The sequence below is a fragment of the Vanellus vanellus genome (genome assembly GCF_965231255.1).
Source record: "Vanellus vanellus genome assembly, chromosome: 2".
Lineage (NCBI taxonomy): Eukaryota > Metazoa > Chordata > Aves > Charadriiformes > Charadriidae > Vanellus > Vanellus vanellus.
The window spans coordinates 45044980-45117068 of NC_138906.1; the positions used below are offsets into that span (position 1 = coordinate 45044980).

At 38.3% G+C, this 72089-nt stretch overlaps 2 protein-coding genes across 2 annotated transcripts in view; one reads left to right on the forward strand and one right to left on the reverse strand.

The window, feature by feature from the left end:
- Window positions 1-5274: 5274 nt before the first annotated feature.
- On the forward strand, window positions 5275-52541 carry CMC1 (C-X9-C motif containing 1). The gene is made up of 4 exons (XM_082479966.1): window positions 5275-5345; window positions 18902-18994; window positions 49981-50071; window positions 51448-52541. The coding sequence occupies exons 1-4, from the start codon at window positions 5321-5323 to the stop codon at window positions 51560-51562; spliced, it is 324 nt and encodes a 107-aa protein (XP_082336092.1). The 5' UTR covers window positions 5275-5320; the 3' UTR covers window positions 51563-52541.
- A 4823-nt stretch (window positions 52542-57364) lies between these two features.
- The window catches only part of AZI2 (5-azacytidine induced 2), a 26486-nt gene continuing 11761 nt past the window's right edge, over window positions 57365-72089 (reverse strand). The window contains exons 3-8 of the mRNA XM_082479965.1: window positions 71263-71388; window positions 70840-70939; window positions 68966-69114; window positions 66125-66186; window positions 62663-62778; window positions 57365-59850 (exon numbers count right to left, since the gene is read on the reverse strand). Coding sequence (XP_082336091.1) covers window positions 59462-59850; window positions 62663-62778; window positions 66125-66186; window positions 68966-69114; window positions 70840-70939; window positions 71263-71388 — 942 coding nt within the window. The 3' untranslated portion in view covers window positions 57365-59461. The remainder of the gene's footprint in view (window positions 59851-62662; window positions 62779-66124; window positions 66187-68965; window positions 69115-70839; window positions 70940-71262; window positions 71389-72089) is intronic.

Below are 72089 nucleotides of genomic sequence, written 5' to 3' on the forward strand. Positions count from 1 at the left end.
AGGAACCAGTATTTTTCACTCTGCCAATAAGATCTAGTAGTGATTGGCAAACATAATTATTATTTGATGCAATTTTTCTATTTGAGCAGATGGCCAGTTCCCTAGATAATACTTCAGTGATGTCTTGCTAGAAAGATAACAAATAAGTTAAGGTAGTCACCCTGATCAGATGCTTCCAACTCCCCTGAATCATGAAGGGAAAGTTTCCAATCTTGGTGAAATGGTAAGAGACAGACCACAGGACTTGACAAAGGCACTGCCACCAGAGAGCTTGCCACCTAGCGACATGCCAGCTGCAGTTCTTCTAAAGCAAGAGAGAGGCCAAGGCAACACAGCTCTGGTGCTTGGACTGTGAAGATACTGCAGAAGTCTCATGTCAGTGATGTGAGACTTGGCAGGCTGCAGGTTCAGAGGTCTGCAATCTATTAGCATCCACTTGTTAGAACAAGCAGAATTGTAGATTAATAAGACAGGACAGAAATAGTTCAACGTGCCTAGTGCTTCCTCTTCGTACAATAGCAGATTCTGCTGTAGAGACCTCCGATCCTTAAATCTTTAGAAAACAGACATATGGATGGGTTTAATTTTACACTGAAAAAGGGTAGATTTAGATTAGATATTAGGAAGAAATTCTTTACTGTGAGGGAGGTGAGACACTGGAAGAGGTTGCCCAGGGAAGTTGTGGATGTCCCCTCCCTGCAAGTGTTCAAGGCCAGGTTGGATGGGACTTTGAGCAACCTGGTCTAGTGGGAGGAGTCCCTGCCTATGGCAGAGGACTTTGAACTCAATAATCTTTAGGGTCCCTTCCAACCCAAACCATTCTATGATTCTATATAGGGGAATAAATATGAAACGTTGCAACTTGTACAACAAAAAGACACTACAAACTCCTTCACCTTCTTCCCTCTTCTGGAAGACTTGTCAGTGAAAATCTCAGATGGCAATTGCAAATAAGGTCCTAAACAACTTTACAGTGGCTTCAGTAAAAGCATGCTCTCTTAAGAAGAGAAGGAAATGTTTCTTTGATTATAAGTGTTAATTCTTATTTAAAGCTCCCCCACATCTCTCATCTATGAGTGAATGTATTTCACACGGGTAAGATCAGCAAAGAATCACAGCCTTTTGCTGAAAGCTATTTTTCATGAAACAAGATCAAAAATGCCAACAGCAAACATGTTGAAGAGGTGCCATTTGAAAATAGTCCTTTGAACTCATTTGGCCAAGGCTATTGTTCGGAGTTTAAAAATTAAAATATCACAACTGTGTGCAGACAGATAGGCTCTCTTTATCTAGCAAGAACAAGGTGTGGAGACTTGTGCGATAGATAATTAATCTCTATTGCTATCTATAGTTTCATTGTTAATACTGTCTTGGTTGAAGTGTGAAAATACATTCACACTTTTGAAAATGGGCGATTAACTAATCAAATGACAATATGAAACTTAGAAACACAGAAATGACTGCAATCCAACACTACTTACGCCTGTATTTTTAATTTTATAAGAAAAACATTATCTCAAGCATCCTTCAAGACTATAAGGGAAGTTACTAGATCTTACCCGCTGTAATAATCAGTGCAGAAATTGTGATCACCATTGCCAGTCTATTTTCACTAGAGCACCCAGTATTTTACCCTCAAGGAATTAATTGCAGGGAACTTTATCCTTGCATAGACAAGTTCCAAGAGATTGTAACAGAGAGATGACATAAGCAGCACTGAATAACCAGAGGCCAATACCAGTAAGCAGCAGCCACTGTCCCACATCAATGCCCCAAGAGATGTCCCAATTGAGCAAGTTTTCTGGATTAGTATGTCAGTTAAACAAAGCACATGGTATGAACTTGCATTGAAGTGCTACACAGCAAAAGCCCACACATTTCAGTATAACTTCACAGGGCTGTGGAACTTATGCAAGAGTCGTATTTAAAAAGATTTGACTAAGCAGTAATTATATACTCCAGATGTAATTTCAAAATTCTCTCCTGGGGCAAGACGCAAGTTAGACCTCACGTTTAAAGGGAGACACACTTTGCACTTTTTTTTCTTTCTTTTTTTTTTCTTTTTGTAATGAATCTATCCCTTTATACTCTTGCATGCTCCTACAGGTGGAGTTCACATAACAGGCACTTTCACATGAATGAATGAAATAAATCTATCTTTTCTGTCTATGTAGGTTGATGATCTAATTTACATCTAGATTGCATAGACTGCATGCAGAACGTATTTACAAAGCGTTTAGCTTTTTTATCTATTTTATTAAAATTCTTGATACGGCTTTTAATACTTGACATCTCTAACACAGTAACCTCCTCCTTTCTGGTCATGAAAACTGTTCTGCTTATATTCATTCAAACCGCTATAAGAAATTCACTTTCTTGTGCCACTGAGTCAACCACTGTACCACCCCCTGGAATCATTGCACTGACTCCCAAGTCAAAGACAATCTATTTATCTTAATTTAAAGCCCTTTGTGGACAGTTTCTGTCTTACTGTCTTACTTATGCCATTCCTGTTCCACATAATGCCAGTCTCATTTACTTATCTGTCAGGATAACACTTTGTCTGATACCTTCTCATTTCCAATACTTTCAAATAGCGCCAAATAGCATGAGACTGTTATCAGACCCACATCTGCATATTCCCTCACTTAAAAACTATTTCTGCCTCTCAAATCTCCAGAACGAAATTGTTCTATCAATTTTTTCCTTTGTATTTATTTCCCCAAGATATCTCTTAATCCCTTGCAGTTCTTAGCATTCTTCATTCTTGTCTGTCACATATGAAAATAAGACTTGCAGAAAAATTCTGTTTCTGCTTTCCAGGCCTGTTACTGGAAGAAGCAGAAGGAGAGGACAACTTCCTCGAGTTACAAAGTTGTTGGATTTTTCTTTTTATATTTATTGTCTTCATTGAAAAACAGAAATACCACTTCCAAGCAAAGTTCTGTCTAGCCTAGTATCCTGTCCCTGAAAATGATCAAATTAGCACAACAATACACAGAGCTGACATTTAAGTTCAAAGATCTTCATCTTAAATAAATCTTCACAGTTCTGATTCTGCAGGGCATATATAAATACCACTGGTCAAGAGTTTAAGAGCAGCAACAATTACTAACTTATTTTTTAAAAAAATTCAACTTACTGTTCTAAGTGTACATCCTCCTTTTTGGTTCTCATGCTGAAAGCTCCTTGTGGTATCATGTGTTTTCTTGTATTTTCTCATTGCATATATGTAATAATTTTTCACAGATTATCTGGTATCTTTCTTTTTTTAATACTTTTGCATTCATTGCAGAACTGTCATAGTCCATAAAACCCTTAATGAAAGAAATAAAAATAAATTGATGTGTTGCATTTTCACAGCCCTGTTCAATTAATATTCTCAAATCACTGTATAAGCATTAACTGAAGTGGTATAGTTTAAAGTTATGTAAAACAATTGTAATATCCACATTTTACTCTAAGGAATGACATCAAACTTGTGGATTGAAAAAAAAAAGGCATAAAGACACTTAATGCTCTATAACAGAAATGCTCTAGATCAGTAAGGCCAAAAGCATTCGTGTGGAAGATTTTGCCTACATCACGCTCTACTAATTTCTGTGAACGTATCGGCATGAAGAACTTGGCTCTTAGTGTGGTCTCAAGTTGAAACAATCCATTTTCAAATAAAGGGACTAAATTTTCATATGGGGAAAATAATGTAAATCTGGGAAAAAACTGTGGACTTGAAACTCATACCTTTACTTTAACGGAAATTAATTTTAAGAATAAATAGCATAGTAATTGTGATCAAAATTCTTCCCGATTTTTTTTTTCTAGACTGCTTATTGTTGTCTTCCAGAGGCGTATAAGTTCTATATGGTGTTTGTTGAAGACTGGACTTCCTACTTCCCTGAGAATGTAATGTTTAAAGCTCAGTTCCTTTCCACTGAGCAGGATGTAACAATGTAGGATAACAGAGGAGATGCTATATTTAGAAAAATTTTTGCAGTCTCATTCATGTAAGAGGCTACTGCATAAATGGACTGATTTTCCGTATCACCTGTCAGTCTAAAATGTTGAAGAAGCTGGTAGGAAAAGAGAGTAGGCTTTTTTAAAACTCTGGATTGTATTTGTTAAAACAAGTTCCAACTTTCACCTCTTACTATGTCTGTTTTTCATTTCTCTTAATTTCTAGGGAATCACATTCTCAGGTTTTTGAATGTATGGTACTTTCTCACAGGGTTTTTTATTTTATGTTTGGTTCCTGGAAGTGGTCAGCCTTGCCTCATGCCACTAATTAGTAAAGAAAAACTGGTCAGTGAAATATACTAGACTCATAAATATCAGAAATACTCCTCTGCCGTTAAAGTATACTTTATGTCTCAATGCTTACTTACACAGGCAGACCAAAAGGACACACAGATAGATCAGTCATTTTTAATAGTATCAAACTTTTAGTGACACTATAAAAAAAAAAAAAAAGTTTTGTATTCTTGCTATAGACCTCCTCATTTGTATAGAAGTTTTTCATAGGCAACCGCACTGCTTTTCAAATTTTGTCTTAAAACCCAAATGTTTTAATAACCAGGCAGCTGGTAGCCCATATTAATTCCTCTATAGCATCTCAAAAGCATCTGTTTGACCTTTTGATTGCTAGCATTTACTATGCAATGTTTTACATGGCAAGGGCCCTGTCTTGCGCATACGATGCTTGAAAAAAATGACAGGATGTTGACAGAACACAAAATGGAGGTACTTGAAATCCTTTATGCTGACCTGCACAAATACAGGTAAAAAAAAATTGCAAGCTGGAAGTAACCTGAGGTATGGAGTAACCCAACCGCTGCATTTTGCCAGGCTGACTATGGCACTGACAGGAATTTCTGTAATACTTGTTTTGCCCAAGTTTCCGGTGGGACACGAAATTTCCCCAATTCCTCCATCCCCTGAACATCTGCCACGGGAGTGTGATCCCACAGACACAGAGAGGCAGCAGCGCCGGAGGGCCTCCTCCAGCGTGCACCGGGCAGCCGTCTTTAAACAGGCAACAAACCAACTCATCGACAAAACCGGCCACCGTTGCGTTAATTCTCATCTTCCCCTTCGCGCCTTTGCTGTGGAAGCCTCAGAACACCCCGAGTGTGCCACCAACCTCGACCACAGGCGGCGACACCCCTGCCTGTGGCCCTGACAAGAAGGTTGCGCATGCGCCTTGCCCCCCCACCCCGTGAGGGCGAGGGGGGGTGGGGCTTGGCCGGGCCGCGCCTGCGCAGCAGGGGCTGAGGGCGGCTGCCTGCGCAGTGTGCGCAGCTGCCGGCGTAGCCTGGAGCCGCAGATGGAGCCTCCCCCTGGCGCCGCAGGTAGGGGCGGCCGCCGCGCACGTGCAGCGAGAGGGAGGGGGGCGGCGGTGTGCCCTCTCTCTCCTCCTCCCCTCCCCCCCCCCCCCCTTTTTCCCGCCCCCCGCCGCCGCCTCAGCCCGCCGCCCGCTTCGCCGGGGCTTCCTGTGGGAAATCCCCGCCGCTTTCCGTCTCGCGCAAACCGGCGAGGAGTGCGGGCCGTGCGCCGCGGCGCCGGTGGGTATGAGGAAAGGCCACCCAGAGGGGCTCGGCCCGTCCTCCTCGGCGGGCTGGGGCTGCCGGCAGCGCTTTCTCCGCCGCGGCCTCCCGCCCGCCGCGGCCGTGACCTGCAAGGGCAAGGGGCGGGGCGGCGCCCGGCCTGGCCTGGCCTGGCCTCAAGCGGCGGCGCAGGTTGCCCCGGGGGCGTCGAGGTGCTCGCGGAGCCTTGCCGCTGCCGCCCGGCCTGCTGTAGCCTCCCCGGTTGTGTAACGTAAAAGGTAAAACACCAAGGTTTGCGTGGTCCTCGGCTTCGTGTTACCAAGATCTTGGCCGAGCACTTACGACCACCCAGAAATGTCCTTACTCCCACCTAATATTCGCTTCTCCACCCTGTTCCCGAGGCAGGGGCCTTTGCCTGGGGGTGTTGGTGTGACAAGGCCGATGCCCCGGCAGAAGGAACCCAGCGAGGCGTTGGTGTGCTTCAGCTAACGCTGGGTGTTGAGACACCTGTAGTTGGTGGTGAACTGCGGTGTTGGTGACTGTGTGTTTCTGGTACATGCAGTCTGTGGCCGCCTTTGAGAGGTGATGCCAGCCAAGGCCGGGCTCTTGATTTCTGATGGAAATCTGTCCTGGGCCTGGCTCTCCAGGCCCTCCAAACAAGCCATTTGTAGAGTCATCGAGTTCTGTTTTGTGGATCATGTCATCTAAGCATTGCTGTGTTATTAAGAAAATGTTATAAAACTTAACCGCTGCATTTCAGATGATGGTTGTTCATCTACAGTGTAATTTTGCTGCCAGTTCGCCTTTGGAAAAAAGTCTAGTTATTACACTAGCTCAGTTCACAGTATCACAGTATGCTAAGTATTGGAAGGGACCTCAAAAGATCATCTAGTCCAATCCCCCTGTCGGAGCAGGAACACCTAGATGAGGTTGCAAAGCTGTTGCATGTTCAGTGTATTAGCAAAATGAGGTTCAAGCTGTTGCATGTTCAGTGTATTAGCAAAAAGGATGTCTCCAAACAATGAAGTTCATCAGTGTTATATTTCCCTAATTATGTCTATAATGACATGATATGTCCCTCCTATTCCGCATTGCATTGTATATTAGCTGTGGTAGGACTGCTGAGAATGTACTTTGGGTACCTGATATGTGAAACCAATACTGAGATTCATCTGCTGGGTAGCGGCATTGCTTACTGACACCTCTTTAAATTGGCCACCTTGTTATCCAGTATCTTTTGCTTACCCCCCCACCCCCATCAGTCCCTGGCTGTTACAGGTCTGTTGAAAACCTCAAAATGTGAACTAAAAGCAAAGATATCTAAGTGAGGTTGTAGAGAAACTGGAACAATAGCTGCAAGAGGTGTGAGCTGCCCCGTTCATATCAGTAAGGTGTTAACCCTGATGCAGTGGTTTTTAATGTCATCATTGTTAACTGCTTCTTGGCTCACATACGAGAAAAAAGAGGGAGAATCACAGTTTAGTTAATTGTTACCATGCCTGATGCTTCATTTTATGGTCACAAAAGACACAAATATTCTCATGGCTTTGCCAGGCAGTAGAGAGTGAGTATCAAGGAGTCCTCTGAAGCTCAGAATGTAAAACCTGTGAATTATGTCGTGTATGGGAGGAGTTTTTTGACAGCCACAGTTTGGGGAAGGAACAGTGGCTGTGTCGTTAGGTGATTGCATCCAATAAATAAACTGGTAGATAAATCTGTTGACAAAATTTTATGTCATGTTATTTTGTTTTATCCTTCTTCAGAATGAATGAGCTGCAGCTCAGCGTTGAAGTTGATTTTTGTATGCAGCACTTCCAAAACTCTGTAGGGTGCTGTTTTCAGTAGTAGAGGTCATGGATTATTAGAAAGTTCATTTTCTTTTTAACGTGCACTTGGTTATAGCTGTCATTTTCAGATGGTGATGTCTAGATCCCTAGTCAAAGATTCACAAATGTGTAAAGAGAAAAGTAGGGTTATTGACAGTAGCTTAGATACACAGTACAGGTTTTGCTACCTGTCCTGGCCTTTTTTGGGGGTCTTAAAAGCAGAGGGGTTGAAGACTGATTTCATAATTCATAATGTGTGGAAGTCTAGGTTGTTAAATACAGCAGCAGTATATCAGTGAAAGGAGAGAATTGGGCTTGCAGAATGGTTGTGACTTGTTTCAAAGTGGCACGGGCAGTGAGACAGAGCTGGAAGATAAAGCTATGTTGAACTTAAAGGGCAAAAATATATAAGTAAAAGGAAGAACAGTTTGGATAACTGCATTTAGATAATATTTGTGATTAAGAACATAAGTTGCCACTGTCAAGAAGGGAGTTGAATGAGAATGACCTTTTTGATATTCCTAGTGCCTTTGATCTGTGTTGGCAACATGAAGGGAAAAGATAATTGTGATTTCCTGAAGTTGTTTGACACCACATTTTAGAGAACTGTTCTGGGAAAAGAACTAAAAAATGAAAGATCTGTTGGGACACTCCAATTATGAGTTTTGGGAGTCCAATTGTGAGTTTTATATAATATATATATAAAAATTATATATAATATATATAAAAGTAATATAATTGGAACTCCAATTATGAGTTTTATAATATTGAGTGCTTTGAAAGGATTCTTTAGAGTTTAAAATCCAGAATAACATCTGCAATCCTTGTGTTAATGTAACCAAAAGGCTTTCAGCCTTCTCTTTTTGTCAGAACACCTCATGCTCTGCAACTTTTGAAAACACTGGTGTGTTTTGATCATAGCCATGATGTTAGTTTCTAAGGTCTTAATTCATTTGTATTATGCTTACTGATTGTTCATTAAATACATAGGTACAGAAATCAAAGGTAGGCATTGTTTTTTCTTGTCTTTTAATCCTTACTTTCAGTTAAAATAAAATAAAAAAAATTGCAGGAAGAATGATATTTGGTCCTGTTATTCAAAAACCTTGCTCTTAATTTGCGTGTGGCTTTCGTTATTTGGAATGAAAGATGTAAATTGTATCTTGAAAGGAGTGGCTAAAGAACTAAATATTCAAGTCCTCAAGGAGTTTGGGTGGATTTTTTTCAAATGAAACTTTTATTTGTGATTTAGATTGCTAACTTTCAGAATTGTGTGATTAGGCATAAAGAAAAACAAAGAGGAGTATGTAGTGTTTTAGCCACTGATTAGTGTTACTGCGTATGGTGGGAAATCTTAGGTGGTTAGCATCTCTTCTCATAATAATTTGGGGGGTTTCACTGCTTGTTAGATTTTCCTGGATCCCTTTATCCAGATGCTGGGTACTTTGCTCTTTTTATGTAGGTTTTACCTGTTACTAATCTCTTGTTTCTGATGCAAATTATCGCACAGTTCTTGAGGTCACTGCTTAGCTCTATTTAATGCAGTCTGTTTGGTTTATATACTTCAGATAGTTTGTGATTTTTGCAGGACCTTTTTCTATTTCTTAATCCAGGTGGAAATAAGCAGTAAATTCTTGGACAACATCCACTGTTAGTTAGGAAGGGCATAGATGAAATAGGGATTGTACACTTGGGGCTGATTTCAGACAAGAGGCACTCAAAAGTTTGGGCTTCACTTAAAAAGCATGGAACCTTATGTGTAGGAATCCAATCAGATCTGTGCTGTTAGTATATTTTTGCTGTCCCAGAAAAACAAAACAAAACACAAAAATGTGTATTTGGTTGCTGCAATATTGGTGCATGATGTCTTTGTTTAAGTGACAAAAAGTTGTTTTGACTATTTTGCATCAGTTACAAAGTGAAGCATTCAAAAGCTTTACAATGGTGGAATTAAGGCAGGCTGTGCTATTTTAGTCCTTGGCCAGTCCATGGCCCTAGTTGTTACTGTGTGGTCGGTGCATTTTGCTGGAATCCTCACCTACAGTTGTCAGAAGAGATTTGAGGTGGGGTGGGATGCTCCCTTTATAGGTAGCTCACACCCTAAGTTTTTGTAACTGGCAGGTCTGTCATACTTGAACAATAGTTCAGGCTAGCTGTTAATGAATCTGCATTATTTTCAGTAGTAAATGCTAAGCCCTGATCTGTAATGAAATTTCGGGACCTGCAACTGGCTTTGCTGTGTGATCAAGAGTGTAAAAAAATCTCATTGTGTCAAAAATCTTCACAAACAACTTCAGGCTTGGCTTTACTTATTACTCTCCAGATGTATGAGCATTTGCAATCCGCATGTAATTAACAAATAAGTGTGCTTTGTCATATCTGCTTTTCCTTTTCTTTCTAGATATTACAGGGTTGCTGTAATATAGCCATTGTTCAATTTTAGCAAACAGGCTTGTCGGTATTGTCGTAATCCAGTACTGCCATATTGCAAGAATACGAGCCCCAAAGCAAAATGTAAGATAACAAATTCAGCCAGTGAAAAAGGTGAAAATTGACTTTGAGGTGATGATAGAATGGTGAGAAGTTAAAGCTTTGGAAATTTTCCCTGGTGTTGTCATCCCTGTACTCCATCTTAATTTAAAATGATGTCAGTATTAGATAGAAAGATCTCAAAATATGTAACTTTTTAAATACAAATAAATCCATTCATATACATTTAAATAAAAAAAAAAAAGGTTGCTGCTTAGAGAAGCTGCACTGATCAGCCTCTTTTACTTTTAATCAGAATTTCAGGGTATCACATATGTTGTTTCACTTGGATTATAACACTTCTGTCACTTCATGTCCTATACTTTAAAACCTTAGTAGAGAGCAAAGTACTTAAGACTCAAGTTTGTATGCAAACACAGGTGTGCAAATCAAATTACCAAATTCAGTAGCATTTCACATATGTGTGAAGATGTTTAGTTGTGGTCCATCATCAGTCAATTTACACTGGATGTTTTAGACTGATAAAATCCATTACCTTTTACAGGATCCTGAATGTTTTTGTGGGGCTGAGGTTACAAAGCAGTACACTGAAAGTATTTGCCACGTTGGCCCCATGAACCTCTTGGCAGTAAGGGCACAGAAGCCCCCTCACAGGCTGCAGGATTGGGTACTTAAAGTGTTAATTACATTGATACATAAAATTACAATTGTAGGAAAAACCCTTAGATTTTAGAAACATATGTTTTTTTCCTCCCATGATTTTAATGGGTCTATCTCTAAATTAATTTGTTCCTATGTGTGACTTAGTGTTTTAGAATAGAGGTTTTAAGTAGTTGATAATACATCGAGTTATATAGACTTTATTGGTAACTGTTCTTATGATACACATGCACAAATGAATTCACATGGATTAACGTAAGATTGGTAACGTATTTAATACAAAATGCAGAAGATAGGCACAATGAGAGATAGGAAAATTTTGAGTTGAATGCATTCTTCTCCTGGAGGAGTAGTAAGCTATAATTATCTTTGCCCATTCAAAACACTGTTACAAGTACACTAAAATAAAACTGAAATGGTTTTTGAAAAAATTGAACCTCTAGAGCCAGTAGTCTGATTGATGAAAGGAATGTTTGCCAGTAAACATGCAATTAACACTGTGCTGCTACTTCTGTTATTAATAAAAGTGTGATTTTTCAGTGTAGTTTTATAATTAGCTCATAGGCAAGTGTTTTAAAACAAAACTTTGTGATGAAACGGAGTATTTAAAGCACAGAAATATTTTTTATCAACTGATATGAAAAGTAACTGAATCCCCAAAATTAATGCACTTATGTAACTTAGCTGTAAACTCATTATTCATTCTCCAGCCCATCTTAACTTTGTGTTGTATGTACTAGAGATCTGCATATGGAAAAACTGAGAGAATGGATGGTAAGCTTAAGTTTAGTAGGCTCATCACAAATGAAGGCCAGACTTTCCCTCCCAGGAAAAGACCTGTTGCACTGATTTAGAGTGGAAGAAGTGTAACACAGGTACACATTTTTCTTTAAATCTGGTGTAAGTTAAAGAATGGGAATTCTGGATATATGTTCTTGTTTTTCTTCCCTTTCACTCTAATAACTATTATTTCTGCTGCTGAAGTTTTCATTAATGCTTTTTCAAATTCTATTTCTTAGCTTAAAAAAGAAAGGTGTCTTAGAAATCTGTCTACTGAGGACTGCTTATCTTTGATGGCAGCTGGTAGGGAAAAAAAAAATAGCAAGGTGTATTTAAAAAAAAAAAGTCCCTTTTATGGCTCTACATTTCTGAACCAAGGCCCCAAAATAATGAAAGTGATTGTTTTTAAAAGTTTATATTTTGAAGAATGTTATATTTTTTAATGTGGATTCTTGAATCTTGACTGAACTTTTTACAGCATTTTTGCTAGTAAATAATATGACTGATGTCTAAAAGTTGATGTAACTGGGACTTGAAGAAAAACATGAGGTGTAACAGTTGCTAATGAAAATGGTAGAAACTTATTGAAACTTTCTCTGTTCTTTATGTATACTGTGATTCATAGTGAAATAGCTATAATATTTAAAGTACTACTTTGAGCTATTTTTTTTAAATGTGCGTAGATAAACTGAACCAAGAAAATCCAAATTACAGGTTGTATGATGAGAAATGCATGTTTCAAAAATTGTTACAGGAATTGCTTGACTCACTTCCTCTTGGATGCAGAAGGTATGAGGCTTCTGTGAATCTCCGAGTAGACAAGTTTTCAACTTTTCTGAATAACTTACCTCCCTGCTACCTGAAGTCACAAGGGAGATGAAAGCAGAGCTATAAACTACCAGCAGAACATAGTGGCAAAAGGGTGAATAAGTCAGTTAGCAGTTGTGTTGAATGAAGAGGGGGGATGGTTTGACTTTTCTCAGGACACTCTTCTAGGAGAGCTTTTGTCTTGGTATCCGCTTTTTGTAATAGTCTTCTAATTAGTATGACAAGCTGCTACAGTCGCTTTCATGATTAGGGCTGTAAAGCAGCTTTGTGTTTCAGTCTCCTCTTCTCCTCTTAAAGGTATGCTGCGTACAGCACAGGTCTACACCGTGGTCCTCTTTTTCTTGGGGCCGTCCTAGATCCAGCAGTCAGAGGCAAGGAAGCCAGGAGAGTATTCATCATCTGTTTTCTTATCTTTCACATGGATTGAATTTGATGTGTATTCTGTGCTGTTCTAGTGGTTGTGACACTGTTGTTCCTACTGATGCATTTATTTCCTGATTTTTTTTTTTTTTGGTCATTTTTACAAAAATAATGAGAACAGTTAAACTGAATGGCTGTGGTCCTTGGCCTTCCGTGGCAATGAATAGCTTTTGAGCTGAGGGTTTTGATCAACCACAGAAAACTATTACAATTGTAGTTTTGTGCCCTACATATTGTATGCAACCAGAGAACCATTTCAAGCATTGACATTTCCCAAAACCCACAGATTTTATTTGTAAAAAAACAGAAGTCTTAAATGTGTTCTTAGTGTTTTGCTGAATAGGGATATCTGCCAGTTTAGTCATCGCTTGCTCTCCTTCCTTTAATTCTTTACACTGAGCTGAGGTGGTACAGAAAACAATTTCTCTTTCACAGAGATACTATCTTTTCTGTAGTTTTCTCCCCTTCTGTCTTTTTTTTTTTTTTTTTTTTTTTTGCTAGCAACTGCAAGCTCATAATCTCTATAACCTGCTGGAAAGAAGCTCTGTGAAAAGGGACCTGGGAGTCCTGGTGGACAACAGGATGACCATGAGCCAGCAATGTGCCCTGGTGGCCAAGGCGGCCAGTGGCATCCTGGGATGGATCAAGAAGGGTGTGGCTAGCAGGTTGAGGGATGTTATCCTTCCCCTCTACTCTGCCCTGGTGAGGCCACATCTGGAGTATTGTGTCCAGTTCTGGGCTCCCCTGTTCAAGAAGGACAGGGAACTGCTGGAGAGGGTCCAGCAAAGAGCTACTAAGGTGATTAGGGGACTGGAGCATCTTTCTTATGAGGAAAAGCGGAGGGACTTGGGTCTTTTTAGTCTAGAGAAAAGAAGACTGAGTGGGGGAGGATCTTATCAGTACTTATAAATACTTAAAGGGAGGGTGCCAGGGGGATGGGGACAGTCTTTTTTTAGTGGTGCCCGGTGATAGGACAAGAGGTAATGGGCACAAACTTGAATATAGGAAGTTCCATCTAAACATGAGGTGGAACTTCTTTACTTTGAGGGTGGCAGAGCACTGGAACAGGCTGCCCAGAGAGGTGGTGGAGTCTCCCACTCTGGACACACTCAAAACCCGCCTGGACGCCATCCTGTGCAACTTGCTGTAGGTGAACCTGTTCTGTCAGGGGGGCTGGACTAGATGATCTCCAGAGGTCCCTTCCAACCCTGACCATTCTGTGATTCTGTGGTAACTGTTCTTTATCCTCTCCTCTGTTCCTTATCGCCCTCAGGAGTGGCAGCATTCTGGAATGTGCTGATCTCTGTCTTTAGGAAACATTAAGTAGTTTCACCACACAGATTCCCTGACTGTAGCCTTATTCACATTTTCAAGGCGCTTGTGACTTAGATGCTGTAACACCTGCAAGCTGGTATTTGGTTTTAATTCTGGATGAACTTCTGTGTATATTTTTACAAAATACTTACTTTTTAGTGTTAATTCTATTTAGTCTGCTTTTTGTAATCTTTACTTAATTCGCTCATGTTCATCCATCTGCCTCTTGTAATGTTTGATGGTAGCAAATTTCAACAGAGTGTAAGGTTAAGGTAAAGGTAGAATCTCAGAGTATTAAGTTGCTGTAACAAACATGCCTGAGTTTTGTCTGGCAAGGGGAGAAGGAAAAGCTGCTGCTAATATTTTTCTGGCCCTTTGGAAGCTTAGAGGTAGCGTGTTTGTGTTGATTCTCTTTGTGGCCAAAGCCATGATCATCTCAAGCATCCTACCCAGGCAAAGCATGTGGAGGATGTGGGTGGGAACCAAAGATACTAGCTTTCAAATGCAGAAGGCATACTGTAGGAAAACATATTTCTTGCTTGTCTGGGGATAATTTTATTGATGTTTTGAAGAGACAATAAAACAGTAGTAGGTCTGTTGTAATGCATATTCTTCTGCAGGGACTAGTTTGCAGCAAATCTGGTATTAGAATAAGAATTATCTTTCTTAGTGTAGAATAGTGAACTTTCAAAAGTGGAAAAAAGTACTTACTATTCTAGAAACTGTAATATAGATGAAAAAAGGCAAAAGGAATTGATGGTTTCACATGGCTGTCTCATGTTTTTTGATGAAGTCTTGTTTCTGAGGTGTTGTTTCTTTGAAAGTTCTTGCCATATATGTTACTGCAGAGCTGATTAGGCTGGAGTGATGATGTTCTCCTTGCAAGTGCTTATACATTGGTATCAGAAATGCAGTTACTCTGTATATAAACATATTTTTCTACCTGGTGTCCAGTATTGTTAATATTTGTGTCTTATTTTTCTTTAATATTTTGTATAAATGCTAGGCATACCAACTTCAGTAAAGGTGTTTTCAGATCCTTGAAGAAAAATCACTGTAATTATAATACAATGGATAGTTTAGAATCAAGGAAGAATATTAAAAATACTGAAGGCATTACAGAATCACAGAATTATCAGAGTTGGAAGGGACCTCTAGAGATCATCTAGTCCAACTCTCCTGCTAAAGCAGGATTGCCTAGAGCACATTACTCAGGACTGCATCCAGGCGGGTCTTGAAAATCTCCAGGGAAGGGGACTCCACAACCTCCCTGGGCAGCCTGTTCCAGTGCTCTGTCACCCTCACCGTAAAGAACTGTTTCCGTGTATTTGAACGGAACTTCCTGTGTTCTAACTTGTGCCCATTGCCCCTCGTCCTGTCACTGGGAACCAATGAAAAGAGCCTGGCTCCATCCTCCTTCAACCCACCCTTTAGATACTTGTATGCCATAATAAGGTCTCCCCTCAGCCTTCTCTTCTCCAGGCTAAAGAGTCCCAGCTCTCTCAGCCTTTCCTCATAAGGGAGGTGCTCCAAGCCCTTAATCATCTTAGTTGCCCTTCGCTGGACTCGCTCCAGCAGTTCCCTGTCCCTCTTGAACTGGGGAGCCCAAAACTGGACACAGTATTCCAGTTGTGGCCTCACCAGTGCCGAGTAGAGGGGGAGAATGACCTCCCTCGACCTACTGGCCACACTCTTCCCTATGCAGCCCAGGATTCCATTGGCCTTTTTGGCGACAAGGGCACATTGCTGGGCCATGGATAATTTACTGTCTACCACAACCCCCAGATCCTTCTCCTCCAAGCTACTTCCCAGCAGGTCAGCCCCTAACCTGTACTGGTGCCTAGCATTCTTCCTCCCCAGGTGCAGGACCTTGCACTTGGTTTTGTTGAACCTCATTAGGTTCTTCTCTGCCCAGCTCTCCAGTCTGTCCAGGTCACGCTGGATGGCAGCACAGCCCTCTGGGGTGTCAGCCACCCCACCTAGTTTGGTATCATCAGCAAACTTGCTGAGGATACACTCTGTCCCCTCATCCAGGTCATTAATGAATATATTAAACAAAATAGGACCAAGTATTGACCCCTGGGGGACACCACTGGTTACAGGCCTCCAACTAGACTCTGTGCCGCTGATCACAACCCTCTGAGTCCTGTCCCGCAGCCAACTCTCAATCCACCTCACTGTCGCCTCATCTAGCCCATACTTCCTCAGCTTCCTAATGAGGATGTCATGGGAGACAGTGTCAAAAGCCTTGCTAAAGTCAAGGTAGATGACATCCACGACTTACAATTGAAACTCAGGAGTAGATACAGTACTGCCCAAACTGAACATCCGCATTTGAGTTATTTGGAGAGATGGTTGCACCCAGATGCCTAAAACTACCTCCTAGATGTTATAAGAAGATTTGACTTGCTTGTGCTTTTCCTGATTTAAAAACTGACACTTGCCAACAAACATTCTTTTAATGAGACTGTAAGTGATCTTTATTCCTGTTTCCTTTATACCATTGAATAATTAACTCTGAATTATGTTGTAGCTCTCCTCTGGTTCTTTGTACTGGAGACTGCCCTCTGTCCTGATGTGTGGCTCCTCTTTGTCAGTATTGGGTGGGTGATCCTTGCGTTGAAGCCCTGTGCTTTGTTGTCGGAACTGTGGATGCTTCTAGCCACCTCTGCCAGCAGGGGAAACCCAGTTGCCCTTCTCAGGCCATAAAGGCTTCTGTGCTATCTGCTACATTTCCCTTTATGCTGGGGTAAAAAGTTAAACGAAGTAATTATTAGAATTCTGATAAGTAGATCTAGTTACTCAAAAGTGCAAACCAGCTGAGAAGTTCTTTTTTTGCATGTATTTGAGTTAGTTTTCGGTCTTGAACTGGTCGGTCACTGTGTTGTTAAGTGTGTAATAGTGGTGATGTGATGGGGGTGAAGGAGGGCAATGGGGGACTATTAAAACTTCCCTTTTGGTGGCAGCTAGCAACCCACTTGCTTATGTGTATCCACATTCATAGATCAGCTTAGTTTCTGCCTACTCTAAGCACCAATATAACCAATTTAATTTTTTTAAAAAACGGGGGGAAGCTTAGGCTATAATTTGAGCCTGTGGTGCCCATGACAGTTAAGTCTTCCTCTTTGTCCTAGTCTCACACAGTTCCTTCTCACCCGCCATTTATGCAGTTATATAGTGAACGGGATCAGAGAATTTGTCTAGCTGAAAAAATGCCGGACAAGAAATGTATTTCCTTTTAAACCAAATTAACTTCCCCTTTGAGTTCACCACAGGGCTGCAGAGCACATCTGTGTGGGCAGAGGGAAAAGAGCCTCATAGGGATCAGGAGAGGCAGGAGTGCCGCAGTGCCAGCTTGTGTTGACTGAAGTTAGTAGAGCTGAGGCACGTAGCTTGGCGGTGCTGTTTGCTGCCATGTCATTCAGCTGAACTGATTTGTCCTTTTTAAAAACATGTTTAAAAGTTTTATGACAGCTTTGTGTTGTCTGTAACATAAGTTTTATGACACCTTTGTGTTGTCTGTAAAATGCTTGGTACCGTAATTGCACTGATGTTCTGCAGAAAGATAAAATGAAGGAAATTTAATTGTAATTATTTTATCTCAGTCATGAAAGTCAGAGCATAGAAACAAAACTAAATTGTAAGCTATTTGTGTTTGATATTTTTGTTTTGTTTGTAGAAGACACTTTGTTTTCATTCCTTTACTGTAGAAATTCCAAGTAAGAAATTTTTGAGGAGAAATGTGTCTTCAGTTCAGATTCTGTATATTGCTCATTGCAATCCTGTTTTATTGCCAGATTCCCCTAATAATATCACATATTCAATACTGTGTAACCTCAAAACGTAACGTCATAAAATTAGTAAGCTTTAAATGATGATAACTTAAAAATGACTGGAGAGATGTTAGTCTCCGTTGCCTTTTGATCTAGAAGTAACTGAAGATGCTCTGAAAAGTAATGTTTGAAAGTGGTAAATAAAATTCTGTTTATTTCCCTAATTTCAATACATTGCACTTTTATTTTTTTTCATTTCACCTAGATTTTTTTATAAACAATTTTAAAATGAAATGGTTGTCACTCAAAATAACAGTGTATCTGACAGTACAGTTTTCGTAATGTGAGCATCACGGCTGATGCTATTCTGAAGTGTAATGTCAACATCAAAGGGTGAATAAATAGTGTGTTTGAAGAGGAAAACCAGTATTTGGTATAACTGTGTTGGACTATACAATGTTCTGAACAAATGTCTTTTAAAGGGTTTTTAACTCAGAAGCTAAGAATTAAAACCTGTGCTTGATAAATTCTCATCCTTTTGTTTTGAAGAAAATGGAGTTGGAAATGCAGTATTTCTTTCAAAATGGTCTGTGTTGTTTGGCTGTTCAGAATCACTAGCTGTACTCAGAGGACTGAATTATGTTCTGAGACAAATGAAAGCAAACTGCAACTGTACTTTTAAGTGCAGCATTCAGGCAACAGCATTTGTTCCTGTTAAGTTGAATTTCTCAATGAAAAAACTCCTAGATCCTCGATGGAAGAGGCTGCTTAGGGTTTTTTTTAAAGAACTGAAGTTTTCCACCTAGCAATACAAACTTGAGGTTGTGCTTTAATACGTGCTATATTTCTCAGCTTTGTGACAGTGAGTAAAAAAGCCAGTTTGTACAGATAATGTACATAGGGAAACAGTAGTATCCAGAAATAAATGTAATTCTCAATCTTTGTGCAGTCTGTATGCGGACTATATATTTAGTAAGGCAGAAATTAGAATGTGCTGCCAGAACTTTCTCCTTTAGTTTTGGTTCATTGTGTGCATGGAGCAGCACAGAAATATTCAGAATATTGCTCATATTTGTATATGAGCAATTTTAAATCTTGGAGTTTCCTGCCTTTTTAGCTGTGTGGTCCTTCCATGGTAGTTTCCAACAATTTTTGTATTCTAGTGTAGTGTATGTTATATAAACAATGCCATTATTTCTGTAGATTGACTTTCTCTGATGTATAGATAAGAAAAATCTTTTTTTTTTTCTTTTTTTTTTCACTCTTGCAGAAAATTCTAAGCTAAGACATGTAGAGAAAGATGTTTTGATTCCACAAATAATGCGGGATCGAGCCAAGGAGCTGTGTTCAGATAAAGTGCAAGGTAAGAGTCAAATATTCATTGGGAGATGAGATGTATTCACTTTTGTGCCCTGAGTATAATCCTTGGTTTTGAAGTCAAGTAATCAGAGAATTAATATGTATGTTCTGCATCTTATCTGTACACTGTGAAACCAGTAGTAAAGCGTATAAATCTGCCATGTTGGCTTTGGCTGCTTGGTGATGTGGACTATCTTCCAAAATGACTTGTTCTTTAGTATGATTAATATAAAACTTTCCACATCTCGGTCTAGACAATGTGATGACAAAGCAACGCAAGAGTTACTATATTCCTGTATGTAAATTTGATACTTGTATAAGTGAAATTGCCTCATGTGAGCCTTCAGTTAGGGCTTCCCTCATCATGATAAATTTATTTAAATTTTCCCCACTCTCTCCATCCTTTCTCTGCCCCAATATTTTAATGATACATGAACATAAGCACACATGTGTCATTAGACAGATGTTGAAATAGGATGATGCATTCCTCTTTTTTATGTTTTCTTTTTCTTTTGGCAAGTACTGGACAATAACTCTTTAAAGTTGGGTATCACCACTTCTTCTAACACCCGACTATTCATATATTCCTGGAAGAAATCTGGAACTTCTTGAAGTTCCAAAAAGATAAAAATACTTAAGCACAGGTTAGCTGAGAAGGTTGCTGTTAAGAGGGGTGTAAGAATGGAAAAGAAACATTAGAACATTAGGCCACAGAATTGTTCTATACGACTGGTATGCTTTCAGTAGAGGGCACTTGCTTCTTGTCATCTAGATCTGTCCTCTCTAAACTTTTTTGATTGTACGCCCCATCAGTAAAAAACTTCTGAGTGGGCAATCCCAATATATGTATATTTATTTATAAATGATATACATGTACCACTGTACTAGTATATAATGCACATTATGAAACACCAAAATAGAAATGAAAAAAGGATGAGATAAAGATGAAATAAACAGTACTTTAAAATATTTTTAATGTCATCAACGGTACAAAACCCTTCTTGCTCTAACAATATTAGTATTAAACCCAATGTTTTTATTGACAGCTATATGATTAAATATGCTTCATTATTTTTTAAAATCTCTGTTTAATACTTTGTGATACAACAATTCGAAGGTCTGTTTCTAAGTTCAGTTTATTTCAATACTTAGTTTTAATGGGTGTCACAGCTGAAAAAGATACCTCACAAAGATGTGTAGATCCCAGTGGAAGAAGTGCATTGTTGCCTGCACTTAATAAGATCGTTATATTCATTTCTCAATCCCATCCACAAGTTTTGCAAAGGTTTTGCTTGAAATTGGGCTAGTAAATGACCCATCTTTCCTGATGTTGATCAGTCGTTCTTGCAAACTAATCAGAAGGTGTTGCACATTTATATTTTTAACAAATAGGTTCAAAACCCACTGAAATTCTCATTTGGAAGACTTCTAAATAGATTAGAAAATTCTGTTTCTGTCCTCTTAAAGTGTACAGATATGAGAGGTTTTTATAGGGAACATACTTACATTGCATTCAGCAACAAAACATATCACATAACGAGGGGAACATATCCAAACTTCTGTTTTCAAAATGCTTTCTCCATAGCATGAATATCTTTTGAAAAGTGGTTACTTTATCACTCATTGTCAAAACATCAGCTTCACCTTGAAGGGGCATATGAAGTGTGTGTATTATTTGGAAATACCTGCTAGGTAGTAAACTACTCACAGCCACCTGTCATTACCAGAAAGGTCAGCACATTTGGAGCACTTGTCTTTCTGTAAAGGAAAAATGTGTAAAGTTTGACAACTCTTTTAAGTGCTTTGCTGCAAGATAACCAGCGAAACTCTGCATGATACAAGAGCTTTTCATGGTCACTCCCCATCTCATTACGAAGTCTGATAAAGATGCTACTATTTGAAGGGCTTGTTTTTATGAAGTTAACCACATCGATGTCATCCTGTAGCACTTTGTGCACTCCTGGCTCCAACTTCTTGGCTGCAACAGCTCGCCGGCAAGTGATGCTGTGAAGGAGTTCCACATGCGGTGCTATGCAGGGTAAGGTAACCTTACCCTGGAATCCCTTTTTTATTCCAGTCAAAGCAGCTGGTCTGGCAGTAGTTATTCTTGCAGTTTTTCCATGGAACATTGTTTTTTATTAAAGAAGCCATTTCCCATTGAGACTATATCTTCTCTAATACAGCTCTCCTTTAGTGGCTCACAAAAGAAGAAAAAAAAGTTCTTTATGCATTTCATTATTGAAGTGCAAATCCTGTAACCTGAGAGAAGTTAGAAACATCTGTACTTTCATCCAACTGTACAGCAAACCTCCCACACTGTTTAACTTGTTCTAATACTTGTTTTTTCAAATCTTCATCAGTGTCTTCTGTGCATCTTCCAACAGTATTTGCTGACAAAGGGGTGTGTTTTAGTTTGTTGCCATATTGTTTTACGTGTATTATTTCAGTGTTTTTATCATGGCAGGAAGAACAGTTGTTTCCCCAGTGGCATGTGGCCTTTTTGTCTTTCACTATTTCTTAGGAAACTTCAAAGGAGGCTTCTAGACATTTATCACTAGGTTTAGCGTCAAGTCTAGTAAAAGCAGACCAGCATATTTTCAAGCAGCTGCTTTTATGGGCTCCCCAAAATACACAAAGGAGAAGTGTCATAACAATTTTGAGATGAGCAAATGGTAAAAGAGTTGGGAATATCTGCCAAAGAAAAGTGGCATCACTTGACAGGTACTTCCAGTGCTGCCAGGAGGACTTAATACACCTTTTTGTCATTTGAATGATAGTTGAATCATTCTTACTTTGAACTCTATACCTGTTGGGGAAAAAAATGAAGAGGAAAAGCAATTACAGTACTGTGGGTCATTGAAAGAGGACATCAGTTAATATTTTGGGAGCATGCTATTTGTATAATGTTCTTCAGGGGTAGACCAAAGGGGTGTGTGGGTGTGTTTTTCTCCTCTGAACTTTCGTGTGAGACAAGGGATTTCAGCATCTTAACTTTCTGTGGCAGCAGCCAATATTAAAGATTCTTGAGCTGTGAGTTGTGGACCATTACGTTGCAGCTTCTACATGGTTTTGCTTCCATAAATTTTAAAGCAAAATGCTACTTTTTTTTTTTTGTGGTGTTAGACAAAGCTATATTTTTTTTTTCTTCTTTCTTCTGAGTAGAATTCAGCTGTGTATCTTTTGGAAAATGAGATTTGTGGATGCATCTGTCTCCCCGTCATTCCTCTGTCACCTGTAAGGCAGGGTTGATCAAATTGTGTGGAAGTTAGAGGTGGAAACTGAATATTTCTGATGCAATTTTTATGAAAAAATAGACAAGCAAAACCAACATTGATATCCGTATTAAAAAATAAATGGTAGCATTTTGTTGTACACCTTTTAATCTGGGCAGGGGGAGGGGAGAGACCAAACCACGGGAAACGAAGCTTAAGCAGTTTTGTGAACAAGAGAATTTATTATCTCTTAAATCCATTGTGAAATTACTCCTGGAATAAATTTGTCTTGTTAGTACACAGGGATAGGTGTTAATCAGAGTAAATAGGCTATGGTTTTTATGCTGTAAACAGTAGTAAGCTATGAACATAAGCTGTGTAATTAAGTAATCAAAACTCCTGCAATCCAGTTTGTGTGCTACAGAGTGCACACATGTGCATGAAATTGTGCTGTTTACACTAAGTGGCATAGCTACTCATTTAATTTGCTCTCAATGTAGGATTTTTCTGCTTTATGTTAATTTTGTTTGAACAACTCCTATTAATACACCTTTGTTTCATTTTGCCTTCAAGAAATTGTGGTAAATGTATTGTTAATATAGGAAATAAAGCTATTCTACAAGTATGGGCCTTTACAATTTGCTCGATCATGCTAGGTTCATATGTGTCCCTACGGGGAGCCCCTATAGATTCAATAGTGCTCTGCATGAGTATGGGAGTCCATCTGTATACAGTCCGTTACCTTAGCCTGCAGCTATACCACCTAGAGCTGTGTGCTTATCGGAGCTAATAATGCAAGTAATGACAGCCTGTCCAGCACGTGTTCAAGAGCTATCCAGGGAAAAGAACCCCCAAGGGTTAAAACATAAATAAAAAATAAAGGTTTTGTTAACTCAAGAGGTGATCCTGCTACCCTAGCACGGTTAAGTGGGTGACCCATTGCTGTGCTTGGTTGTTCGCCTTCCAGAGTAGCTTAGAGATGCAATAATCACAAAAATGTATCCATCTAATATTTTTTTAAGAACAATTAAGTATTGATTCTGGTTGTATTTCATTTCACTTAGATTATTTAAATTTACTTTGAACTTTTTTGGATTGTTCTAGTATAGTTCTTGTGCGTGCTGCTTGTTTCTCAAGAATTTAGTACATCTCAGTTGCAGAATCATTTCTGTGTGTTTAAGATTTTCAAGCAGTTTTTCAGTGAAAATAAATATATTAGTAATTTTGTTAAGAGGGTAAAACTAGTGCAAAACACTAGTCAATTTTCCATGACCATTATGTAAATATGCTTTATTGTATTAATATCCATGTACTGTATTTATGTGAAATTGTGGGCTATTATGGGAGTATCAGAAGTGTTGTAAAAAACAAGCAAACAAAAACCCCAACAACATTGTCATACAGGAACTTTTCATTGTATTTGTACAAACTGAAATAATATTAAATCCATGTATTTCTGTATCAGTGTGTCCTTGGCATAGAAAAATACGTGCTTTCGAACTGAAGTAGCTAAAAGGAATATTTATTTGCCACTGCCTCATCTGTTGCTTTGATGAAATAATTTCTTAAGCAAGCTGTTTTCATTTAAAATTATCAAGTTTTTTGCTTTAATTTCCAGTTACAAAATTTTAATTTGAGTAAACTTATTTAAAGCAAAATCATAGCAAATTTCAGGAAACTGAAGTAAGCATTTTTCATCAGAAAGGTTATCTTTAGCTTATCAAAACTTCTGTAGTTTCATCTAGCTGTGCTGTGCTTTCCATGACTACTCTCTGCTCTGAAACTAGGGACACCCACTAAAAAAAACTGCAAGAGCTTTGGTTGATCTTCATCATCTCTGCAGACATGTTTGTTCCATTTCTTAAGAGCACTTACTCTGCTGTTCAGAGTTACCTATTCTGAAACTTAACTTGATGGGTTTAGGTAGAGAAGAACTATTGACGGAAATATACAAACTCTAAGGATTGTACACTCAGTTCAGTTTGATTTTGGGTTTCTTGGCTTGGAAAAGAGAAACAGCTGACTGACAGGTTGTAGGTTTGGACCCTGAAGAAGTTGTTTTAAGATGAGATCCCAAAAAGAAATTACTGGATCACTGAGTCAGTAATGAAATCATATTTTTGTATTATGCTTGTTGTAGATGTTTTGTGTATTTGTTGTATTACAAAGCAATTCTGCCCACCTTCCAAAACCTCACAGTCTTTTATTGTTCTGGGAGAAAAACAGTCTTGTTCCAGAGACAAGGGATTTTAATGCTGAACTTTTTTCCTCTAAATTTTGTTGTCTACTACTGATACATGGTCTGGGTTTGGGCTTTTCAAGGTCACCAAGAGTGACTTGCAAATGTCTACTGTAATTGTGACTTATTTGTAAGGCTCCCAGGTTTGTGTAGGAAACTGAGCTACACACTTTTCAGGGTGAACACGGGGATAGAGAGTTCAAATCAGCCTGGTTCTGCCATTAGGAAGCCAGTGAAGTAAGGGGAACAATTTGGATGATTGAAGACCTGATCCTGCCAGTGACTGTGAAAACAAGAATGTGGCCATTTCTTATTTGAAGCTTGTTGTGGGAGATAATAATTTGGCCAAAATGACAAGATTTTCTGTTTGGTTGGGTGGTTTTTTTGTGTTGGTTGGTTTTTTTTGTTTTTTTTTTTGGTTCTATTATCCATAGAAACCGTGTAATTAGGGCAACTGGATTCACATTGCTGAAAAAATGCCTGATACTTGGCAAGGCTTTAAAAAATGGTTTGGAAAGTGTGGCTGGAAAAGGACATTTCCAAGCAGCCACCCTCCTCCCATTCTCCAGTTTCCCCATTAGCCTGCTCTTCCTCAGGGCTCATGTTGATACTTAGTGAAAATGATGGGATACAACACTACTGCAGGCTTCTCTACAGTAGAGCATGACCAGTGTCAACCAGAGTTTTGATAATGTGCAGTTACTCAACAGTCCTGTCACTGACATTATCTCTGTCCCCGTAGGGGCCACCTGCTCTAGACCATGACCCTTACACCTGACACATCAAGGCCCATAAAACCAAAGAAATTTCTGATTGAACTACATGTGATGCTGCATATTTAAATTCCCAAGCACACCGCTAGATATTCCTTCTTAAAAAAAAAAAAAAGTCGTTATATATACTTTCTTAACAGAAATGCAGATAATGAAATGTGTGAAATACTTAGCAAATTTCAGCTTGATGTTACTCTATGGTATTGCTCACTTTCCTTTGTGTTGCAGGCCAAGTTCTGTTAATTGATGCAAACCCTTACTGAATGCTGGGGGAGGATTAACCTGTTGGTACCTGCAGCCATGGTTCTGAGGTTGACACTGGCAGATGCTAAGACTGATAGTAGTGAGAAATTACATGACAGCTCATGTTTAAAAATTTTGATGAGTCTTACTTTCTTGAAGCAAATTAAAACTGAAATCACCATTTATACCTGACCTTCACTCATCTGCAGTGCTTCATTGTGAAAATATAGTCCTTAGAATGTTTTTTTTTTTTTTTTAATTCACATATTTTAGGAGGATCTGGTAATACATTGATCTTCTAATTGACCAAAGCAAAAACAAAAGATCAAGTAACTGATAAAAATCAGTGAGTTAAGATGACAGCTCCTGGTAACTTTTTTTTAAATTGAGCTGCTGTGACCAGAAATTGCTTACACATGCTTGTGTAAGCAGTTGTTCAGAGTTTGATGGAAAGCCAAGATGTTACATGGGAGGAATCATAGATTTTATGACTGGAATAGCCTTCTCTTATGAGGATGAAAAAAGAGTGTTGCCTTATCACCTGTAACTTCATTTTTGTGAAAGGAAAGTTAATATAGTTTGAGAACATAGGTTCAATCCAGTACAAAACTGCAGGTGGAGAAGGGGAGAAAAATGTTATCCTCTGTTGCTGTATTTATTATCTGAATATTAAAGTACAGTATAGTCATATTGTATGTGACCCCGTGACCCTATATGAAGCTGTTGAGGTTACTGTTGTACATGTTGTGCACTTGTCAGTTATTTAAATTACTTTAGATGTTTTGATAGTGTTCATCTATGTTTAGTACTAGTAATAAATTACTACGTGTATTTCCCTGGCTAGCGTTTCTTAAGAGTAAGATGCTTAATTTTTATATGGTGTTCCTGTTTGCACACAATAGCTTTTATTTTGAAAAAATTATTTAGCTTTATATATTTCCAATGAACATTTACTCTCATCACATTTAACTATGTGAATTAATACAGTCTCTAGAGGGATTACGGTATATTGAGCTTTACTCCAACAAACTGGGCAGAGGGAACAGCTATATGTAAATTACAATTTGAAGAAATGAGATCCTAGATCTCATGGTCTTTTTTTTTTTTTTTTAATGATGCTTACAGCATTAACTACCCTAAGCTAATTTAGGGGATTTTATAGAAAAGAAATATGAGAGTGTATTGTGTTGCTTGGTGATGAAAATTTTAAGTATTCTAACTAGTGTTAGGACTTCGAAGAAAATGTTCGGGCAGGGAACTCGCCCCATTTGATTATTTTTTTTTCTTCCCCCCTCCATGTCATTTCAACCCAGCTGATGACAAGAAATGGGTCAGACTGCTAGCTTTACCACTGCAACTTAGTTGTGTGGGGTTTTTTATTTTTTTTATTAGGGAATGGAACAGCTTTTACAGGGACAAAGAGAAATGAAATCACTTTCAATGAAAGAAAGAGGCCTCATTATAGCCACCAACAGCAGTTATTGACAGCTACACTTCCTATTAACAAGGAGCATTTAAGAGTTTGGCTGTTGGATCTTTGGACTTGATCTAATTTGCTAGCATTAATTAGTTTCTTTTGAGCACAGACACTTGGTGCTCACAGCTATAGATTTGGAGGACTAATTAGGACAGAAAATTGAACAGAATGGGGTAAGGCATTAACCTTCAACCATTACCAGCTGGGGCTCTGATAAAGACCACAGAGTCCAAATGCTCCTATTCATGCAAAGAGTACTCTAATGAATATCAATTTCAGCCAGGTTGCCATATCCTACAAACACCGTCTTAGTTTTGATTCTCTTACCTGTTGGAGATTTTTATGTATAGATACTAAAGTGATATTGGTAGTTCAGAGCTCATAGATAACAATCTTGATAAATTACCTATGTTTTGTCCATTCTTTCAATTTGGTTTTCTTAAGTTAGATATTTTACTGGTTTCTGGTTAAGATCCTGAATTTTAAATTGTTTTCCCTGCCCGGCATAAATATATTAACATACCATAGATTAATTACATGATGCTAACAAGTGATGATTTAAATAGAGGATGCCTGTATGTTTTTGGATTATTGTAGTGCATAGCAGTAATATCCATGACAAGAGCGCTGACCAAGCTCACTACTGAAGGCTGAACAATAGGATTGCTTCTTTTGCAGCTTTTATGATGAGATACAGTTGTTACATTGTGGTGTTAAGTTGGTGATCCAGTTTTAAGAGGAAAATTGTTCCTTCAGACTATGCATTGATAGTGTTTTAACATCTGCAGAGTGGAAGTACTTTAACTATATATAAAGAAAGAAGAAAAATAATTGCCGTTGCCCTGTTGTACCACTTCTTGGATTATCGGAAGTGTTGGACTTGACATTAGGATTCAAGGTCATCAGTTGTTTCTACCTGTTAGTCATATAACTGCTCTCTGACAAACTCGTCATCAAATCTGGATCATTGCTTCTCTCTTCATACGACTTCTGTACCTGGAAATTCCTTGCCCAGTGATGAGAAAAGTGTAAAAGTCTCTTCTTTGTCATCCTTTCTTCAAACTTGTTTCTTTCAGGAAGGACACGAGCATTAATGTCTATCCTGTGACTTTCAAAGAATTGAATCTGTTTGGGTTATGTCTGGTGTTTGGCTCTTTGAGGCTGAGATTGCCTTTTACGTGCTCTAATTATTTCCAGTTCTCCACTGGTAAGCTCTATACTGTTACGTTGAGTAGCTGGTTCTGTGTCTTAGGGTCCTGGTGAGGTCATTTTGGTGCAAGCTGTGAAAACCAAGAAATACAAATGTGCCTGTAGCTACTGATCTTGGGGTATTTTGTGGTATTTAGATCAATCCTTTGAGAACAACTTTTGCTGACTGTCTCTGAGGTGAGTGTCCATAGGATGGCAGCCAGTGGATAGGGGAGACATGGTCAAGTTCTCCTCCCGCCAAAACCAGGAGGCCGGGGTGGTTTTTGTTGCAGCTTCTTAGTAATACCAGGTTTGTATCTTTTCCTAGATGTTATATATGGTGGTTGCTGATTCTCATAGTTTTCTTTACCAATTGACAAGTCTTGATTCTTCTGTCAGTCATTCTTACTGCCAGCAAGTGAGGGCATACTTGTGTGTTTGTTTTTTTCTTTTTTTTAATCTATTCGTTGATGGTGGTGATAACCTACAGATATTGTAGCTTATGTATGAGTGTTACAGTATTGTGTTACTGTGGCATAGTTGCACATAGCAATGCATTGTTAATGGCAGTACATGTGACTTAACGGTAACTGTTATTTTAACTGTGTGTCCTTAATGATGTATTAAGTAGTTGCTTTGCAGTTTCTGATTATAAACCCTTCATAAATACCACATTCAACAGTAACACAGTTAGCACTTTGTGTAAATAAATCTAATACTTTTAAGAGGTCATGCTATATTCCCTTTGCATGTGTATAAATATTTATATTGTATATAAATTATGAATATTACCCCGGGGTTACTTTCACACAGAAAATAGGTTATTTTTCAACTGTTGAAGTCAGAATCTGTTGTGTAGATACCATTAGGTTCAGCAGTGGAAAAAAGAACTTAGTTTGGTCAAAAAAGTAGCTACTGTGTATTCAGAAATACAATAAATAGTGAGCTTTCAGATAGCCTACAAGTGGTGTATTGACCTTGTAAAGAACGTATGATATTCAGGGTAGGGTAATAGGGGAAAACTTCTGTTCATCATTTTTTAGAAAGTGCATGAAGTTGGCAAGTGTATTTGCCAAAGAAAATTGCTTATCCAAATCACGAAAACTGAAATTAAGTATTAATTCCAGTTGAGCTCAGTAGGAATCAGAATCAGTTGCAGGTTCATCTAATATGCTTTGAATTTATGAGACAGTGCATCATGAGAGTTGTAGTTTTGATCTCCATTGTTTCCTGTAGTCTGCAAAACTATACCTGTTGTACATATCTTTGGCATATTACAGGTCAGCAGAGCCAGTAAAAACAACAAGGGCAAGAATCACAGGCCTTACCAGGCAATAGGGAAATGCAAGTTAAAGTTGAAATACAATTTGGCAAACAAACAGACTTTCCACAAGATCTAAGTGTTGTCTAAGTGTTCTTCATGCTTTTTGATGTCCTGGAAATATCAGAGTGTGTTTAATGAAATCTCAAATTTTCATTCTGTTTTGGGGTGGAAACATTTTAAACTTCTTTTTCCATGTGAGACAGTAGTTCTAAAGATTGCTTAGTTTAAATTGAGTGAGTTGTCCATCCAGCACTTATTCTTTGATATGAAAGTTAATGGATCCTGTGATAACACTGACAATGCACGTTTTTTTTTAAAGTAGAAACAATGTTGTCTGTTGCTCAGTAAAACCACATTCTTGTACATTATTGTTCAGGTCCTTTTAATAAAGGCAAAATCCCCCTCTTTCCCACTGCCAAATTTAGTTTTGTTGCTATTGTAATTGTTTTCCAATAGTTGTCCCAATGGTGCTGCATTGGAAAAGAGTAGAGGGACCCATGCTCTGAAGAGCGTTCAACTTGCAGATCTGACGCTTGAGAAGGGAGTAAAGTTTGCAGTAGTAAAAGGTCAAAAACACACTCTACTGTCATCCCTCTGAATTTTATTTTTAGCAGTTTATCACCCTCAAACATAAGAAGAAAGGAATCTTGCAGAAAAGAGTGCCTGGAACATGTGCTGCCTAAGATCAGGATAGATACCTTTACATGAAGTGTAAGCATATGACAGAAGGCGAGAAGTGCTTTGCATGAGGAATTGAGCTGCAGAGCTAGTCAGAGGATGTGAAAGCGGATGGACAAAGAATACTAGAGCTGTAGAGAGTGTTGACGGTATGGATGAGGCTTTAAATTTATGATCAGGGAGCAAGAAAAACAATTTGGCTGCTGTATTCTAGATTTGAGAGGGATACTAGTAAAGGATTTGAAAGGAATCACATATGTAAGGGATGGAAGGTAATCATTCTGATGGCGTAATGAGTAGGAAAGAAACTTACATTAGGAATTTTGAAGCAGATAGTTTAGAAGAGCAGTGCATGAAAATTTCCCTTGGATGGAGTGAACAGATTCTTTTCTTGATATCCACTGTATTGTGAAGGAGTTGAAATAGTTGTAGGGAATTTTGATATTAAGGGATCTGCCTTTTTACATTTTTCCTAAAATGAGTTTAAAGAAGGGTTTCTTTAAGTCTGAAATGCCTTTTTTTACTTCTAATAATCAAGTTCAGGATTTCCTTGTATATATTTTGTCACATATAACGTCTTGCACTTTATGGCCTTCTTTCTTCCTGTCTGTGATACGGAATCTCTCAAAGAAGTATCTAGTCATTCTTCTTTTTCTTCTTCTTCAATATAAACTAAATATGTCCTCTAAGCCTCCAGATCAACAACATACTTTAAGGATATTTAAATAGTCCTTTTTGAAACACTAAATCATACAGTTTGCTTATGTGTATAAATTCATCATTATACTTGCATTCCAGGCTTGATACAGGTTTCTTTGTTTCTTGGTAACAGAAATATCCTATACGCTTTACTGTAATGGGATGCTCATGAAGTTGGTGAAAATGCATTGCAAACATGTGGCTTGAGATGTAGTCTCATCTGTGGCTGTAGACTGTCAATCTAACCTTTTAAAAGTCATTTTATGGAGATGCAGCTTGTGTTGGCAAAATTACTTCTGAATGCTATTGTTTAATAGGTGGGAAATGTATAGGAAGTGTATTATGTGAAAGAACGTAGGAGAGAGTTGAAAGCAGGACTTCTTGAGGTAATCTGCACTAGTGTAACTGTGCTTTAATAGCATTAGCTTCAATTCTGTGACAAAGTTGTCAAACCTGAGTGCTCTAGAAAACTACCTCCACATTGGGAGACACGTTCATCAAGCGTAAGAGGAATGCAGGGCTGGAAAGGAATTTTAGAAGACGCTTTGGTACATCATCTTCTCTTGTGGCCTTATCTAGTATGCCTGTGCTTGTCCTGTATGCCTGTGTTTGTCCTGTAATCTGGTTAATGTTGCAGCTTCTATAGACAGGCTCTTCCAATGCTTAGTTATTTTTTACTGTTCAAAGAATGGGTTTTGGTTTTCTAAGTTTTGGGGTTTTTTTAATGTCTGAACTAACTTTTATTGGTATATCACGGCATTTATGTTCTCAGACATTGGGCAGGTTCCCAGTAGTGGTCTGAGTAAAAGCAACACTTTGAATGGGAGAAACAGGACAATCTGATTTAGCTGAAAAAGGCAAAAAGGGAAAAAAGAAAAGGGAAATAAAAGGCTTGCTCGGTAACCATCCTGGAAAACTGTTTCTACTGCTGAGTCCCTAAGATGGCTTAGTGAAGGTATTGGACCCTGAGATTCCAGAGTTGTTTTCAGGAGCATGGTAAATTTAAAACAAAAACCCCAAACAACCTTAATGTCACAGTGTAAAAAATTACTTTTAAATTCACAAGGAGAACTAGTGCTTTCAGGTCAAAGAAAGTGATATCTAGTAAATGAGTGACCATGGTCTGCAACTTCAGATATTATACTTTGTTGCCCGTTACTTTTTTTTCTGCCTTTGGGGTTGTAATTTTCTACAGTGAATCTGACAGCCTAGTCAAAATAATTCATAAGGCCAATGATGAAAAGTATTCTTTATTTTTTCTGGTGTAAATAATCTTTGTCATTCCTCATCTGTCATGATTTCCTCCTCTTGATTCTTTTTGTGTTTTCTGAGTGGGTTTTTTAATGCTCTTTGTTAATGTATATAAACTCTCCAGCTTACAGTGTGCCTTCTGTTCATTGTTTAAGAAGCATAACAGAAGTATAGTCTAAACATTGTTGAAGAAATTGAGCTCCTAAATATGGAAAACCCATGTGTTACAGGTTTTGCACAAGCATAAATTTGTCCATGATACCCATCCTAGATATGGCTCTAGAATGGTAATCTGGAGAAGACGGTGCCTGTCTTGTGTGCCATCCCATTTCCTACCCCAACAATGCAGCTTGCACAAAGTTTGGATGTGCAGGAAATGTTCCTCCTGTTTCTTTCCGGATTGCAAAGCACGTCAGTGAGAGAGAGATTTGAAAGCAAAAGTCAACACAGTTGAAGGAACATGGCATGCTGACTGTGACCCAGTCCAGCAGGGCAAGCACATAGACTGTCAGGGATTCAAATGGGCATATTCCTTCTGCCTGCTAGAAAGTTCAGGATAAAATTCTGCCAGGCCATAATTTACATTCTTATATTACTTTAAGGCACCGTTCTGCGTTATTATCTTTATGTAGGTTTCCACATGTATCTAGTTAATGAGCAGAAACTTGCTTTCCACAGAATGTGGAAAAGAGGAATATAAAATAATGTATACTCTTTGGGGTTATATAACCAAAGATTTAATTACTGATTAATCAGTAATTAACTAATTAATCTTTAACGGGGTTCTAACAGCGTACAGAGCTTCTGTGGTGTCTTTGATGACTTCAATGTCCTACGTTTAAAATATTTTGGATTATCTACATCTAATGATGCTTCATTACTGTTGAGTAATAGTACTAATGGTTCTTCAGCTTTCTGTTTGTAATAGAGGTGTCCTCATCTTGTACTTTTGAAAACTATACCTGATTAAACTAGTTGGAAAATAAAAAACACATACATGTATATGTGATGGAATTTATTTTATTTTATACATTTAAAACAGCTTGAGAAAGTTTTAAGTCCTTTGTGAGGAGTGAGTGTTGTGTGGAAAAGAATCCTCTTGCTTCAGCAGGGCTATTGTGCAAGTTCATTTTCATCTGCTTCATCTGTTGAGTAACTATGAAACTCGACCAGTTTTAAAACAGGATATTGTTTGGGGAATCTGTTCTCTTCACTCTGCCATCAGATTCATGTAAATACTAGTTATTGACTGTACATAAACTTTTGAGAAACATTAATTGTTGGGCAGAGAACACTTATGTTAATTACATCCCCCCAAAATAATTTTTTCACTTCTGTGAAGTAAGCTGTTTAACAGAGTTGGCAACTTTTGCTTTAGTTGCATTCTCCCAACAGATTAGTAATTCAGATGAATAGTTCTGGTCTCATCTTTTTCTCTTCTGGCCTTGCCGTTTAAATATCATTTCAGGAAAACATGGCATGTGATTTTTAAATTTTTTTTATTTTCCCCTAAGTTAAATATGCTAGTTCCATTTTTTTCTGGATAACTACTTACAACACAAATGTGCATTTCTGTACCTGAATTGAACTACTCATTACTGCTGTTTGTTAATGAAAGGTAGGATTCCATGTTGGATTTTTAAATACAAAAATATATTATCGTCTCTGTGGAAAACTGCTGATTTGAGAACAGAATGAAGTTCTCTTCTAAATGATAACTAGTTTCACTTAGGAAACCAGTGCAACGTTTCACAGGCAATTCACAGGAGCTAACGAGGAGAGGAGCTATGCTGGACCTTGTTCTTACCAACAAGGAGGGGCTAGTGGGGAATGTCAAGCTCAAGGGCAGCCTTGGCTGCAGTGATCATGAAATGGAAGACTTCGAGTCTTGGAGACTTATGTCAGCTCTTTGAACGAATTTATGATTTTCTGTTAAGTCATGTAGGATGGGAGACATTTCATCCCAGTTCTAGTCATCTGAAAGTTGTGTGGTCTAAAACAGTCATCCTATTTAAATCTCTTAGGTGGGACCTAACTGCATTCTGGAAGTACATTGCACGCATGCTCTCTCTGTTTTGTGCCAAGGCAACAAGAAGGAGAGCAAGGTACTTCCAGAATCAGCTTTAGGTGAGACATGTAAATCTTAGGTGGCTAAAATTAGCTAAAGTGAATTCTACCAGCAGTCATTTTTAGTCTCTGTTCACATGTGTAAATGAGGATAACACCATATATGAAGGAGCACGGTCATGGTCAGTGCATATGTGGCATTGCTTATGTGGTATGCATAAAGCAAGGACGGCTATGCTGTGAATTTTTGTTAGGGCATTTGATCTCCTGCAAAAGCCGTGTAGAAACCCTTGGGCTTTGTGAGCATTTGGTAAGAATTACTTTGAGCTGTTTTTTTTCCTCCCTATCTCAGGTTGCTTCCACATTGCTTGGGAGTCCCATTGATTTGTTAGTGCCTCCTCTACCGTTAAACACCAGTGTGTCTGCAGCTTCTGTGCAGATGTGGGCTGGCAGGATAGTGAGTCCCTTTCAGGACACACCAAGATTTGGTGGAAAGTAGGGGAAAGGCAGTTGATGCCTGCTACTTCATTACAAACAAATCTCAGCTGTACACTGGAGTTACCAATTTTAAAATTTGGGGAGAACATTTGGAACCGAATGAAGGCTTTTTACTTTTATGGCCCAAAATCCCTTTTTTTTTTTTTTTTTTTTTTTTATTTTCCATTCACCACTAGCAGCAGGCCTGGACTCTAGTTGAAGGCTGAAAAATAAGTGAAATTATTTTCCATACCTAATTTGATATCTTTCCTGTTTCATTGCTTTTTTTTTTGACGCCAAGTATTTATGATATATAAGGCTGAAATCATAGCACTTAGGGGACAACAGGCAAATAATCCCAACAGTATAAACTTAAATTCATAAATCTGAGACTTGCAACCAGCCTGCTGTACAAGAAAACAGATGCCACTCAATAAATTAATACTAAGCTGAATAATAAACAAGATGTATTGTTAAAGGTCTTTAATGCAAAGAAAGTGATTTCAGACTTTCATATGCTTGTTTTCTGTCTTTGTTTAAATGAGGCCCTTGCATGTGTTTTCTTTATTGTTCCCTTTTGCACACATTTGAGCTTTGTTGGGTTGAGAACTCAGTCTCTGGTTGGGCAGCGGTGATTAACTTACACTAAATAGGCAGCAGTAATGTGATTTGAGAATGAAAAGGATTCATTTCTTTTAAATGAGGGGAAAAAAACTAAGGTTGAAGGAAATAGTTTACATAATCTGTAAACTAGTTAAGGAGCTGAATATTTATGCAGGTTGAAATTGAAGCTTAGTTGCCCTCTAGGGGTTTTACATTAATACAGCATATGCTAGCTTTTGGGTGGGTTTTTTTTTCTTTCAGAATAAAGGTGAGAGAAGTCTTTGGAAAAACTTACATACTGACAAATCTGTGGTGGTGGAGGCATGTGTACATCTGTATTCAGTGAGTAAAGCTCATTTAGTTGACAACCCAGAAAATGGAAGAAAGATTTTTAGCCAGATTATGTTCTTGTAATTTCAGTGTACCAGTGGAAAAGGTACTCACAGTCATCCAGTCGTAGCATTGAGAGGTCTCAACCAGGAGTGGCCCTTACATAGAAGTCGCGATACACCCCAAAGAGCTTTCAGTCCTAAGTAGACATGGAAGACAAAAGCTTACATGGGGATGTAATGGTGCTGCTGAGAAGGCCATGGTAATGGCGGCATTAAGACCCTCAGTAAGTTTCTGCTTGTGTCCTAGCCACGGAATGCTGCTTTGAGGTCTTAGTGTCCTCAGCTGCTGCAGGGGTCTTCTGTCACATCTTGCCTTACAGCAGCTTAAGCCCTGTTTATGGATCCTGTGACTAAACTTGTGAGAAATGAACTTTTTCTTGTGTAGAAAGAAGTTTACAAAAACTGAGTAGTTCTTGTTTGTTTCGGTAGTATATGATATTTCATAAGAAATATCCTCGTGCCATGGGAAGAAGTGTGACTAAATGGCTGCTGAACTAAAGCCACATATATATTTCTCCTCATCTAAACTTTTAATGTCTTCTTTGCCAATGGCTTTGTAGCAGATGCATTGCTAACATTTGTTTGAAGGATTGCTAAATAAATTCTTTAAAGTGCAGTTGTTTTCTGAATATGGAATCCACATTTATTTTTGGTCTTTCTTTCATAACAGTGTTGAGACTATTACTCTAGAATTTCTTTGCATCAGAAACAAGATACTTGGATGCAGTTAAACAAGCACCTCCTGCCAAACTTGAGTACATGTGTGCATACAGCTTGGGGAACACAGTGTAGTCAACTGTCAGAATCCCCGAGGCTTCATTATACCAAACTAACTCTGGATTAGTGCAAATAAAGTCTATGGTGTTATACAGATTTTTATGCTGTTTGCCCATGAAGCCTTACACTGAAGAACAGTTTCTTTTTTTTTTGAGGGACTTCCGTAGCTGACGAAGATTTCCTGCTGCATTTTGTGGATTTGCCAAGGCTTGTTTGTAAATCCTCTGTCTATAAATATTTCCTTTTACTGTCTTCCAAATTATGACCTTTGCTATGGAGAAATGGCCACATATCTTAATTTCTCTATATAATCAGTTTTATTAATAGATCCCCTTATACATGTAGAATTCTTTGGCCTGGTAGTTTGATTCTGACAGCCAGTAGCATCACAGAAGCATCTGCTTGGTTATGTCTGCTGTATGCTTGAGCATGACATCGCAGCTTCAGCCTGGTGCTTCCTCCTCAAAACAAATGACTTTATCAAGAGAGATCTTACGTCATCAGTTCCGCCTTCTCCTGCTCGCTGATGCTTGATGTCCATGGCCAATCTGCCTGGGCAGTAAATGATTCCTGGAAGCTGTCCATTGGACCAAAAGACATGGTAGGTTAGAGGGGAGGGTGCATTGGTTGGTTTTAGGTTTTTTTTTTTTTTTTTTCCTCTCTTCCCTGATGAGTTTCCCCTCTGTGAGCAGAAGCACCTGAGCTGATTGCTATCTTTATGCAAGCTTTTGGTCCAGAACTGAACTGCTGTGTAAGTATGGTTGAAGTAAGCTGCAGGTCTTGTGTTGCTCTGAATAGACTTGGCCTCATCTGTTCAGTTTAATGTCTCTGAAAAGTTTGAAGAAAGTTTGTATTACTAGCCCGGGGAGGGTGTGTGGCGTGGGGGAGTTTCTGATCAAGGGGAGCATCGTAATTGCTCTGTTCTGGCAGGGCTGTGTGCAGTGCTCATAGCTCATGGAGGGTTTTTCTAGGACCTGGACAAAATACTGAGTTGTAGTGCTTTGTCAGTTGAAAGACCTTTTGTGCAAGAGTTTCAAAGATACAGGAAGAGTATGTTGGCTGGAATATTTGCTCTCTGGTACTCAGGCCTTTTTAGGTGTCTGGTTATTGCAGTCATTTATTTAAAACAAGTACTGATTTACAGAAGATGGAAGATAAGTTATACAGTTACTACCAAATTTCCAGATCTTGCTAACCTTTGGTAGCGTGCTTTCTTGTCACGTTGTTAAAACTCACTTCTTCAAAATCATGAAATGAATAGGGAAGTCTGAAATTCTGACTGCCTACGTAGTCAACGATGCACTTGCTTTTGAAAAAGTAATTATACATATTTTATCACACTGTGGCCACCATTGCAGAGCATCAAGTTACTCTTCAGTATATAGTTCAGAATATAGACACAGCACTTTTTTTTTTTTTTTCTGAAAAATTGCACTTCTGGTTCTGTCATGCTTACATATGCTGAATAGTACCTCATTCAGCAGGAATTCTTCCCACACCTCCACACCGGCATACAGTGAAGGCTAGTAATTTTATAAAAAAGAGAGAGACTAAACATATACAGCAAACTAAGGTAAGTACATGGTAGGCTGTTTTGGAGATGTTGGACTGATGGTTGGGAAGGAATATAGGATGAATGGGGAAGTCATTTCCTCTTTTAAAAGAGCATAAGTGTATTAATCTTTAATATTGTATCCTTGCTGGAGTAGGCAGAAGGCCTGAAATTTTGACCCCATCCTGTACACCCCATCCCACCCTCACCCTCCAGCTGGAACCATGAAGTCGATTTCACTTTTGCTTAGAGGATAATTTGTTTCATTCAGAGGAGGGAGAACTAATAATAATGATAAAAAAACCTTCGGTATAGGAACTTTGAGTAAAATCATGGTTTTGGAGATACAGTAAATTGAACTGAGGGGGGAAAAAAATATCCCCGAAATTGCACACTGTAAATTAGAGCTGGTGTCATGGTGGAATAGCTGTGTAATTACCTCTTCAGCAGTTACATAAATGACCTGCTCTATCTCCACCGTGTGGTAGAAGGACATTACTGCTATTTCTGTCACTCAGCGAATCTCTATCTTTTATAGATAGATTTTTTTTTTTTTTTTTAAACTTTGGAGTTCAGCTAAGAAGTCAGTCACTATGGGACAGAGGGAGGGGGATGTTGTTTCTTTTAATCATCTGTTATGCTAACTTCTCAGCTGTCCCTGCGTGGCTCAGCAGCTGCTGAAGGAGGTGGGAGGATAAGCAGCAGCGCGGCTACTCTCTGCAGCTCAAGTTGGATGCACTTGTTTATATAGAAGCAGGCAGTGACAGACAGTAGCCATGGGGGAACTTGCATTTGTTCCAGTTCTGCCTCTTCCAGCGCCTGGTATGGTAACGCTTGATGTCAGAGATACTTACTGCAGGGTGGGAGGAAAATTAGATCAAGTCAGTCTTAAAGGAAGCAGTTGTTTAAAAACAGTGCAGTTTAACTGGGTGGCTGTGCTCGTTGAGTGTGCTTTACCTGAAACCTTATACAGAAGCAAAGCCTGTACTTGACAAGAACACTCCTAAAGCAAGTATTTTGAGTAGACAAATCATGATTGACCCAAGTAAACTGTTTCACAGCAATGTGTTTGCTTAAAAGGATTTATTATTTTTTTGTAATTTCAATGGAGAGAGAAGGTGGTCTGCTTTTCATGACAAATCTGCCTGAATACCCTTGCAGATTGTCATCTTTGAGCACTTCTGCCTTGCCTGACAAGTACAGTAGCTGCAAAGCCTTATACATAATAGTTATGCCCTTGCTATTTCTCCCCTCTCTTCTAAGGACATAACCCTCTCCTTTGTACTTCTGTGCTCTGGGTGTCTTGCTTAGTCAGAGGCAGGAGGACTTGTCTCTTGGCTCTTAAAGAGCTGGGTTGCTGGAACTTACTTCATAAATGTGACAGTGTACTATACTTCTGTGTGTTTGGGGAAAAATACACACATATAAGTATGTACACATACAAAAAATGCTGACAAATCTGGAAATCCAGGATGGGAAATCGGATCAGGTCAAGCTTGTGCCCCCTATACTGAAGCTAACAAGTAGGTATTTCTCTGCATCATCTGTACCAAATATCCATTTACTATTGAAGTCCAAGTTCTGTTGAAATGCTAGTGACTAAACGCATATTGCTATTAAATTATGATAACCACAGCATCCCATCAGCAATCAGCAATAGTCAGGAGAGTATTACTGACATTTGAAGGTGTACATTTTTTAAAAATCATCTTTCCTGGCTCTGTGATTACATAGGAAAACGCTTTCTCTAGTCAAGTTTCATGCATGCATTCAGAATTCTTATTAAACTGAAAACTAACTTTAATCTTTCCACTGCTTGTCCCCCAGAAGTCATTTTGGTCAGATTTCATGTGTGCAGGACTGGTACAGAAACATAGAATGAGAACTGACCTATCCTTGTCCAAATGGCAAAACTGAGAGCTGCTGAAAATACCGTGAGATTGCATGTGTATATTTTTTTGTGAGTCTGCTTTTTTAACTCTAATTACATTAATCTGGCATATTTTTGCTCACAGTTTTAAGTATTTGTCTATTTTTTGTTAGTTGTACAGATTGGGTTGGCTTGCATTACTATGTTTGGCTTTGTTCCTCAGTCTTTTTTTTTTTAAACAAAACAGTTTTTCTTAAACCTGCTGCTTTTCAGTTTCATTCTCTGTCTCTTAGTGCTCATTATGAAATTAGGAAGAAAAGGTCCAACAATCTGCTGTGGACAAGTGTGGGTTAATTGGGACAGACAGAAGTACTTCCCTGCTGTTGTTTGGGGTTTCAGGATATACTTCTGACGCATATACTCAATTTTCAGTCCGAATGGGAGCAAATTTTAGACTACAGAGCATGTACAGTGAGTCAGGTGAGAGAGGTTCCCCCAGTGCAAGCCTCTGCATCATACAGGAATAGGACCGTGTATTTATTGTTCATGGCTTTCTTGGATTTATTTGTCATTCCTTGATGCTAGTTCCTCTTTTTCTCCAGAAATTTGGTCTTTAATAATTGTTGCGTTTGAAAACAACAGAAACCCTGCTAATGTTTCTGTAATAAAAAGTAGATCAGCAGCTGAGCAATGACTTCTGTTTTCAATTAAGTGATATTGGAGAATCCGTACATGCCTTACATGTGTTTTCAGAATTGGTGTGGTATTGCAGTTTCTAAAAAAACCCAACAAACACCACAAAAGAAAAATCAATAGGTTTTTTATAACTTTTGAAACAGAAAGTTTAAATAAGCTATTTATTTCCTATATTCATTTGAAAAGCCCCTTCTAAGACTTAATTCCAGAAAAGAAGTGCTCTTGCCATGTGTAAGCAGTTGACCAAACCCAGAAACGTAATAGCAATGCATTTAAGAGAGAAAAACTTTGAAGACTCTTGCGTCTAAGAGAAGGTAGATGACATTTACAGAGCAAGTGACAAAACCCAACCCCCAAAACGTTTTTTGTGCAGAGATCTGTCCAGAGTGCTTTTCCTCCCCACTGCTTTAGCCTATTCTACATCAGCTAAGGGATACTTTGAGGCCAATTAATTTTTGCAGCAGGATCTTGAAAACTCACTAATGAAAGAGGCATCTATGGTATGACACAAATAACCACAATTGCAGTAGCTGGGACTTCAGCAGAACTTAAGCAAGCTGGGGCAGATAGATGTTGAAGGAATTCAGGCTAGCATATGCCTTTTTGATATTGGGGTGTTTTTTTCCCCTTTCTTCCTTCTCTTCTCTTGGAGGCTTGTCAGTTTAGATCCACTGTGCAACTGATCATAAGGGTTTTGAAAGGCATGCGAGAACTTTATGGTTCAAGGTGTAAGCCAAGCTTACAGTTGATAGAAGTTAGGAACAAACTTCACTTGAGAAAATGTCTTTCCATAATGTAGACTTTCTGGCACCTTTTTCTAAAGCAGCTATTACTGGCTGCTGAGAAAGATGGTATACAGAACAAATGGGCCCTTTGTCTGATTCAGTATGTTATTTTCTCATCTCTAATTGTAAATGTCTCCTAAAGCAAAGTCTTCAGATTTGTTTCTAGGATATTGATAACACGTATTCTTTAGCCCAAGGCAATGTGTTTAGAGAAATAATTTCCGTTTTTGGGGGAAATATTATTCCTCTGCAGATCAGTGTTGTGCTGTCTGCCTTCCTGACAGTTCTCTCCTTCTGTACGTTCACCTCAATCATGAGACGAGTGACTTTTCAGCATTTCATACTAGAGTGCAAGAGATGCGGTAGTCTACTGGAGGATCCTCTGTTTGTATTGTGTACTTTAATACAAAGCTGTTTTCCATGCTGAGAGCGCACTGGTAAAGATTGGGCAGGAGGAGAGAGCTTTAAGACAGTGAATATCCCTTCCCTAAAATAGCCGGATTCCTGGAGTCATCATTTCTCCCCAGTCCTGTGTTGTCTGCTACTACGTCTTGATCATCTGCCCCAGGACAGATGCCCCCAGCAGTATGCTGGAGCTACAAAAGCTGAAATGGAGCAGCTTTTTGGGGGGGTGGTGATGGGTAGGAAAATGGAAAGTATATGATTATTTTTATGTTACAGCAAATGAATATTTGTGGAGACAGAGTATTTGATCTGATAACAGAGGTTCACTTGAAAGAATCAAGGTTATTTTATGTCAATTTTCTCTTTGCCCTATATAAGATGCATTTAATTATTTCATGCTATCTCCCTCTATTCAAATTAATCTGTCTTATATATATTGTTGCTCAAATTAGAATAATTCTTTAATCAGCTGTGTTATGCATGCCATAGTAGACTAGAATAGGAAAGCTACTCCTGGCATACTGACGATGCATGTATTTTATTTGTTATTGTAATTTAAAAGTAAAATCAGAAATATTGATTTCTACTTGACTGGAGAGATGATTTAGTTTGAATATCAGACTGATCTTAATCAGGTGAGAATTAATTGAGTTGGAGGTATTAGATATTCAGTGATGTTAACTGAACCATGATCAATCTACAGAGAAGCTTTCTTTTGTACTGTGTTAGAAATATCAAATAGCTCATACACTACAATGTAAAACAATCTTTTCATGTTCATCCTGCTACTTCCTCTGGCTCATTAAATCCACCAGTAATCTGTTCTGTGCATACTGAGTAATCTTCAAAGTAACAAGCTAATAAATCACAATTTAATACAAAATTAAAAGCATAATGACTTTGCCATAAAATCTTGCTGATGTTTTGTGTCACTTTAATGTTTTTGTACACAGTTTACAAACAGATTTTAAAATCTTGTCCTTGTTTACATTTTAAAGGGAACTGTTTCCTCTTCCTTCCAGCAGTGCCCCCCGAATCTCTATTGATACTTGGGCATCTTTTCCCCACCCAGTGGCAGAGCTCAAGGAAGACCCAAACATTGGACAAAACTATTTCCTCTTTTGTGTAAAGAAAAAAACCTACCCCAGGAATGGGACGTAAGCCTGGTCTGGATCATGATACAAGCTTTTTTTTTTTTTTTTTTTATTTTAAGAGTGTGATAGCAGTATCATAAGTGTTGAGAAAATATAAATGGTGAGATAACACCTCTGTAGGACTTTCTCTTAAGTAGTAAAATTGTAAAGTCTTTAAATAAACTAGAGCCAGACCCGAGAGGATCAATTTATCTCGATAATGGGGAATATTTCATTTATTTTGTGTACAAGAACATCAGCAAAACAGGTACATAATTAGGTTTAATAAAACTGCAGTTCTAATATTATATGAACTGCACAACATTTTGCAATATGAGTCTATGAAAGTGCCAAGTATTGTTACAATCTGAATCTGCAAAAAATGAACTTTCAGAAATAGACTTCATGCTACTTACAGTTCATACACTGAAAATAATAATGATGATCCCTTTGCATTGCTATATCAACACAGATTCCATGCAGTTGGTTGTCTGGAGATAAGTCCCAAACACTTCTTGTTCTTCTCTTGCTTTGCACGTGGAAAGACTTTCATGTTTGCAGAAATAAATAATTAAGTATCTAATATTTTTAAATATTTAAAGTAAAAAAAAATAAACCACCAACTTTAAAAAATCACCTACAAATATAATCTGCTTCTTCCTGGTTGTTCCCCTTTATGAAATCACAAAAAATAAAAACTTTCTGATTATTTTTAATGCTGGGGCGGGGCATTACAGTTTTTTCAATAGTCTTTCCTTTACATATATGTAACAAACTTCTGCAGCCCAACACACAGATTTTGCCATTTCATTTTGAATGCAGCACAGTGAAGAGACCAACCTACCTCTACTTGGAGGTGGAGAGGTGTTGTAGTCTACATAAAGAACAGTTGCATCTTAAATATGTTGTGTTGGTTTTGTTGTCTGCCATTTGTAGGTCTGGAGACACTGATGTTAAGAATGTTAAATTTAACCTTGTCTGGTTTAATGGTGTGGAAGAAAATTATCTTTATGTAGCAGATTTGTGGCTCTGTGTTATGCCAGATGTTGCTTTGTCCCTTTGAGTCAAAATCCTACAAGTCTATATTTTCATCATATAGGAGCAAATACTCCTTGAACCTATGAATATGTTCTAAAATGAAAATGGGCAGTACCCTGATTTTTTTTTTTTTTTTAATAATTAAGAAGTGTATGTATGGGGACATCTGTCACTGGATCCCCACCAGCCTTCTTGTAACTAACTTTCTGGTAAAGTATCTGATCTTTTAAAGTTTGAAAATCAACTCTTTAACGTGCTGATTATTGCATATGCCTCTCTGACTGCTTGGGTAGATAGAGAAATCATTTATCCAGTCTTTATTCTGAGATAAGTGAACTGTTACCCAGTTTCACTTTGGTTTCCATCTGCATCCTGTATTATTTTGTAGTAAAGTTATAAAACAGAGTTGGAGGAAAAAGCTATTAAAAATACTAAAGAAAAACATTCTTAGATTCTGACTATTTTTAAACAGATTTATGTGGACTGTGAAGATCTTTGTAAACAAAGTTCTTTACTGTGTCAACCTTTATCTAAGCTCTATCTTTAGCTAATTATCAAAGAAACCTTAAAAAAAAGTGCCCTGTATCTTAAAGCAGTTCTTAATCAACCATCAAATGCACTATATAATAGTCAGACATTAAAAATTAATTCTTGATACTTCCAACATTATTTGTATAATTCTGTATCTCAACAGAATTATACAAAGACTTGAAATAGAAAATTTATATTAAAAAAACCCCATGCATATCCAGACAGCTTTAGAAATAATTTTAGAAGGTTTTTAAAAGCTCGGTCTTCTGTTGTTCTGTGAGCGTACATGTGCCAGGATCTACGAAAGCAGCTGGTTTTGCCCTTGTTCTCCGTGTCCTGCTTCCTCAGGAAGATAAGTTGAGATATGGAGACCCAGTGGAATACTCCTCTTGGATCCTGAGCAGTTGGAGATCTGGAGTTGCTGGGGACCAAACTCAGCAGCTTCCCTGCGCTGCTCTCTGGTGGTCAGTCTGTGGAAGGGCTCATCCCTGACCTCAGCCACAAAACCCTCGTGTCCGTCCCTGAAACTCACAGGAGTTAAGTGGTCTTACCGTCATGGGCAGATCACCTCTGTATGGTAGCATGCCGTAGTTAGCAGGTGAGAACTGGCAAAACTGAATTGCTCTGTATTCAAATATGGTTGTTCAGCCGAAAGCAGACCTTTGTCTTGGCAAAGATACAGTTTGGCTGTACATACTTGGTTGATTTAGAGAACATACTAAATTCTTTTGACAAAGATACTCTTTGGCCTTACATACTTGATTGATTTAGAGAAGTTGCTAAATTGCAAGCTTACTTTAGCAGTTAAAATCTCTACGTGGCTGTAATGGCCAAAAAGTAATGAGACTTAAAATTTCACAGAATTTCACAGAATGGTCAGGGTTGGAAGGGACCTCTGGAGAGCATGTACTCAAACGCCCCTGCCTAAGCAGGGTCACCTACAGCAGGTTGCATAGGATGGCATCCAGGTGGGTTTTGAATGTGTCCAGAGAGGGAGGCTCCACAACCTCTCCGGGCAGCCTGTTCCAGTGCTCTGCCACCCTCAAAGTAAAGAAGTTCCACCTCATGTTTAGATGGAACTTCCTATATTCAAGTTTGTGCCCGTTACCTCTTGTCCTATCACTGGGCACCACTGAAAAAAGACTGTTCCCATCCCCCTGGCACCCTCCCTTGAAGTATTTATAATCATTAATAAGATCCCCCCTCAGTCGTCTTTTTTCTAGACTAAAAACACCCAAGTCCCTCAGTCTTTCCTCATAAGAGGGATGTTCCAATCCCCTCATCATCTTCGTAGCCCTCAGAACTGTGCCCAAAACTCATTTGAGATTTGCCTTGCAACAGAACTGCAAAGCTTTCTTTGTGAGAGGAAGAAGAGGAAACCTGGCCTTGAATCAGTGATGAACTGTTCAGTGAACTATTTCTGAGCTGTGTCCTCGAGAAGAGTTCTTTGCTCAGTGTGTGTCCCCTTAGACGCAGCCTATGGCACGGGGAAGAGCCTGTGGGGCTTACCTATGTCAGATACGATGTCATGAACTGAACCGTAACTGCTGCAGGTGAAAGAGGAGTCCATAGCCAGTTTCCGTGGTAACTAATAGGCACCTGGAGCTCTTTGACGCAGTACTGGATCTGTGCATAGAGCATTCAGTGGCGGACATATGTAGCTGTCCTGGCAAAGCCTCATCAGGGTTCATTTTGTGGAGGGCAAGCTTTTTCTCCTCTTTCTAACAAGGCATTTTCACTAATGTTGTGTTGAGTTCCGTCCCTCGTTTTATTTAGCTTATATTTGTAAATATTTGGGATAACTTTTATTGTTTGTTTTGTTACAATCGCTGAATTTGCTGACTCACCCAAATTGGCATCTAGTTTCGCTGCAGCCTGAGGATGGGTTTTGGTAGCTTGCTGCTTGCAAGGAGAAAGAAAACATTAGGTCAGCCCATGAGCTTGTAAAGTCATGGAAAGACATTTGCTAAAGTGGTAAAGACTGGGTGATGCGCAAGATTTCAAAAAGATCAGTTCTGTTCTAAAAGAGCAATTGTTCTTTGTATTGTGTGCAGTATCAGGAAGCAGGTTCGTTTGGGTGTGAGACCGGGTTCCCCATTGTTCTGATTACCGCTCGTAGCTGCTAAAGTGGTAAACTACAATGGGTTTGTAATCAGATCCTGCGTATCCATTCCTTTTGTGGTATCTTGCTGTGCACCCTTGAAGCTTTGGTCTACAGTGCAGATACTGCTCAAATGAGGAATGAGTGGTGATTGTCAAGATTACAGAGGCGGAGATTAATTCTTGGTTTGAGATTATATCTGAAACTATTGTGCACTATTAGTGAGATTATTCTCCAAACCAGTAGTTCTAACACTCTTTGTGCTACTCCACATTGAGATGTTTTGTTTCATGGAAGAGTGGTGAGCAAAAGAGGGCATAATTAAAAATAAAGCAACATTCTCCAGACTCCTGTAAGATTTCTGGTAAACATTTGTAACTAAACCTATCTTGCACCACAGTCCTTACTTGACTGCCAAATGGATTTTAAAGTGCTGGAAGTAAGAGGAGAGAGGGATAGTAAAGTTTTGTCTGCTCATATGAGGGTGCCCAATATGCATTAACCTGCTCCTTTTTTCCCCTCTGTTGTTAAGCATCAGCAATGCTAAAGCTAAGATAGCTGGAAGCAGCTTTATCACTTTGTGACAGTGCCTGGCTATGTACCGCAAGCCGGGCTTTCTGAAGCCAGGGAATGCTTGCAATTGCAGTTCAGGTTTTGTTCACTGGGACATCACGCCTTTAACCAATCAAGACTGGTGAGCTAACAAGTGAGAGGGACCTCCCGTTGTCTTCAGTGGTTTTTTTACTTCACAGCTTCCAGAAAGAATGATTGCTACAAAAAAAAAACCAAACCAGCACAGCACTTAAGGAAGTGCCTGTAGAGAGTAGAAATCAAACTGGCCACTAGACAAACCATAAGCTTTCAGAGGCTTCTGATGTTTTTCCCAGAAAAGACATTTTTAGAAATGTGATAATAGGTATGATTTTTCTGAGATGCTGATGTAGGGACATTCAATGTAAACAGTCCAGAAAAGAACAGAAGAAATGTCAGATTCGCCTTTAAAAACCAAAGATACATTTTGATAACCTAGTAACACATTTCTTGTATTGTTCTGAGCTTATGCTGCTTTGTAAACTTTAGGTATCCAGAAGTATCCTTGAAGTTGTGCATGTGTATATGGATGATTTTAGATCTAAAACTAAAACAGATATGAAATGAGATCTTAGAAATTGAGTACGGTTGTTAACAGATACCTTTGAGTGCAGGTTACAGTATCTTCCCAGCTGGTAATTAACTGGTTAATTTAAAGCTATTTCACGCATACTTTACTCTGGTACATTTTCAGGTGGCATATGGTGATGTTACCAGTGTATAACGTTAGGTGCTATGTTGGAGCACATTTTAAGTGTTCATCAATAATATGTTCAAACTAGATAAGTCGTCAATTCTTCGCAAAGTTTTGAAAAGATATGTGTAAGTTTGGCAGCGTAAGGACACTTAAGGCTGTCATCAACACTTCCAGCAAACACCACTTTTTTTTGTAAATTATTTTATCTAAAGCCATGGGCAAGCAGGTTAACCTCACCTAGGGCTTGCTTGCAGCCTGTTGGATCACTTTCTCCTTCAAGTCTTGCCAGTAGTGTCCAGGGTACTAGAAGGTGGATTTTGTTCCACTGAAGTCCACGATTGCTTAATGCTTATTTCAGTGGGCATTGTAGGCACAAATCTCTGTTTTCTTGTTTATTTAAGTTTTGATGTAATGGAAGTTACATCACTGTACAGGATCAACAGTTACTTAGTAGGCAAACCCGAAGCTTGCTAAATGTCTTAAAAGCATACAAGGATGGTTATGCTACCGTTGGTACGTTTAACAAGTCATGCCCATATTTTCACGTGGTCAATGACTTACAGGTGCTTGAGGTGCCTTTGTGATGCCCAGCATGGCTTCAGGAGGTGTATCTATACAGTAAGCTTAAAGAATGGAAGTGATAAAAAAAATTGCTATTTCTGTAAATATTGCATATCTGATTGCTGTGTACAAAAAGTGGAAGATTCTAGTGTGAGTACATGAAGTACAAGTTTTTGGATAAAGCAGAATAAGAGCAATGCATTGAGCATATATACGCATATGATACTCAATGTGCATATACTCTATGTAAACATACTCAGTGTACGTATACACTGAGTATAGATAATGTGATTTATCCTTTGTATGATGTAGCATCGTTAAGTTTTGATGTTACTGGATCAGCTGTAAGTTTTGCTAAAGATGCGCAAGAGTATAACAATTTTTGTATGCCCTAAATTTGCTGGATATTAAATCACTACCAGAAAAAACTCAGGAGAAATGGATGGAACTCTGGAAGGGACACAGTAGATTTGACTTCGATCTTGACCTGGCTACTGGTTAATCTTGGACAATTGGCTTTCTCTCTCGCCCCCTCTTTCTCTTTTTCTGTCTCTCTTTTCCATTTTCCATCTGTTAAATGCAGGTGATTACTAACTCAGACCCCTTAAAACAAAACAGTTTGAAATCTCCTGACAGGAATAACAGCTAATTCTTACCTAGTTATTTAGTGAAACATCTGTACAGGATGCTGGTAACAGTGAGGCATAATTTTAGTTAAATTTTTTGCCGGTCTGTTTCAGTATCTCACTGACTTGTTTTTAAGTCTTGAGACCCTTAAGATTGACTGGGTACTTTCACGTCATTTAGCAAACAGATCGGGAAAAGACAGATCATTGTCTATTCTCCCTTTCATATTCCCTTGTTCCTAAATGCCAGAGGTCATGATCCCAGAAATGGAGATGATCATCAATATTTTTGTAGGAAATGCTTTTTACTAGCCATTTGGACTTAAAAGAAACTCCATATTGAAGAACGGCTGAAGAACAGAAGGCCACTACAGAACACAGAGAAGATAGCAGTCTTTCTTGGAGCACTTCGGTGCCATGGAGTACAATCTCTTCCTTACACTCCCAGGAGAGATTTTTGGAAATGCCAGGGAAGAACCACAACCTCACAGTTTCTTATCTGCTGTCCCAAGGGAACTTTCACAGGAGGTGATTGCCAGTGGCATTTCTTTGAGACAGTAGTTGCTGTCAACATTACTGCTCTCTTAATTTGTAGATACAAACATGCTTCAGTGATTTCAAAACATTTCAACCCTGGCTTACCTAGTTTTTCATGCTTCCCTTTGTTTTGCTGTGATAGCCCTCAGTAGTTGGTATGAAAAGTGGGTGCAAGAATAACTCCAGAAATTTGTTGGTATTAGCAGCAGCAGTATGTGTGTGAACGTGATAATACGATAGGAGGGGAGAATCCCGATTAAAATCTCGTTGCTAGACAAGTGACAAAGACCGTACAAACAGCATGAGACTCCAGGCCAACTATGGTTATATTAATAATAAATCAGATCTGGTCTGTGAGTTTTTCTTATATGGAATAGTATACATGTAAGAGGATTTTTTTACCAAATGTAATTTTTCTAACTTTAATTTAGTTTGTGTTTTTTTTTTTTTTTTTTCTTTTTTCCCAGCGTTTACTAAATGCTGTCAAGAAACTGGTCTTCTTATGGTGGTGAAGTGTCGGCAAGAGAACACAGCACTGAAAGATTGTCTGGTTGGCTAGTAAGTCCCTTATGAGTTTTTGTTGTTTTTTTTGTTGCATGGCCTATACTAATCTAGAAATGAGTAGAAATCTTAAATCTTCTCAAAAGGGTTTTGCAAGGTTAGAGACTTTGATGTATTTTCTAAAAAATAGAAAAAAACATGCTGGTCAGGGCCCTACGTGACACGATTTGATTTCCTTAATAAAGCTGTCCTATGGCTATAAAAACTTTCTTCTTAATTTAAATGATGACAGATGTAGATTTTCAGCTATAAACCCTATATTCACTATGCTGAATTACCTGTCTGGGAATGGGGGTGAGCAATAGAAGCACCTTCATACCCTCTGAGTGAGACAGGATAAGTTTGATTTTGCTTCTTGAACTGTTTCTTAAGATTTAACCTTGGTCCCGGAAGCGTCCTGCTGTTGTGAACAGCAATAGCAGCAGCAATGGGACTTTGTTAGGTATTAGAGAGTTCAACTTGATGCTATGCTGGATTGAAATGTCTCTTTTGGAAGTCCTCATTTATCCCCAGTGCCATCAGGCGGAAGTGTTAGATTCTTGAATGTTCCAGGGTGAGGGCTGGGGATTTTTTGAGTTTGACTGGGGGGAGAAGGAGAGTTAGTTTGTGGAATGTGTGTCCTGCCCTGTTAAACCAGAGAAGGTGGTTAAATGCCTTTAAACTAGTGACAGTTACTCTCAACTGTTTGGGAACTAATGAAAAAACACGCACAGCCAGGCAAGAGTTCAGGCCTAACTGCAGGGAGAACTTGCTGGAGTTACTCAGTTTTATTTGTCTGTGCCTCCATGTATTAAATTTGGCCTTTTTTTAAAAACAAAACAAAAAAACACTGTAAGACCCAAACGAAATACACACTACTGAAAAAAACATTTAGTGCTTGAATAATTATACTTAAAATTATGAGAAAAATGAATTTTAATTTAGTGGTGAAGGACCAACGTGTACGGTTCGAGACATACACTTGAACCTGTTCCCAGTAGTTGCTTGGGTGCATAAAAAATAAAAATGTAGTCCAGCAGATTGCCATGCTGAGGAAGCTAACTGCACATAACAAATCATTTCACTGAACTGAGCTACCAAATGTCTGTCCCTTTTTCTACCTTTCCTCTTCATGGCTTCAGTGTAGAGGCTTGAAAAGGACTATGCCTCAAGAGAGAGCAACATCATGAGAGAATGCAGACCAGCTCGCTATTTAGAGTTTACGAAGATAACCGAAACCACTTATGTACTTTATAGAAAAAGGTGTTCTGTTATTGAAGGCAGGCAAATTTTCTCTGGGTGTGAAAAGAAGATCAGTTATAAGTGTTATTAATGCAGCATCTGTTCCATATTCCAAGATGAAAAACAGTATTATGCATTTGTCTGTCTTGTAGCTATTCTGATCCATTATTCTATGAAGAATGCAAAACAGAATATTTGAAGCAAAGAGAAGAATACAGAGCAACTGGAATTAAGAAAAAAAGGCAGAAGCTTACTTCAAATGTGTAGTTAAAACGTAAAATGAACTTTTCAAATTTTATATTCAACTTTGATTTGACTTGATTTAAACAGACTTAAATTGGTACTCCTGTGTGGAATTTAACTGAAATACACAAAATGAGATGAATGGAGAATAAAATAGTCTCTGAATTTAAAAGTTATTTTTTTAATTTTCTGTAATTAAAGTTATAAAGCATGCTGTCACAGTCTGCAAGAGAAGTTGCAAAGGTCTGTTCCTTTGTCTGGACTTGAGATTTTGTTACCAATTTACAAATGGCCTTTTGGAATTTAAAGCTTGTGTCAAGTTATGTGTGGCAGGCTACATAAAAACTTAAGGGTGAATAATTTGAGTTGTATTAACTGATCACAAATTGAGTGTACATTAAAATTGGTCTCTTTGTCATCTGAAGCTGAGGGTGTATGGAGATGCTCTTGTTGCTCTTTACTAGAAGAGAAAGGTTGACAAACGCAGAAGGGAAGAGCTTCTTGGACCAATTTGATTTATCTTTTTCATGACAATGTTGAGTCATATGAGAGCCTGATAGTACTTTTACCTATGCTGTGACTAATTTTTAAGTCTACATTGTCAGAAGAGATGGATGCCCCACGCCCATGTGTGGCCCAGACTGACTATTTTGACTCTGGAGGAGAAAGTCACCTGACAGAGACCTTCCCTGAGAATGGGAGAAGGCAGGCTGAAGGCCAAGTCATTGAGAGCAGTATCCTCCCCTGCTTTCCTCTTTTAGAACGAAGATGATTATGTAAGCTTCCACACAAAAGGAGTGAGTGAGTGACCACACTTGCAAAATTATTACGGGTAGAGGTGAGTAAACAACTAAACTAGGTATGTAAGATGCAGGTCACTTCTTGTAGAAACTAAGTGTGAGCAAGTCCTGATTTAAAAATGGGCAAACAAAGGATCTTTGTGTACTGATACTTGAAGCTGCTTAACTGTAGAACTTTCAAAAGCATAAATAGCTTCACTAGAGATAGTAATGTGAAGTTTTACAGACTATTTCGGAGTATCTTTTGAAATAAAGAATTTCCTTACAAGTAAGGAAAGGCTGCACTTAGAAGACTTACTCACATGGTAACTTTAATGCCCTGATATAAAAAAAAATAAATTTGTCTGAGTAAGTAGTAGGATTTGTTACTTTTCCATCAGAAGATGCAAAATTTGACTTGTTTAATTAATAGTGTTTCACCACAAAACCAGTACCACACTAAAGCTATTCAAGCAGGTAATTCAAATCAGACTTTGAGACACGTGTATGTGAAGTACTTAAGTTAATGTTGCAGGTTAGTCCTTCCTCCTTATTCTGTGCCTTTTACTGGAATAATCAATAATAATGTTGCTTCTGCTATTACACAGCAGGCTGCCTGGAGGACTAAGGAATGCTTGTGAATGGAAAACTGGAAAGATATGTCGCATTCTGCCCTGTTAGGCAAACTTAAATGGCACTCAGCTCTAAAAGTAACGACCTTAAAATAGCTTCTATGGAATAGAGTTTCCTACAGATGTACTTGTTCTTGGCTCCTCAGTTCAAGCATTTTGGAAAACAAAAATACTCTAAACCAGTTGTTTCCCTGTATGTATTTACAAAAGAGGAAACTTAAGGTAGATGGTGAAATGTTTTTTTAAGGACAATGACTGTTCTGCTATCCCATTATGACACTCTGCTACATTTTCAGCCTCTGGAACGTGAGCCTGTGTGTTTGTGATTTTTGTCAAAAGCACTTCCAAAGAGGATTTGGGCTGGAGTGAGCATTCTTGCGGAGGGAAGTACTGTGCGCTGCCAGTGGTATGTGCCTGCACTGAGGGCTCCCACCACAGCTGGCAAACACAGACAGCAGCACCGGCACTGGGTTTCTCCTTTTCTGGCTTAGCAGAAAGTGTATTCAGCAGGGGAGGGGGAACCCCAGTGCATTGACTGATACTGCTCAGGGGGAATTCATGCCTGTAGTGGAACAAAGCCCAGTTTAACCTGCAGGTATTACTCTCCCACCATTCTATGCATGCTGTATGTGAAGGACTGTAACAACTCACTTCCACACTGGTAACTAAGCTCTACTGTCAAGCCTGAAATTACATGTACTGAATTATGCTGCCAGGCATTCATTTGTCTCTCCCTACTCTTGTGTGTGTGTGTGTGTAAGGAAGAACGGGGTTATTGCAGCTCCTTCTTTCTTTACTGTGGCACGGGCTTAGAGCTGGGCTCTGCCCTTAGCTCTGGCATCAACTTCCTCTGTAATACACCCACGGCCTTAATGTGATGTTTCCTATTTTTAAATTCTTGATTTCAAAACTTTCACTTTCTTAATGTCTTATGCAGTATCTTATATTTTAATTGCATTTACATCTTTTATTTAAAGTTTAAATGAAAGAATGAGTACTATGAAGTGACAAACTCATACTAGTAAATTGCTTTCGGTTTTCTTTTTTTCTCAGCTGCAACTTCTCCTTCCTACTCAGTTTAACCAAAAGCAGCCCTAGATTCTAATCAATGTAAGAAAATATCAATAGTATTGACAAAGCCGTAAGCTGTCCTTCAGCAGTGAACTGGAGGCTTTTTTTTTTTTTGCTACGTGTTGAATATTTTTTAAAAATCATTTCTATTTTGTCAGAAGTTACTTGTGAATGATGAGCTCTGGAAGCTTGGCTACTACCTTCCCCCCCTCAGCCCCTCCACCTCCCAACGAAACAAAACGTGTAACTACTGAGAGTAGCCAGCTACAGGTGAGCTGGCATGGGTGCACACATGCAGTACTTCATCTAGCCATCTCCATCTAAATCAGGGCTTGCAACTCTAATTAATGGTCCCTAGATTGTTCATTCATATGTTTTTTTCATTTTGAAATCAATTCTGCAGGATTCTTATACATATTAGCCTGTGTAGGTGTAGACAGTTGGTGGAATTAATCTAGGTGTGTCTCTAGTGTTTTCAAGTTAGCCTGTGGAGATTTAAAGGTTACGTTAAGAGCAGAGGCAGGGACTAACTCAACTAGGTCAGCCGAAGTCTGAAGCACAGCAGTGCTGCTACCCCATCATAGTTAATATTTGTGTAATAGTGCCTCATGTTTTCTAACACATGTGACCTTCATAAAAATTAAGGTGTTCACAGTTCCAATTTTACCACTGCCTGTTACAACTAGAAGCTCTCACAAAGTTGTGTGCCTTTCACTGTCGCTGTACAGCCCACCTGCACCCTGTGCTTACCTCCTTCAATGGGAACCATGGGTGCTCAGCCAGTTTAAAACCATCCACTATATGGCACTATTGATTGACGCTGACGGAATAAAGTCTTACAAGCTAGAAGACTGATTTGTCACCTAGCCCCCTTGCAAGGCACAGCAGGGCGTCTGTCACTTTCTGCAGTAAAAGGGGCCCATCTTTGCCTCTTCGTAGCACTTGGGAGGATTTGGCAAGCACCCAAGACAGCCATGTTTTTCACTTCAGGCTATGCTCTTTCAGTATATTAAAGCTCTCTTCAAACTCCTGAGAGAAGCCCCCTACAAATGTGAAATCTAAAAGGAAGGAGGAAAAGGGTGTCATATACCTATTTAAAATAGTTTGCCTTCGTAGGGTAAAATGAAAAACTGCCACTCATCTTTCCTCTTGAGTTGTAATGCACAGGGTTTTCAGAGTAGTGGAACTACCTCCCATTGCAGTCTGAGACCTCACCCAATGATTAACCTGTAAGCCAGAAACCCATTCTGTATCACATTTAGCACAAATACTCCTCCCCAAGTAATTCCTTTGTTCTCTGTTTCCTCTGATAGTCCAAAAATGGCCAAATACCATTGAAATGTAAGTGTTCCATCTGGTTAAAAATCAGTTTAGTAACAGTAAGCACCTGGTTCTTTCTTTCATGCTTTTCTACTAGATCAAACATCCATACTCAAACACCATCATCTCACCACCTAATTACTGTATCTTGATGCTTGAACCAGTTTGTCTCTTCCATCTTAAAATATAATTAAATGAATTCTGCTGGACACTGATCTCGGTTCACATCACATTTACTACAGAGAACAGATTATTATTTTTTTTTAAATAATGGTTCAACTGTAACTCATTAAAATTAGGGTTTACTTTTAGTGCTGATAATAAAACAACTAAAATACTTTTGTCCGTTGTCCTATGTTCATACATGTAAGTAACACACTAGTCCTCCTACAGAAAGGGGTTAAAGTCTGACCCCTAAAAAACCCCAAACAATACAAAAAAAAAACCAACCCCAAGCCCCACATGCCTTTTTGTACTCAAACTACACAATGCAACAGAGAAACACCTTACCGCTCAGTGCCCACCGTTCTTCACAGGGCCTGGCTGAAGATCAGAAGAAAATACAGGCGAGTCAGTCCGGTTTTCACTCTTCCTTTACCAGGGCACAGCATCATTAACAATACGGGTATCTGAGCCTAGGAGGCTCGGAGTCTACTGCAAATTGTTTTTGAAATAACATTAAATCTGCTTTACATCACCAGTTTATTTCATATTATACTTATGTGGGCCTGTGTTAAATTATTTGGGACAGGTATTGTCTTACTGTAACTCCACCATATGTCTAGTACCACTCCCCTCTTTTTCCAGCTGTAAAAATTTGTCAGTGCATTGCAGCTAATTTGGGAGATGGCTTTCTTAAATATGGCTAGTTCACATAACTAATCAGTTATAAACCCACAAAACTGGCAGGGGGACTTAAAATGATCAGATTTTAAAAATATTTTAAAAAGACTCAAACAGTGGAAATTTGCCTATCAGTTATTAGAACCTTAGTCCAGCTCTCCAAATATCCAAATACATATTCATCAGCTTCCCATATGCTCACTTAAACGAGCAAAGCAACAACCTCCTCCTGCCCCAAAAGCTGTCTTTCTTCCATTTCTGTTAAATAGAATTAGTGCCTTCTTAAATTAAAAATTGTCAAATCAGTGGGTTGGGTGAAGTTTTAAAAATGTTCAAAGTTGGCATTTAAGTATGTTAAATGACACCCCCCCAAAAAAATTGAGGACTTTGGTGCTTACTTTATGGAATTTTAGGGTTTTATAGAACAAATGTGCACACAAAACACCAGAACCCCTTCACTTCAGCTACTTCTGCATGTAATTTGCTGTGACTGTGCTGAAAAGCTTTCACTTCTGAAAATGGAAAAAGCACTGTAAGCCACTAGTGGCATGGATTTAAATGACTTTTCCCATCCTGAGTCAAAATTTGATTGTATGCTTCGGACCAACAGATGCTTCACAAGCCAGCTAGCTCCCAAGTGACTTCAAACCCGGGGACTTCCTTTTTCAAATGTTACGGCTTGGCCACAGCAACGAGTGATTGGATTGGAAATGCTGCCTACAGCACACTCTCCATCATCCTGCCCTTCTCTCTCTGGGATCAGCAGTTCTTCCAAAGTCCCCGCTGCTCCCTTCTCCAGCATGGGAAGCAGCACAGGAGAGAAACCACGAGTCAAAGGCAAAGCCTGGAAATTCTTGGGCACTGCACAGAGAAGCTTAATTTTAAGTTTCCCTGTCAGATAGGAGAGGCTGACCAGGAGCCTTTTGACGCAAGTAGTCAAACCACAGGAACAGGCTGTAGCGGAAGGTAACGGAGTCCTTCACGTTTCAACATCCAAGAGAATACTTTTCCCAGAATACGCTGAAGCAGTCTACAGAGGATGTTTGGGGTTTTTTTCCTGAATGGAAGAGAATGAACCTCAGATTAAATTGTTTGTATTTGGAATGACATTTATACACAATCAAGGAACTAAAACCGAGTAAAAAATTTTGTGCCAAATACAGAAAGGCGATTTGTAAGTGAAACCAATTTCAAACAAAAATAAATTTATTTTAAATCTTACACAGTAGAATTCCTTCATTGCTCAAATCAAAGTATTAATCATGTTGATGTCTGTTGGCTAATACATTATTTAATAAGAAAACCTCTGTAACGTTGAGGTGGGGAACCCCAAAAAGTAAGCTACGTTAGAACTAGATACCATATAGCTTATGCAGCCACACGAGAAATGTTTTCTGCTGCTTTGTTATTACACAGGTAGTTGGTTCTATCAGCTAAAGCCCAGTGACTTGGATTTGTTTTATGCATATTGGGTTTTGTTCTATTACTTTCCAAGAGATTGTACTCCCCTGAGCCAGCTGTGTTCATTGGTCAGAATAAATTCCAGCATCTGACACCATTTCCATTAATCACAGACAAGCCAGTATACGTGAGCAAGATAATAGAAAGATAAAAACAATATCTGCTGAATGGGAAACATTATTTATGTATGCTGTTCGCTAATATAGTAGAAGGTCTCTGGAAGGCATTTTTTTCTACTTTGATAAGACAAACTGAATGAGAAGATGAAGATGGGCATCATATGAAGTACTTACTCCACAGGGAAGAAAGTGTCTAGAGCCACCCAGGTCATGTAGCACCTTGGTAACACTTTTACAGCCCATCATTACTACAGCTATGCTACAGTCAGAGCTTCCCCACGTATTTGCAAGCAATTTTAAGATAATTTGCTACTAAACAGCTGTGAAATTAATTTTTATTACACTGATCTTAAGCTGGACCTGTGAAGTTGAATACTTCACCCACCCACCCACACATCTGTAAATAACATACTTATTATTAAGTATCTTCCCACCCATTACAAGTCAGATACCATAGCTCTAAAATACAAAGCATTTTTCTTCAGTGTATTGAACAGTCAAGGTATTTCACTGAACCCTGTTGTAGTAAGCCAGACATGAAGCAGAGCAGTTGTTTTTGTTGGTTTTTGTTTGTTTGTTTGGGTTTTTTTTGTTTTGTTTTTGTTTTTTTTTTTTTTTTAATAAAAAGGCCTAAGTTGTATTTCTCTAAAAACAGTTATTGGCCTGAAGAGAAAAAGAAAAAATAGTACTTCGACACCCATAAACTACAAAGCAGGCAGTTGGAATTCAAATAACTCTAGTTCTCAGTGGCATACTAAAGACACCACAAAAATACTTATGTATATCAACAATGCTACAAGGCCTAGTCTGATTAAATTAAGGCTTTGTTTCTTTAATAAAAGAAAAGTTAGTAGCCTTCACCACCACACGATACAAAGTCAAGGTTCTGGTGCTGTGCAAAGGAGGCACGATAAGGGTAACTGCACTGTGAACAGGATGATTCTGTGGCAGGCACCACTCTGCGCAGAATTAAATCTGTTTCCTACAGCACGATCTGGAGGAAACAGGCTGAACATCCAGCATTCACAGTGTTCGGCAGCGTTACTTATGATCCTTTATAATTCACAATAAAGCCCCAAATGGTGCAGTCTAAACAGGAGAGCCTAGGCGTGATTTTTCTCTTGCCGCTATCTAATATAAATCAAGGTTTTGACAAAAAAAATCTCACCTTTCTTGGTTAAAAAATTACATAAAAATGCATTTCTAAACCAGAGGAATCAGAGTTAATTGAAAGGAGGAAGGGAGGGATAATCCAATTCTTCATTTTATGTCTTAGTCTGAAAAAAAAGCCCTGTCGGAAAATAAGCTCAGAGCTGGTACAAGTTTTCACACAGGATACCAAGTATTTTCTTGATAACGTACAAATAGCAAACAAATAGAGAACTGGATTATTTTGTTTTATTCCAAGAACTCACTTTTCAGTGTAATCTTTTGCAAATGTATGCCATTTGCAGTAGAAGACTATCTAGGACCCATTCCAGATTGCTTTCTATTTACATTATACCAGCACAGCTTTAACTTCAAGGAACTTGCTCCTGATTTCCAGCAGAGGAAGACTAGGCTTTCTGTTTCAGAACTAGAATTAAAAATAAAAGACAAAACATTTCAGGCAATTTGCTTTCTCTCTTTAGAAGTTCGAGCGTTAAGGTGCCTATTCAGAACCATTCTAAAAATGCCTCAGTTCATTCTAAAAATTGTTTAACTCTTGTGCAGACAGTTTTGATTACACTGATCCAGGTAATCTGCTGGACAGTTTAACAAAGTTGCTTTATTTTTCATTTCCCAAAACACATTCTCGTTAGGCTTTGGAGGACTTGGGAATACCCAGGAATTATCTTCCAGAGAGCTCTTCCCATAAGAATGGTGTTCTTGAAACGTTTTGCCATCAACTGGAATGGGTCTCTCATCTGTCCGTGCTTGTAGAGTCACCCTTTCAGGTGGGATTTTTACATCTCTCAGCAGAGGAGGAGACACGGGGTTGCAGAGTACTTCATCATTTTGCGGGAGTTTTTTATAGACTACCCCAGGTGTCAAATTCAGCTTTGAAATGTTCAAGTCAACACATTGCACTGGTGCAGTAGGGGGAGCTGAAAAAAGAAGACAAAAAAGATTTTTAAATAACATTATCTAATGCATTTTTCATATACTCCAAGTGTACTATACTATAGCAGGGGCATTAAACCCAGTGTTTTCAAGCTACTAATTCTCAGACCGTATTTTACTTCCGTAACTGCTTAAAAGTTACAAACTGAATGTACTAACCTCCTCAGTCTGATTTTGCAAGATGAACCAGAGATCCTGGAACTCCAATGTCTAAAACACACCCAATGCCAAGGAAACCTCCCAGCTCCCACACGAACGCAGACCAATGAATTTTTTTGACAAGACTGGAATGAATGCTGAAGCAGAGAGGATTTTTATGCGCTTGGAGAAAATCGACCAGATTCACAACACTGCTTACACAGAGCATGCTTCTTCCTACTCTACTGATTCTTTATCAAGTTGTGTTCTCAAGCTGCCAAGAACCTGAATTCTCACTGTCCAAGAAGTAGTAAGAGGGAAACACACGGTATTCGCAGGTTCTCTGTCCTCCACTATTGTCTGACTTCTGAAAGTAAAGCGATAGACTGCAATGTTCAGCCATCTGAAATTCCAGGCGGGTTTCAAACCACGCTAGGAAGGTGAGGATCTTGAAACAGAACAGCATCTACCTGAGATGAAAGAGCTGCATCTTCAATGCACACCTGAACAGATGGCCAAATACAACCAGGTCGTTTTTTTGTAGTGATAATTTCCGTAACATGTAATGGGAGTAGACTAATGATTCCTGCCGGTAAAGAAACTCACATCTTAAGAGGTAGTTTTCTAGAACAGCTATGAATCTTGAATATGAACTGTGATTTCTAGCTTTAGTTCTTAAGGGACAAAAAGAGGAGTCAGTATCTTGATCAAAGAATACAACTTTCACTTGCGACTATAAATTAAAAGGCAGTACCCAATTCGCAAATGCAGCCAAAAGCACTTTCCTATAGCACAGGCATCATATCTGAAAGACATGCTACAGCACTGGATTTGGCCACCTTGTGCTGACACACGTAAAAAGCAATTGGAGGTCTACAGACCTTTAGAAGTTCAAGAAAAATGGAATCTACTGAAAATGTTAATAAAAAAGCGGAAACATGTTAGAAATTCCTCCATACATAAATGACAGCTAAGTAGAATCCAATACTGTTAACATCACACACAGAGCAGCGACTACATTGTGTTCTACAGACTTTGTGCATCTCTTACAGTGGCAACTAGTTTGCATATGGTAGAATAGCTAGTACTATAGGTATAGGAAATGGAAGGTTTAAGTCAATTCTAGCCGTATTTTGCATACGCCAAGATTTTTCTGTAAATATAAGCACAGATGTACCTGCACTGCATTCATAAGTGTGGCTGAGAAACAAAGTAAACAGAAAAAGTAAATACAGTTTTCATTTCTGCCAAACCTGTCCACTCTTACACACTGCTGAAAAATTACTGAAAAAAAGCCTACAGATCAAAAGGCAAAATATCCACCCTTTCCCAATCAGTCAATAATGCCTTTTATAGCTGTGGATGTACAGCCACATGAGCAACTGGAGAAAATCAGACTGTTCACCAAGCAGAAGACAAAAATCAGTACTTCTGTAGTGGCGAGACAGATAACTCCAAATTAAAAATAAGGACAGAAAGACACTACATGATCATACCACAGCTTGACAGACTTAAGGATTAAAAACTCAATTCAGTTCCCAGTTACTCTGCTGAAGTTGTTTAACAAACGTGTCTTAGAACTGTAGGAACACAGACTCAACTGGTAACAATATGACTGATTCTACAAAATGTGTTGATAGTTTATCAGCCAAGGACCAGAGAGTGACCATTAATCACTGCTGGCCACAGACAATGGCAGTGATTGACCTGGAGGTGAGTCCTGTCACTACCTCACCGAGCCAATCAAAGCTGTTCAGAAACAAAATGTCATGATCTTGTAATGGACAAGGGACAGAGACTGCCACCAGTATATTGTAACCAAGTTCACAGTCTTTCACCAGCATCTTCTGTATTCTGAACACAGTAAGTACCAACAAGCGACCCCAGCAGAAAACAAAGGAAATAAACACTGTGATGAACAGGCTGATAGTCTGGCCCCACTGGAGCAAGAACGCTCTCTCGTAAAGCATTTGGCTTGACAGAAACATATTTATGAAACAGAACCACCACCTGATATGCTGCTCACAGAAATCACACATACTTTATGTGGGAATTATTTTCCCCTTAATTATTTGCAATGTAGCAGCAGAAATAAGACAGTTTTGCAGCCTCAGTATTCTGACATCCAGAAAATGTCATCTTGCGTAGCGTTTTGCTAGAAAAGACAACTGTTCTGAATGCCAGCATCAAGAAATATGCAACCATACAGGAATTTCAGTCTACTGAATTCTGATTTTAACATGTTGCCAAATTAATACTCTCTACATTCTACACTGGGAAAATCAGACTGTGCTTGCAAAAAGATTTTTTTTTCCCCCCTAATATAAAGTAGTTGTGGTAAAAGGTCAAATACGAGTAAACTTAACACCTCAGCCTTGTGCACATAAGCAACACTTGACTGAGAAAAAAGCCACAAGGGGAACAGAATACAGTACTGAAGAAAAAACACATCAGCAACACCTTTATGTGTGAAGTTGACCAGTATGAGACAGAAGCAAAAGCAGAAAATGGGTAGGCTGGAACCATAATATAGCCTAGCTTATCAACTTCAATTGATGAGATTCTGATAAGATATGATAGCTAGTTTCTTTTTTAAACGGTACAGCTTGAATCAACGGTTTGTGTTTGTAAGGTCTGTTACTGCAAACACCGACTTGCCTTTCTTGGTCGCTGCTGGGTTTATTTTCAGTTTTCGTAGAACCTCAGCTTGCATGTCAGTCACTAGACACAAATTAGACATTTCTCTCTTCAGATCCCAATATGCTTGATGCACACTTTCAAAACAAAAATTTTTGAGAAGTTAAATAGTTGCAACCTCTAGAGCACCCTCATGTCTGTTAACATGCTTGTCAAGCATTGACTGTTAATAAATAAATTGGTTTTGCCTGACATACACTGCCAATTTTACTAGAGTACCATAATTCAAAATGAATTGAGCAGTACTGACAATTATCTTAAACTGATGGACCGTTGTATATTTTGACTCTTGCATATTACAATAGGTAACATATTATAATTAACATACTAGATGATGCTAATAAATTCAAGTTCCCCAAACAGAAAGAAATATGAAGTCTGTTCTCCAGTTTCATTATTTGAAACTAACCATCTTACCATAAAATTAGAAATCTCCAAGGAATACTTTCTAAAAAAATATATTAAATGGACACTAGGCTGCAAACAAGGTAGAGTATTAACTTTGAATGCTTCTGATAAATGACCGCACGCACCATCACATGTTATGATCCTAGTTTTAAATATTTAACCAAAATCAGTATTTTGGTCTTTACTCCATTCACTTTACTGCAGTGAATTCAGACTAGAATACCCGAGATCCAAACTACGCACCCATGCACAGACCAAACTAAAATGTAAAACATACTGTTTCATATTCAAGTCATCTAATTTATGTTAATACCCTGTGTGATAAGACAGTGTAAAAAATAACGACCCAATTAATTGTCTGATAAGACAGCATAATATGAGAAACATATTTAGCAAGAGCAGTGTGCTGTTCCAACATTGAAGTTTCAGGTTCATAGCTGGTAAGAAAATCAAGAACAAAAAAAATCAGAAACGTCAGCATTACCATATGTTTCTCAGTAAAATTTTGAGCAAAGGCACACTGAACACCACATTTATGTTGATTAATAATTAACTTAGTGTTCAGAGACATAAGGATGCAGTTACTTCAATGAAAACATGAAATCAATGATCTAATTTTTTAATGCTTAACATTGTACCAAAACACATTTATTGAGGACAAGTAACATGGATGAGAGTTTTCAGAGTATTTCTTTCTTCCTCATTATATTCACCTAAAAGATGTTTATTCGAAAACAGTCCAGTACATCAAACTATTGTTGAGATGACTAAGAACTATTAAGCTATATGACCTGTATTTTCAAACATGCATATATACAGATTTCTATCCCTCTAAAATAGCAATCTAGGATCACTCCTGCATAAAATTTATCAGACTTGAATGTGTTCCAAAGCATTGTGAGAAACAGCTATTATTCTGTTCTGCAAGTTAAAGCTAAACGAGTTCCCTTAAAACAAAGAAATAAAACTGAACTGTTTCCCCAGAATACAAAAATTCAGATTCTAAAACTCTGTTAAAGAACAGAGGAAGCTGATAGTTTAATAGGTAATGTATTATGGATCAGCAATTCTGACAGTCAAAATTTTCAAAATTGGTATTTCAAGGAGTTGAGCTAAAACCGTGGCCTTTTTACTGCAGAATACATTTGGCTCTTTGAACTTTTAAGAGATTAAAATTTTAAAATTAAGTTCATGTGGCAACCACACTTCATTTATTCATGTGTTCCGGTCTCAAAAATAAGATCAAAGAAACTTTAGTTATATCAAAACAGAACAGTCCAATATTTAATATAGAAGTGACAAATATAAGAACAGCTCAGTGTCTGCCACCAACCAGAAGGAAAGCGCTTCGATAGATTTTGTAACGTGCATTTACTGCTTTTAAAAGCATCCTGTGAAGGGATGCAGGTACCAGAATTCCACTTAAATCACACAGAACATATTTTAATTGTTTTTGTGGATACTGACTGAGAATCCCATTGCAAAGCCCAATTTTCAAGGAATTTGCCATTGAAAACCAAGGATTCCACATGCTTGGAAGTTTATCCTATACTGCCTTCTAACATGCAATGTAAACCTTGAATATGATAGCCTATCCAAATCTACAGCAAAGTAGATTTGCAAACCGAGAATTTAAAGTCAGATTTGCAGGCTGCTGACAAATATGAAATAATTACTTTCTAAAAAGTTAACTTCAAATGCCTCCATCTCCTATAAACAGCAGGACTGCTTGCTATAACTAGTGTTTCACAAAGGAAGTTTTTCAAGTGTTTTTCCACAGATTTTTGGATAGACTTACATGTTCAGTACACATTACACATTCATTATTTATGTCATGTTACAGTAAACACTATACTGTACATATGCTAATTTAGATGGGTGCCACCTGAACGTCACTTTGTGAAATAAATCTGCTCTGGAACATCAAAGAGGTAACTACTTTACCTTGAGATAACACCTTTTTTCAGGCATGCAAGACTGACTACGAAGCACCAGCAGAAACCACAAGAAAAAGTGTTAGCTAGCTAGCTATCCAGTCAAGGTGAAAGGTGAAAGTGTAATTTGTGTATAGTATTACCATCATTACACCAGAGAACATATGAGAAGAAGTATCTGTGCTGTTCTCTTTCAGTGACTGATTTCCTTTCCCGTCTCTTCAATAGCCAAGTAAGCAACAAAGCATTACACTAAATCTGTCATTATGAAGGACCACTCTTCCCTCTTGTGGAAAATCGTCTAAGTACACCAACAGGCATAACCAGGCACGAGAGATGCAGTTAGTACTTCATTTTTGCAGAACATTTGGGAACTTTCATGCATACATGAATTGTTCTATTGCATAGAAAATTAAAGGATATATATACTTTCTAATATGGCACACATAGTCAAGACAGGATAATATAGGAGTTCATATCGTAAGCCAAATTATTTGAATGGCTGCAAAATGAGAACAAATGCTTTCTGGTATGTTAGCATTTTTATGGAAAAATTGCTATCTCATTTTGAATAGGTCACACAATGCCTCCTCAATACTAAAAAAAAAAAATCCTTTAAATTGTCTTCTAGTAGAAATATTATTGCGCTGCACTAACTAAGAATGTATGTTCCAACACTAAGTGAGAGATTTGAAGCCATCGCCTATGCAAACACAGAAACCTTCCCATAGGCAGAATGAAGATATTCTAAAGCTGGGATGAGACTCGGAAATTTATCTACTGCCTCCTCAACTCAACTAATTCTTAAAAAGCTGATTTTTAAATCCAAGATAATTTAACTTTCATTTTTTGTACAACAATCTGAAGATGCAAATGTTTTCTTATCATCATCATCCTGGACTACCAACATAACAAAAAAACAAATTACAATGATCTTACTAAATCAGTATACCTAGACTTTAAATTAGATTACATGATTTGAAATAACAGATTTGAACAGGCTGCAGAATTATTTACTTGTTCAAATAACTGCCCCTCAGTAAACTAAAATAAAAACATGAAAGCCACTTGGTTTTCATACCTCTGGATGTCTTGCCTTTGAAGGTGGTCTCCATTTAATGGATTTTCATCTTGAGCCTGGTCCTGCATAAGAGAGTGAGGGGAGATAGAGAACGGATGAACATATGATTTCAGATCTTTTATCTGAAAAAACTGTAGTCAAACTATGACTTCACACATATCAAAATTCAGAAGTAAAGCAGTCTGTGTTGGCTGCAGTGGTTTTCAAAATGGACATAAAGACTTCTACTAAGAATTTCCACTTAAAAATGCTTAAATTACCTACTTACATGAAAGCATTACTCAGCCACCACCTTACTTTTTAAAAAACAAAACAAAACTCCAAAACAGCAGAGCTCTAGGAATTTGTGATTCTTTGAAAATTGAGAAAGGCTTTTGACTTCCATTAAAAAAAAGTAATCAGTCTTCTCTATATACTGGGGCAGGGAAAGAACTAAAGATCTTTAAATTAAACTATTTCAATATAGATTTACTTCCACAAGTTACTTTTATGATAGAACATAATTTATCCCTTGAGTCTGCAAGACTGCTTTAAATTGTGCATACAAGTAGCCTCACTGAAGTTACAGGGTTGTTTTAACAAATCAAACATTGGGCTCACTTCGTCAGCCATATTTCTATTAGACCCTCACTTGTGATGAGTTCCCATTCATATCCCTTTTCTTCACATTCCCTTCCTACTGCCACTACCTCTAGCCAAAGCTGTTATGAATTTGTTACTGTGGCTTTATGATGGCTTATATACATTTCAAATAACTTGTCATTATAACGTATACACTGCATCCACTACAATGCAAAACCCAAATAAAAATATCTAAAAATAGAAAAAAAAAAGTATACTTGCCTAAGGTAGAAAACATCTGAAAATGCTAACTAACATAATTAAAACCAGTAATAAGAAAAATACCAGCTGGGTTTGAAACAATGCTGACTTGTCATTGCCCATTGATCCCATTTCCCTGTATTTCACCTGACAATTTTTCCTTCTCATGAAGACTTTCCCACCACCACCCATCGGAGATTCAATTTCATAGTTTAAAAAGACCCAACAAACAGTTGCACAGTATTACCCCACATTTGAAACTTGTACCTTTTTATTTCCTATATTAAGCAGTTACCAGGATCAAGAAGAAATTATATTAAAGAAAAAAAAAAAAAGAAAAAAGCAAAAAGCTGGTACTTATATTTGTTCTTTGCAACAAAAGCTGCTGCCATAAGCACTATTTAAAGTGTCATGTCTAGTATTCCTTACAACTGCTGGTTTAGTCTATTCTTTTCAGCAACATTCATTCCCACAATACAATCTGCAATCTTCAATTATTTCTATAGCTGTTACTCTATTCTGCAGAGCTACCTGAAGACACCAGATTTATATACAAGTTACAGTAGGCCTTCAGAATTTACAAGTTATCGAGAATAGCTAAAAGAATTCCAGATACAAGTGAAAACAACAACCAACAGTAACAGAAGTTAATAAAACACCTCACACGCCTTCCAGGTAACGTGCTTTATCCCCATCTAGTGGAAAAAACACAGACTAAACCCCAGACGACAATCAATGCACGGAAGTCCATGCGTGTAAGCTAGGAGTGTGGCATGACAGCAGCAGATCTGTAGAGACACATCACTGCTGAGAACTGAACACCCCAACTACATATGCTTTGAGGGGCAGCAGGGCAGAAGGACTTCAGGGTAGATCTAGTATGGTCCCTGAATGCCCAGGAGAAGTTGGGGTGCATCTTCTTTGTTTCATCCAAAAGGAATCCAGTTTCCATACTCCTGACTGCTCCGTAATGCGAGGCACAGTGGTTATTAGGTCTGCCTCAAAAGAACATTTCTGTAGTAATTTAAATGTGCACATAAGAAAAAGAGCCAAAGAAACATTTCCTAATTAAACCAAATCCCATTTGAAGGCAGGATGATGGCCATGCAAGGATTCTATCCGAGAGTCGTATCCTGAATACTGACTCACTCAAATATTATGTGACTCAAGATTACATAATCATAATTATTAATGACTGTAAGAAACAAAATAGTCTGCCTCTTCAACAAACACATTTAAATCTTTTAAATGTATTGCATAACTTCAATGTGACTGTAGAGTCCTAGAGACAGAGACTACCACTGCACCTTTTAGCATGTAAAGCAGTAACCATGCACTCGAACAATTTTCTTTTTTTTTAAACTTAATGCATTTTATTACTGTTAAGACATCTCAATTTCCTTTCTGAAATCCCAACCACAACTATGTTACACAATGAGTCTCTCACAACAAACATTTGCCCCAGACTAAAGGAGGTATAGCAAGATTCTGGAAACCTCGTTACAAAAATCCACTTTCTGGACAAGCTGCATGCTACTACCCTAAAGAAAAGTGCTAGAGCTCCTTAAACAAAGTTTGTGGTATCTTTTAACATAAGCATTCTATTGTTTTAAATAGAAAAAAAAAAACACCAAAAACAAAACCAAACAACAAAACCCAAACAAATCAACATGAACAAAACCAAAACAGCTTCTGCCCAAACTTTCTAAGAAGTCCAGCCTAAGACAAATACCAGCACAAGACACTTCGATCTGATTGGCTACTTATAAGAAATTGTAAAGCTTTATTTTCTGTTGTTACATGGGCAACGGCTGGGAAATGTCACCTATGTAGGCATATCATTTCCAAGAAACAAGCCAGTCTATATGAATATTTAAGGTTAATTTTACTGGGATGTTAATCTTTCACTCAGTTATAAACTTTATATCTCTTTGTTTACCTTTTATTTTGCTTGAACAAGGGATTTCAAACAATGGAGTCAAATCTATTAATACAAAAATTCCTTTAAAATAAAGGTACCTTCTGCTTGGATTTTTGCAACTCCTTTCTGAGACTACTGCACTCTTGCTTGAGCTTTTCTAGATCCTGTTCCAGACTATGCACTTTCAGGTCACTGTTCAGCTTCTCTATTTCCCAGCTGGACTGAGTACAATTCAGATTTTTCATCACTGTAAGAAGACAAGCAAGACAATCAGATTTCAGTCTCCGTTCAAGAAATGTAATTCAATATGTGAGGTTTCACCTCAACCAGCCCATGCCCTACAAAAAAGTTATCATGTCCATTCTAAAGAAACTGCAGTCTATGACAACAGAGAAATAGTAACACTGGTAAAGTTGGTGCCAGAGAAGTAGTCTATTTTCCGAGTTTAAAGTACAGAGGTCTAGTTTCTAACAACGCACTGGAGATTTTACATAAAGAAAAAAGGGAGCAACAGCATAAAAAGGCACTGAAAATACAAATATGTGTTCGTGGCAAACAAACATGATATGTACACCAACTTGCATACTTCTTACATGGTTTGAAAAGATGAGCCTTTTCCCCCTCAGATTTGTATCGTTACATAATTTACTGTTTTTCCCAAGTTCAATATTAAGACGTTCTAAACAGAACTACAAAAGATACAATCAAAACAAAAGGGTAAAGTTACATAAGTCTTCTTATTAGAACAAATTCACATGGTCACTAGTAAGAAGCAACCTAAGACGATCCTAGCATCAAATCAGTAGTAGGACGCTAGTTAGAATGACCATGACAGGAAGAAAACCCCCAAATCTTCAGCTGCATGGTACACTCACTTCCAGACCTAACAATTTAAACAAGCTTAAGCTACACTGATTTTTACTTTTCTAAACAAGGTACTCAGAGTCCACTTGTAAGTAAAATTGATTACTAAATAAGGCTTGAGATCACATTTTCAGAGCTCTCTTTATAAACGCTGCACTTCTTACCTCCTTAAACCACGATGTCCTCAACAATGATACTTCTGCTACATGTGGTTTGTTCTTCTAGGTTTAAAAACTTGTGCAATTCAAGTAGCACATTACATGGTTGATGTCCTCTTGGAAAGTAATCCAATTCAAGCACAGCAGTGCTTACAAGCACCCTTCCAATGACTGCATTTGTACAGAGTCTGAAGTCCAGTCCACGCCTCTAGCTTTACATAGATGGCATTTTCTTGTTCTCTTTTCTTGTTAACAGTACATTAATAAAGATTTTTTTTTCTTCCATAGCATTTTATTTTACATACCCATCATCTACACAGCACTCTGTACAACTGCAGTAACAGAAGCTGGATTTGGGCTTTTGGAATTGCCAGGATGCACTGTTTGTTTCTCCTTCCTCTTTCTACCAGACTCCCTACAACCAGCATCTTTACTCATCTCCCAGCCCTTTAAGTAACCGTGGTCGACTGCAGCTATTGCTATACAACATCCTCTTGTACCTGTCATATCCCACCACTGAGTGAAAGCAATATACTGAATCACCTGCAGGTACCAGAAGAAGTGGCATCGACTGGATACTTGACTGGTTTGATACTTGAACAAGTATGCCCCCGCCCCACTCTGAAGAAAAGGTGGTGGGGTCCAGAGATGTACATGACCAGCCTATTAAACTGTCGGGTTGTACACATTTCTCAAATTATTAAATAATCTACAGTGGGAGAAGACAACAGCCTCAGATCTTTACCATGGAGCTCCTTGCCTATGCTAATCTAACACTCATGTCACCATTTACAAGAATGAATACATATACAAGCTCAAAGTACCTCGCTGCAGTATACTCCTCTCTTACCGAGCCACTATACAGAGTTAAACCTCTTCATGCCCTGAGATGATAATATAACCACTAAGATTAGCTGATATACATTAAGATGAAGTAACCAAATGCATACCTTGTTGAGTTTCCACTTCAGTTCTTAGTTGTAAGAGCTCTACTTCTTTAGACTGCAACTGTTCGTTCAAGGTTTTCAAGGATTCCGCACTTTCTTTCATCTATTTTCAGGGTAAAGAAAAACCCAAAACCATCTGTGAAGCTTTTTTCTATCATGTCTGACAATTCAACTTTTTAAAAAACAAAAAAAAAACAGCATTGCTTTGGGTTTTTTTTTTAGCATTAGCGTAGCATAGTAATAAAACTGAGATACTCAAAATTGTTATTCCTACATGAAGTATCATCATGTACTTTAAAAACCTAAGGGAGTGATAAAACAAGCAGCACAGATCTTCAGCAAATAAAATTCATTCTACGGTAAACATTTATTAACTATGCAGTACTTACATAACATGCATTTAAGTCATTACTTAAAAAGGCATACCATTTTATCCAGTTTGCTTTTCAGATTATCTCGGTCAATGCAGGCCTCTCGATAGGCTTGGTATGCCTTATTTACTTGTTCACGTCCAACTGAACTGCATTCCTCTTCCAGTCGGGAGCCAAGCAGCTAAAAGTTTAACAGACATGAGAAATAAGAAGTTCTGTACGTTATATTAAGAACTGCAAAGTTAAAAAAGTGCAACAGTACAGCCTGCAACATTAAACTAACACTGGGTTTTAGTTTAGAAAATAAATTAATCAAATACATTGATACAGACCAAAATTTTTTACACAGATGTGACAAATGCCTTCTACAAATTCTTCAGTCCCTCACCGTACTTAGTGCGTGCTAGTTTATTGCTATGAGTATCTAAAAACCATCCACAAGTCATGATTACCCACACTGACAATCTCTTAATCATATTTTTTCCAGGCTCTTGAAGATGTACAAACTGCTTTTTGGAAAAATAGTTTTAAGCATATAAAGACACAACATATAGAAAACTTGGAGGAAACCGAACATAATTTTTTAATGACACCATATAAACAAAGATTTTTTTCAGTGTATTTATGTGAGAAAAGCCAAAGCAGAATCATTTGCCTGCTAAGGCAAAAGACGAGCAAGGGGGAGTAAGCACTACCAACCAGATTGTCAGAAAGAGGGGAGCAGAGTTAAAATATATTCAGTATTGTTAATAAGACAGCAAGAAGAGAAGTCTTACATCAAATTGTACCTGTCCATATAGAAAGTTCTTGTTTTGACTAAGTATTGCATCCTTTTCATTCTGTTTATCCTGCACACTTGCTTTAAATTATTGAGGTGTTTAA

Excerpts from the sequence above, each read along its gene's own strand:
- CMC1 (XM_082479966.1), top strand. The coding sequence starts at position 5,321 with ATGGAGCCTCCCCCTGGCGCCGCAG. Across the intron at positions 5,346-18,901 it reads GCCTCCCCCTGGCGCCGCAG|AAAATTCTAAGCTAAGACAT; the intron begins GTAGGGGCGGCC and ends TCACTCTTGCAG. Across the intron at positions 50,072-51,447 it reads AAAGATTGTCTGGTTGGCTA|CTATTCTGATCCATTATTCT; the intron begins GTAAGTCCCTTA and ends TCTGTCTTGTAG.